This window comes from Vigna angularis, chromosome 11 (genome assembly GCF_016808095.1).
Source record: "Vigna angularis cultivar LongXiaoDou No.4 chromosome 11, ASM1680809v1, whole genome shotgun sequence".
NCBI classification, from domain to species: Eukaryota; Viridiplantae; Streptophyta; class Magnoliopsida; order Fabales; family Fabaceae; genus Vigna; species Vigna angularis.
The window spans coordinates 4,527,666-4,580,140 of record NC_068980.1 but is presented as its reverse complement, the minus strand read 5'-3'; the positions used below and the strand labels follow the sequence as shown (position 1 = coordinate 4,580,140).

Sequence of the window (52,475 nt, the reverse complement as noted above, 5' to 3'; positions counted from 1 at the left end):
GTCCAAATTTAATATAACACAGTCTTAAAAACCCTCTTTCACATCTTTATTACTATCACTACATTCACATATATTTTATTTTCTCACTAGAAAAATGACATATTTTATTTAAAAAATATAAATTAAATATTTAAACCTATAAAATATAGAAATATTGTTTAGAACAAAGTTTTAACTAAAAAAAAACAAAATATCAAAATTTTTAATTGAAATTTATAAAATAGAGAAAATATTAAAATTTATTGAAAAATTTTTATTGAGAAAAAATATAAAAATAAAAGTTGGAGCTTTTTTATACATTTTTTTTTTATTTTAAGAAGTTTGAGTATTATAAAATTTTGGTTTTCCTTTTTTTAATAAAGATTTTGAAATGTATATTTATTTATTGAAAATGATTAGTTGTAAGTTTAAATTTTTTTATAGTGTAATGTAATTTTTATTATTTAAAAATTAGTTAGGAGAAAGAAATTGAAAGAATAAAAATTCAAAAATCTAAATGTAAATTAGATAATTTTTTTAAGTTATTTGTTATTTAAATTAAAGTTAATAATTAGAAAAATAAATTATCTAGTCATAACCTTTTATTTTTAGAAAAATTTAGTAATAGATGTACAGTAAAATTAAAATAAAGATAACATGATTAAAATTTGCTACAACCCTGTTTATAAATTCTATCTTTTTTTATTCTCTTTCTTTACGTGTTCGTCTCTTTTTTTTATCTCTTTCTTTTTTTTTTCTTTCTTTACTTATTATCTCTTTTTCTCTTTCTATTTGTTATGTTTCTTTTTTCTCTCCCTCTCTTTCTCTGCATACATATATTTATAAGTTAAAAAATAATGTGTATTTCTCTCTTTCTCTATATACATATATTTATAGTTAAAAAATGGTATTTATTTTATGTTTTTTTTATCTTAGGATAAAGATAATAAGTCAAAGTTTATCTTCTATTGGATTAATAACTCTTTTAAGTATAAGAAGTGACAAAAGAATTTTCTATCTGATGACCAAAAGGATAGTTGGAATTTTGGAACAACTCCTTCGCAAACTTCTTGTGAAAAATATTGTTAAAGTTTGCTTATCAACTCAACCAGTCATGAATGTGAGGTAAATGTAGACAACAATATATTTGTCTGGATTGATGCTATCATCATACTGATCAAAAGTGAAGGCTTTTTATTATTTAGGAAGAAAGGTATCCGTGATGCCATCAATAAAGAGACGTTGACATTTCCTCCCCCATCGTTGAGGAGTTGTCTTTGGCCCCTTCATTTTTGGTGATAGGGTTGTACTCGTTCTCTTCTTTAGTTTCGCCTTCTCCTTCCTCTTTCTGGTCGCTTCATCAGTCTTAACTTTCCTTCTTAGCCTAGCATTCTCTACTCTCAAGACGTTTATATCCTAGCGCTAATCTTTTTAAACTTAGCAAACTCTTACTACATTTGCTTTTGTGCCTCTAACATAGTGACTATGTTAGCTAAGGAGGATCTTACTTCTCTTGCTCCAACCATCTTGCTTCTCGTAGGCACCATAAATTGTTTTCTTTACAAAATATAAGTTTGCTCCATGGTGGAGCCCAATTGTTCTTATAGAGCCAAATATATCTTGCAAAGACTCCAACAAGTATACTTCAAAACTTCAAAACTTTAACTTCAAAAATACACATCCTTTTTAAGGGTACTCATCCTCTCCTAGCCGGATAGAAGTGATGTCTACAAAAAACACTTTATGCTCAAGTCAGCCAAACGTGAATAAATAATATATGTGATAATAAATGAAAACCTAACTTGTTACCTTGTAAGTTATGTTATTTATACTATTATTTATAGGCTTTTTACTTGGGTAGGCCTGATTCATGTGGTTAATTACCTCAATTAATCTTTGATTAGCCAAACTTGCTAATGATGCTTTAATCTTGATGTTAATATAGTTAATATTTGTTAGAGTTTGCCTACGTCGATATGTTGTTGATCAAACCGTCAAAGTATGTATTTACAGTATAATAGCCAAATACATATAGGTATAGGTGATCGAGATGTATTATGACACACATGTACAATTATATTTTAATTAATAAGATTTATGTGGAAAAAAACTTATGAATTGTTCATGTTTTTATGAGAAATGATGAGAATTAAATATAATATTAGGTAAATTAATTACTAATAAATATTAAATATTGATTAGTAAAACTTAATTTAAAAATTTTAAGATCTTATTAAATGTGTATTTGCAATATAATGAAAGAGATATGGTTTGTGAAAGGAAAATTGATTATTTTTTTTATTCAAGAGAACTTTCTAGTTTTAAAAATCTATGTTTGATAAGATAAATTATAACGATGAATTGCATAGTGACTCATATTCTCACTTTCATCTTTTTACTCTTTTTTTTTAGAATAGTGTCAGCAACTTCTATGAAATAAATATCAAAACAATCTTCTATTTTATCATCACTATACGCATATATAATTGATTTAATAATTTATACACATATAAATATAATTATTCAGAACTTATAAAATCAAATAAGACCTAATAAATGTTTATATAAAAGGTAGGAAATATAATTCTAAAAAAAGGTCTCAATGAAATATATTTAAGTTTGATACAATTCAACATATGCACCTACATGTTTTTATTTAAAAATATTATTATCACAATTTAAAGTAATTATTTTTCAAAAGCATTAATATTGTGTTTGGTTCCAGAGGTTTCCTGTTTATTAGAGAATGGAGCTAATATTCATTTTGTTTGATTAAGTGTATTTGAAGTGATTTGGGAGAGTAAATTTGTGGGATTAACTGAAATCTCTATCATCGAATACGAAGATTATACATTTATCTATGCTGTTATACTACTACTAAAAACATGAATATCTCATTTATACTTTTAATAAATCAATCTTACTTTATGCTTATATAAAGTATGATTACCTTCGTAATATCTTCTCTCATTCTCATCAAAGTAATTTCCCACCCATTTCAAAAGTCAAGTATTAACTCATCCCATCTTTAAAATTAATTTAAACAAGTACAAAGTAAAATATTGTCTGAATAACATTCTTATTTAAAACTTAATTTATTTTAATTAATACAATATTAATTAAATGGCAGCACAAATTATTAAAAATTACTTGTTTTAGCAACTGGGGTTATATAAATTGACTTATATAATCTTCACATAAAGAATATATGTAGAAATCAACAACTTACAAAAAAAAAAAAAACTCACAATCTAACAAAGTTAAGTCAATATTAAGTTCACATGTAACCTTACAGTTGTATTAATCAAAATCAAACTATATCCTATAAAATACCTCCTTTAACTTTAAAACTTATATCAAAACAATAATTAAAAGATTATATTTCATTTAACAATTGATAACAATAAAATAACTTTTAAACTTGTTACCAATGTTCCATTCTGTCATAAAAGCTTGATACATTCAAACTTAGAAATTAATAAAATATCTATTAATAAAATCACTTATAAAGAAATATCTCAACATATGAAACCATAATAATTAACCAAAAATTCAAATTTTACTCCAATTTCTAAATTAGCAAGGATTTTACATTAATCCACAACTCAAAAAATCATATATATATATATATATATATATATATATATATATATATATATATATATATACACACACACACACACGTCAAGTAACTCTTAGAACAAAATTATTTATCCTTTATCGTTGATAGGGTGTTGGAGGATGGTGCAGGAAGTAATAGCATAAAAGAAAGCTTATAAATGTGCAATTGGCACCATTGTCTGCTAAGCTCACACCCCATTCCTTTTGTTTTTAAATACAATAATCTTGTTTTCAGCCCAAACTCAAAGCCCAGCAACACTAAAAGTCAAGCTATTTATCACAGTCCTCCTTTTTAGCACAACTATTATCATTTAATAAAAAACAAATTAATTTATAAAACTATATATTAAGCATGAATTAAATTTATCAATTTTGAATTTATCCACGCTTATTTTAAGGCACAAAAAGTACGTCCTTACTCAAAACAAACGAAAAGAATATAGAAAATATATAATGTTACTCAAATGTAAGCATTTTCATTTTTTTTATAAAAATATTTTACTGGATTATCGAACTAGTTTAAGTTTAAAAAGTTTTTAAGGTGAACCAATTGCAACTTATTTGATTTAGGTTGAAATAAAATAAGTTTTATTGTTATATATTCAGTGAAAACATTAACACTCATAACAAATATAATTATCAAATAGATATTATAAAATCGTATTGTCTACATATAGATAATTTGATTTTGTGATTGAATAAAACTATCAAAAGTCTTTACATTATTTATATTTCCACAATGTCGTAAAAAACTGTTCGTTTATTCATTCAACAAACCAACTAATCAAATCAGTTTTGACTAATTCAATTTATTTGGTTGACAAGTCAAAATTCTTGGAGTCAACCTAATTCGATAGACTCTCATTGCTGCCTTTTTGTCAACTGTGATGCCTTAAACCGATGGGAAATAGTAATTAAGAAATAGAGTGAGCATCATTGACATGAAAAGCATGTTAATAGTCCAATATGGACAAATGATATCACTGGAATATTCCAAGTGTTATTATTGGTATTATTGATGGGGGCAAAGAAACACTGTATTGTCTGTATAGAGATGTAACTGTTGATTTCCCCGTCCCAAGATAGATAGAGTTGGGATAATATTTGGTAGAAGGAATTTCAAACTATGCTGCAACTTAAGCTTTCAGTGTTTAACTTACCTACGTGCAATAACTATCTTACAATCACCTTACTTGCCAATCTCAAAATTGAACTCCCTCTTTTACTCCTCTACAGGAGGATCCACCCAGCGTCCATGCTCTTTTATTAGATCAATCAATGCATTGGTTGCATGCTCCATTTCAATTCCACGCTTCACCACTGTCTGTAATTGTAATAATTTATTGAACATTATATCAAAATCCATTCAATATACATAGAAAGTTGGAAACAAGTTTTCTTTTTCATTTTGATAAGCTTTAGTAATTTGGGTATGTAGAATGTTGTTACCTTTCCAACATAGAGATCGATCTTCCCAGGAGTGCCTCCCACATACCCAAAGTCTGCATCAGCCATCTCACCGGGTCCATTTACAATGCATCCCATGATTGCAATCTGATGCAGGAGAAAGTAAACATGGCAAATCAAAGGCATTGAATTTTGTTCAGATGAAATTAGTTTACATTCTTGCAACTGGGAACTGGGAGGTAGGAGTACGATTAGAAAAGAAAGGATAAGGTGATTACCGAAACCCCGGGGAGATGTGAGGTCTTCTCCCGAATTTCTGCACTTATTTCTTGAAGATCGAACAGCGTTCTGCCACAGGATGGACATGAGACATACTCCTGCAAGTTCATGTCAGGCAAATCAATAAATGACATGGTTATTTGTTTTTCATAGTCAATATATGTTTTGTCTGCGCTTGATCTACTTACTGTCTTTGTATTTCTCATTCTGCAGCCTTGCAACAAATTGAAAGAAGTGTTTCTAATAAATTCAAAATCCTTGTCTGGCGCTTCCAGAAGAAGCCCGTCTCCAAGCCCATCAACCAGAAGGGCCCCAGCATCAGAACCAGCACCAATTACCAAGTCATCCCTACAAGAAGTAGTGATTAGGTTCCATAAGAACTACTTGTTTTTTGCATATTACTATAACTTGAAAAACTACCTGTGAATCCCATTTGGAAACTGAATGTGGTGAATAACAGGGAAGTTTAGAGAGTTGTCGGATAGAAACTCAAATAACCTGACACCAACGCAGAGTAATCACGATTAGAAAATTTTAAGAACCAATGAAGATTAATTTTGTGGAATGGAATCATATATACAAGCAGCTCAGATCAATTATACTTGTCACCAATCAATTATGATTTCATTTCACTATTTAGTGTTCATCAGTTAAACTCAGACAGCAAGGTCAATCAGTTATATGGATTGGATTCATATTGCCAGATTGCTGCAACAAATAATTATGCATAATTTTCTCACCGCCTGGCTGCATGCACTCTACTAACTCTGTCTTCGGTATAAGGCAGGTCGTGGAGAAGCATAGTAGCGTCAACACCTTTAAGAATGTCCAGTTCTTCAAAAGACTCGTCACCTCTTACTGACACAACCAAGCGTGTCCCTGATAGGTTGCGAATTGATATAAGATCATGTGAATTTGAAGTGGACTAGGAAAAGATGTTATCAGAACCCCCTTTAGCTTTTACGTCAAAAAATAAAGGAGCAAACCATAATTTTCAAACACAAGGTCTGATCAATGTTATTAAACTGAAGGGAGGTCCGTGTAATTAATTTGGAATCTAAAAATAAGAGAAATGGGGCTCAGAGAATGAACAGCACCTTGTGGCAAAAGTTTATAAGCTCCTGTAGATAGTTCCTTCAGGTTTACTAGAACCAATGCATTGGGTAATGGCTTTGTTAGCTGCTCCGACAGAGGAGTTATAACCCCCATGCTAATATCGACGAGTCTCTTGAGAGCTAGTCGCTGATCACAGTATCCAAAATCACAAAGAGGAAACAAAAATCCAATCGTCACAACTATTGACAAAGCCAAAATAGTTTGATGGAAAATAAAGTAGAACAAGTAAATTTAGACTTGGTTGCCACAGTGAAGGTTCTTACAGCCTCAGCATCATCTAGTGGAGGAAGTTCCCGTAATAAAATTGAATCTACAGTTGCCAGATCCTGAATATATAGGCCATACTATGTCAATAACTACTTGTTTAAATCCACAACACATTCATCCATTAAAAGAGAGTAACAAAAACCTTAAATGGCATGCCAACAATGAGTTTGGCAGCAAGAGACTTGTAGAGGAGCTCTGGCGTCTGTAAAAATCAAAGAGGGAAAAGTTTTCAGAATGACAATTCCCACCTCCAAAAAAATTAGAAACAAAGGTAATGGAAATGTGATGCATGTAAACAAATATACTGGTAGAGAAATCCAGTCAAACAAACAGAAGAAAAAACAATGGAAGGGTTATTAAAATGTTACCTTTAACTGATCCAATGAGACTGACATCAGAACAGAACCATCGCGGTGGAGGACACCTCTGTAATCCACCTCCTCACCCTGTCCGAAGATGGAGATTTCAGTATACAAGGGTGGTGCCAGAAGAAGGACAAAATAAATACAATGTTCCTGTTTGTGCACATGGTTTCAGGTGTTTTTATAGAGCTTATAATATCACCTCTTTTTGCACTGGCAATTGACCAGTTCGGCGCTGGAAGTCAAAATAACGCCTGTTCTTTTCTTCAAAAGGTTCCTGATGGAAGTAATGTCATCAAAGGTAAGTTCTAACTATTTGAGGATACCAAAACTTAGAAAGTTTAGCAACATCTTATTGAAGTGTTATTTTGAATCCTACCACTCCCTTCTGGAGTTCAGAAGCTCTCATTCCGAGATTTGCCAACCTTCTGCAAGGATCTATCTCCTCCTCTGGTGGTTCTGTGAGAGAAACCCTAATTGTATCACCCAATCCATCCTAAAGAACATCATATTATCAACATACACAGTAAGTCAGTAATGAATACACAGATGGAAAATATTTTCATTTTTCATGGCAATTTGAATAATTTACATTTAACAATGCAATCAATCACAAGCATACCTGAAGAAGAGTTCCAATGCCAATTGCAGACTTCATCCTCCCATCTTCACCTTCTCCAGCTTCAGTAACTCCCAAGTGTAATGGATAATCCCAGCCTTGGACATACATTTCAGCTACAAGTAAGCGGTATGCCTGAACCATGATAACTGGGTTGCTTGCTTTCATAGAAAAAACAAAATTGTGGAAGTCCAACTTTCGGCATATCCTTGCAAATTCAAAAGCAGATTCTACCTGTCCAATCATTACTTAGTAAGAACGACAATTCTGAGGAATATACATGAATACACAAAAAATGTATTGAAGATGCAGAATAAGAGGGGAAAGGACTGCTTACCATCCCCCTAGGAGAATCTCCATAGTAGCTCATTATACGATCGGAAAGACTGCCATGGTTTGTCCCAATGCGCATTGCTCTTCCATATTTCTTACATTTCTCAACCAATGGTGTGAAAACCTGGCATTTTTTCAAGCTAAAATAGGTCAATAGTTCATATTCAGTATTATTAACTAATTCCAACAGGAATTGAAAACAATAAAATAGACTTTTCAATATCCATGCATCAAGAAAATACAAAAGTGACACAGTTCTGGAAATCTTTTGTTTAGACTTCTGTTCAACTTGAGTAAAAGCCTGACTTTTTTTTGGAAGATAAAGATTAAGGAAAGAATCTTGTGGACAAAATGATTCAGTATTCCAAATCCATTTCCTGTATACCGGATCATTTTTTAATCACATTGACATAAAACATTATTCCCACATCTTCAGTAAAGACTAAGAAGGCATATATGAGTGTATAACCGAAGCGGGACCCAAAATGAAGTACTGATAAATTAGCACACTGCATCCTCTTCACTAAAATTTGAAATCGACAGATGATTGGCCTAACCTTCTCAATATGCTCAAGTTCTTTCTGATAGTCGTCTTCTGTGTACTCTAATATTTCAAATTGAGCTCGTCTATCAGCTGCAGAAGATCAAGATCTTGGATTCAGAATGAAAGCCAACATTCGGAAAAAAAATGAAGAAAATAAAATAAAAGAAGTGCATACCAAAGTTTCCAGGGTTAACACGAATTTTATCAAAGCATTCAGCTACCCGTAAAGCAACAGTAGGAGCAAAATGAATATCTGCCACCAACGGTATGTTGTAGCTGGACAAAGATTAATAAGGACCCAGATCAATACATAAATAATATATGCTACAATATCAATCAAGTCCTTTTTTATAATATCTATAATTTAAACTTACTTTTTCTGTACAAGGGTGTTTTTAATCTCAAAGCATGCATCGGCTTCTTTCTTCCCTTGAACTGTTATCCGTACAATATCAGCTCCTTTATCTGCTATTCTCATAACCTGCCCATAGACATCAGATAAATCAAAAAAACTACCACATCCGTCAGGCGGTTATATTGAGAAAAATAGATCGGCATAACAGTGTAAATTGGCCAGAAGCTAGTGTTATTACTGCAAAACAGAATTAACAGTTGTATAACCTGTTCAACTGTTCCAGCAACATCCTTAGTATCAGTTGTAGTCATGGTCTGAATTCTTATAGGATGCTCGCTACCAATAGCCACGTTACCAACCATCACTGTGTTAGTTTTTCTCCGGACAGTTTTGTGTAGTGATTCACAATACTTTTGCCTAGGAACTGCAATAAAAAAATAATGAAAGGATCAGGTGAACTGAAAATAAAATAATGCAAGTTAAAAATACGTTTTTACTCTATCCAGATCTTAACAGAAATACGTGTCTTAAGTCTCTAACCAGACACCAGAATAACATTACGTTTGAGAAAATGTAGGAACTAAAAGGCAAATTTTGAACCGTTTCAATGAACCAACATATTTACTCGTAGTTAAGCACAAACCCAAATAGTCGTTCGAGACAACATTTAGGAATTCAAATTTGAAAGTTGACGGACGAAAAAGAAAGTCGGAACTTTAAAACAGTAAAAAAAATACCAACAAAGCAATATAAGTGAAGCTAAGAAAGCATGCATACCCAAAAGGGGACTTCCTGGGGAAGCGGGTTGAAGTTCAACAATATCCTGGCCAGGATTCGAGTTCCTGATGATTGATACCCTTTTCCTCGCAGCTTTCATGCTCTTCAAATCGGAAACTCTCACAAAATCAACGTTTTTCGCAAAGCCCAGACTAGAATCCCAAGTCTTGAGCGAGGAAAACGATGTTGGCACAGTTCCGGAAGCCATTTCTGAAGCTCGACAGTACCTTGTCTCACAAATTAGATATCCAAAATAAACTCAGTAGATGTATGGCAACACCAAAGAAACCACAAGCTATTGAAATTTAACCAAAGAAGCCGTCAAGAAATCTTTTTTTTGGCGAGACGAATTTCAAAGTCACAAAATATTAAATTCAGTCAAGAAGAAACAATGAGGAAAACAAAACATTGACTACAAATTTTTTATTTGTAGCTGAAAATGTTGAATTGAAATGAAATAGTATACCTGGCTGAGATGAGAAGAAGGCTGTGGTGGGAGGTCGACCGAATTTCAGAGCCCTCCGTTTCACACAAATTGACTCTCTATTTGAAATGAGTGAAACCACTGAAATGCAAATTCCAGTAATACAGACAAAAACATGGTAATTAGCCAGCTACCAACAATAACATTATATTATTATTATTATTATTACTATTATTATTATTATTATTAACAATGAAAGCACATGCGTGTTATTTTTTTATAACAAAAAATAATAAAATTATAATTATAAATATAAATATTTTTATTTATTTTTGTAGATTATTTTTATTTATTTAACAGATAATTTTTATTTATTTAATATAGCAAAAAGTTATACTTAAAAAATTCATTAAATTTAAATAAAATAGTAACTTCAAAAATAAAATGAAAAAAACGAAAGAGAATATTCTATCAATATAATAACAATAATTATTATTATCCCTTCCAATAAGCATCCATGCATGTGGCTCAGTTTTTACTTTTTCTCAACTACCATTTTTGCTATTTCCTTTTCTAACCCTAATCTTTTCTTTCTTAAATAAGTTAAATTCTTACATTGTAATTTTAAATCTTATCTCCTTCGGTCCCATAACTATGGTAATTTTGGCCATTAATCCACATACTCTCTCATATAGGTATTATTCATCTTTTTAAACAACCTAATAATATTTTTATTTTTCTAAATTACTTTTAATAAATGTTGGAATTATATTATTGAAATAATGTTTTTATTGAGAGAGTGAATGACACACGCCCAACCCAAACAAAACGAGAAAAATGAGTTCCGAATTTGGTATGTAATCCTCTGCACCCGTATTGTCTCTCCAGCAAAGATCCTCACCGTTGATTAAATCCTGTGGTCATAAAAATTACCCTGTATAAAATATATTTCAGATAACTAGTTATGAATAATTGATGTAGAGATGTAGAGGGATGTGGACAATCTAGATGCAAGTTGACGTTCCAAAGTTTGTCGGGTACTATATCACACGATCCTATCTCGAATGGATTAATTTAAATTAATTAAAAATTAATTAATAATATTTAATTTATTAGTCCCCTCATCCTGTATTAGGAATATCCGGCAGTCAAAATAAATAAATAAATAAATATGCCGCCATCGGCAGACATATAAGAACCATTACTTACTTACCTTAATGAAAGTCCACAATGAAGAATAAAATCGCTTTATTATTTTGTTAAAATAAAAAACTAAGTTACTTAAAGGTACAGGTATTTGAATAATTCAAAGATAATGAAATTATTTAGTATGTTTTAAGTCAGAACTATTTAATGAAATGACTAATATGCCTAAAGTTAGAAATAGAATCATTATTAATTAGAAAATAGTTGACGAGAAAACTAAGAAAAAATAAATAAATTGTTTAGTAAAAACTAATTACAGAGATTATATTATTTATAACTCGTTGTGACCGTAAGCAGCGTTGAAGAATGTGTAGTCCGTGATCAACACCACATTGCTTTCTAAGTGTAGTTTTCAAAATAAAATAAAATGTAATAAAAACATATGATTCTGTTTTTTTCCTAAAATAAATTGAGGTAAATACTAAGAAAATATAAATTGTTATAATTAAAATAACAAAATAGTGACGTTGGATGAAAAACAAAAGAATTGGACCAAAAAGAAGAAAAAAACAAATTAAATAATCCTGTCGGGAAGGCGATCATATAATCAAGGAAGATGAAAATCATATATAAAAATATTTTATTTTGGAAAACACGTCCAATACTCAATAAAAGCTTTTTATTCTGAAATTTTCTTCATTAGTTGTTAAATAATAAAATAATATATCATGAACTACAGCATTAAATGTCTTTAATATTTTTTAGTCTGTCAAAACTCTTTAATTGAAGAGTGAGAAAAAGTATGAGAAGGGTATCCCGTGAACAAAAATACTCAATTTTTTTAATGCAAGAGATATAGTATAATATTCTTATTTTTATTTTTAAACAAAATTATTTTAGATTATCAGCTCTAATAAAAATATTAATTTTAAATATAGAAATTTTCACCATTAATATCATAAATACATCTATTTTATCAGTAAATGATTAATTACTAATATTTATGAGTTGGATGGAGTTAATAATATTCTGTAAAAGATGTGAAATTAATTATTAATATTTATTATATATGGAAACCCATTAACAGAATAAATATTATGATAAATGTACCATACCATCAATAAGTGAATAATTAATTAGTAATATTAATTTTTGGAAGATATCTTTTAAAAAAAGTTGGTATTGGAATGTGTTCTAAAAGCCTGAAGGGAATGAACTGCAATTGGAGAGTCAATAATGCATTGGCAAACCCAACCACTCATCCTTCTTGCACATGTTTCATTGTTCCATGTGCTCTGCAGATCATGTCACATCATGTCTCTGGTTTTGGCCACCACCATGTTTCTTTCAATGTATCATGAATTTGGTTTCTACAAAACTGATGAAGCGAAAGAAAATGAATTTACGAAAGATTTGAAAATAAATTTTTTATTATTTATATGAGTAAAAATTAAAGTAAATAAGAGTAATAAATTAATGTAAGATTGGATTGATGTGATAAATTAAAAAAAATTATTTTTAAATTTATTTTTATTTATCTTCGAATAAATAATAAAATATTTATCTTTAAATCTGTCAAATTGATGTAATTATTTTTCCCAAATATAAAAATTTTAAATTTTTAAAATGTGTTTCATTCTAATAAATATTAGAAAAATATTTTATTATGAATATTGTATTTGAAAAAGATTTTGCATGCTTCGAAAATTATTTTTCAGTGTAAATTTAATGAATGGAACAGTTACCAGAAATAAAAGTAAAAGGCTGACCGATTTATTGAACCACGGTAGAAGGTATTTTTTGTTATCCACAATGCTATTAAATACTACCGTAATTAAACATTAATTAAATATTTATAATTTTTCAAAATTCAACAATTAAATTTTTTTTATAATAGCTAGAGAATAACGACCGTTGATGCATGATAACTTTTATCATTGATCAAATTTTAAATTTAATATACTTACATGATAATTTATTAAAATGGTTTCAATATTATATATATAAATATATCCGTGTGAGAGAGAAATAGGAGCAACTTCCAATGTACTAGACCCAGACCTCGAAAATGTTACAGTTTTAAAGTGTAGTTATTAAGCATCAAAGTTGTTTTCAAACTGTTTTAGGAAAAAAAGAACTAATAATTTATTTGAAGCTAAAAGTATAGAAACTTTACATATATCGACGCATAAGACTATAATAATTTTAATTGCAATGAATATTATTTAATTTAAGGTTTAATAATTTATTAAGTCCCTATTTTCGTATGAAATCTCAATTTAGTCTCTTTCTTTTTTGAAATATCAATTGGGTCCCAAATTTATGAAAATTGCAACAAATGGATCCTTTCCGTTAAATTGTGTCCAACGGCGTTAGAGTGTATTTGACGTGGCACGCTGTTGTGAACTTCTTATCTGACATGGTTGATTCAAGCAGTAACAGTAAAGCACGTGGATATTTACAATTTTTTAAATAAAAAGAAAAGAATTATTTTAAACCAAAATGGAATTATTCTGAGTGCAGTAAGGAGAAGGAGAAGTGCACAGATTAAACACACTATTAGGAACTAGGGATTGGGATTATTCATGGACAAGCTTCTCACCTTCGCCACTCCTCTCCATTGATGATGCACTGTTGCAATCACCCTCAGCTTCAACTCCAGGGATATATTTTGCAGTCACACAAGCTTTTCTCTTTCCCTTCTTATCAACACCAAGCTTTTCTCTCTCCCTCTTTTTTTGGGCATAGGCCATCGCTTTGTTTTACGCGGATTCTTTCCATTGCCCTATGGTAAAGGTGCATTCCCTCTTCCGTTAGTTGTTTCAATTTTTAATGTAAGTGAAAGCGTGGTTACGGGTTTCCTTTTCTATCCCCATCGAATCGTACATCTCTTTTTTGAGACTCGGGGACAGGGACTCAGAGGGATAAAATGTGTGACTTGCCAATGTCAAAGCTGTTTCTTCTTTGTTTTCGAATCCAGACTAAGGTCCAATCGAGGTTATCTTCTTCATCCATCTCAGTCTGCAACTTTTGCCGCTTCTCTTCAACCCTACAATCAAAATCAAAACAAATTAAACGAGTCTTCCTCCGCATTCCAGAACCCCTTCTTCGATTCGTTCTCGTAAGCTTCCATTGTTGCAAAGTTTAAGCCTTTCTCTTGTTTGCTGCAGTTTTGAAAGTGATCCCTAATTCGATCCACACAAAACTTGAATCCCCTTTTAAAATAATTCTTTTCTTTTTACTTAAAAAATTGTAAATATCCAGGTGCTTCACTACTACTGCTTGAATCAACCACGTCAGATAAGAAGTTCACAACAGCGTGCCACGTCAAACACACCCTAACGCCGTTGGACACAATTAACGGAAAGGATCCATTTGTTGCAATTTTCATAAATTTGGGACCCAATTGATATTTTCAGAAAGAAAGGGACTAAATTGAGATTCCATGCGAAAATAGGGACTTAGTGAATGATTAAACCTTAATTTAAACTTATGATATGTTAGATTTCAAAAATAAAAAATATTGTTTTCTCAAAAACATATTCTGCATTAAAAAAAATTATTTTACTGATATGGTAATGGTTTATTAATTGTGAATATTTTTTGAGCAATACACATAGCAACTTAATTGAGTGAATATAACAAAGATCGTGATATATATTTCATTACATAATTGAGTGAATATTATGTTATTAAAGAAGAAACGTCAAAGTCACAATAATACCATATTTTCAAATAAAATATGGTATTATTGTGTTCTTCCACTCTATTACGTCGATCATCCGAATGAGATAAAAAAAAATGAAAAGTGAAAAATGACATTATTGTTGTTCGAGTGTACAAAATTTAACAAAATAAAAGATTCAGAAAAATATACAAATTTATTAAGCGCGTAATTTATGTCGATTTTTAATCAATAAATATTTTCTCTGCTATTAAAATCATAACTAACATAAAATACTTTGATGTAAGTTAAAACTAAAATTAACATAAAAAGTTTTTTTTATGGAAATTGAAATTAGAACTTGTAAGGACCTAGAAAATAGAGTATTAGAGCATATAGGTGTATTAAAATAATGAGACAGATTATTTTACTTTAAAATAATCTTATAATATAAATAGGATTTTATAAACACGTCTCATTATTCTAAGAACACTTCGTCTCTCTAGAACACTATTCCTCTGAGTTCTCTGACTTCTCTCTACCATATCTCACTGCTGAGTTGGTGTCTAGGCGATCTTGGCATTGAGGGCTTCGATCTTGACCGATCAATTTCGTGTTCCTCAGCTGGTAAGTCGTTTTCCCCTTTTATTCGTGTATTTTGGACTATGAGCATGCAACGTTTCTGTCTTGCATGTGGTTAGCAGTTCTTCCTTCAATTTTCTAGCTCAATTTAGGTTCTAAGAGCTGTTCTCTGTCACCAATTGGTGAGTTGTAGGTTTCTGTTGAGTTTCCTTGCGTTGCAAGGCAATTGTCGGTGTATCACTGTGAGTGAGACTGTTATCTCTTGGGTAAGGGGAGTTAGCTACTGTTTTAATTTGTTGTATGACCTGTATATATGTTGAATGTGGTAGTATTTTATTGTTTAGGACTCAATTGTTAGTTTTTAGGGTAAAGTGAATTGAATGTATTGAAATGGTGGATTTGTGAAACTGTAGTGTGATGATGATGAACTGTTTTGTATGAATCTAAATGTTGTAATTGTGCATGTTGGAGGTAGTTGATGTGAGTAATGTGTTGCGGTAGTGATGAGGTAGGAAGTGAAGTGAACTGTGCTTGTTTAAAGTCAATTTAGAGGAAATGAAGTAGTGAATTTGAGTATTAGAGGTCAAGTGCTGTTAGGGTCTGTTGGGGCTGTCTAGATAAGTCATATGTGACTTGTTTGAGTCATAAAAATGGTCAAAAAAGAGGTTCAAAGTGGTAAATTGGAATTGGAGTCTCTAAGTTGATGAAATTGAGGTTTTAGAATAGGATTTGGTGCATAAACACTTTAGATTGATGTTAGGAAGGTTTAGAATCACTTAGCTAAGTTTAATTAAGTTTGTACGACAATCTAGGAGTGTTAAAAGTTGGGAAAATTGAGTAGAATTGGTAAGTTGTGGTTGAGTTGCATAATTCTGCAGATTATGCAGACTCGTTGTGCGAATGGTTTCGCATAGCGAGTCACCTTGGAGAGGTGCTCTCTGCCAAGGCATTCGCACATCGAATGGGTGCGTTGTGCGAATGGATTGAGAGGGTTGCTCTCTGTTTGATGATTCGCATGGCGAATCAAGTCGCACTGCTACTGGTTGGGGTCTGGAACTATTATTCTTTTAATTCGAACAACGAATGGATTTCGCTATGCGAGTGCTTAAGAAGCACGAGCCATTGTCTGAGGTTCTTGCATAACGAACTAGGACGCTATGCGAGGGGTTTGGGGGCTGATTCAAGTCGCGGTTTATTCGCATAGCGAGTCTAACCGCTATGCGAATGGTTTAGAGGGTTGGGTCTCTGTCTGAGGATTCGCACAACGAGCTATGTCGCTGTGCGAGAAGCCTCTATTTTCGCTATGCGAATGTGTGCGCTGTGCGATGGGTTCAGTTCTAGTTCACTTTTCTTTTGATCTTAAGTTGTTCTAAATGAAACATTGAGTGTTGTATGAAGTAAGTTGAAGTTGTGTTATGTAATATCATTGGTTATTGATGTATGTTGTATTTCAAAGTGTAAGTTGGTGATTTCAAAGTGTAAAGTTCAAAGTATGATTAATGGATGTAATTCCATGATCCTAGAGAGGATACATGGTGATGTCCTATGTTGTGATTCAAAGTGAAATCTCTAGTTGAGATTTAAGTAAGTTTAGAATGAATGCAGGAGCTTAGTCTTGAGAGTTATTCTAAAATAAAATATTCGAGTGTACAAAATTTAACAAAATAAAAGATTCAAAAAAATGTTCAAGTTTATTAAGCGCGTAATTTATGTCGATTTTTAATCAATAAATATTTTTTCTGCTATTAAAATCATAACTAACATAAAATACTTTGATGTAAGTTAAAACTAAAATTAACATGAAAAGTTTTTTTTTTATGGAAATTGAAATTAGAACCAACATAAAGATTCTTTCAAATCTTTAAGTATGTCATTGTCTTTGAGGTTAAAAATTGTTGATACCATTAAATGTCTTTTTCTGTAACATAGAGGATTCCGGATTCTTTTATGTGATATGGATATTAGAATTTTTATTATTATCATATTAATGAACTTATATTAAAGGTTTTAGACAACTTGTTATAGAATGAGATGTTAACATTACATATGTTTTAAAAGAAAGTTGTTCTCTTACCTCTTATCGTGTCAAAATATAGAACCCTTTTACTTTTTGAACGTCCCTCTAGCTCAGGAAAATTGAAAAACAGGTTTGGGTAAGTCATACAAATCACAATGCCGCCAAGGCTTTTACTTTCTGCACTCCCACAATTTCTTTGCGCACCTGCTAAAGTTTTCAAAATGACAATTTTACTTTCCGTGAAACTAACTTTCAGAATATATGTTTAGGTGATTTTCTAGAATAAGTTTTTTAGAATTTCCAGAAGAAAAATGTTTTTTTTAATTTTTTTTTATGTTTCGAGATTTTTAGAATAAGTTTAGAAGAAAAATGTTTTTTTAACAATTTTTTTTATAATTTTTTTATAATATATAATTTATTGTCAAAAAAAGTTGTTAAAATGGTCTTTTCCAATATTTAAAACAGAACTTTAGAATAAAATTTTCAGAACAGAATTTTTGGAACGATTTAAATGTATTTCGAAAAAGATATTTTGGAATAGAATATTTGGAACAAATTTTTGGAAAGCATATAATATCTTCCAAAATGAATTTTTAGAAACATCCTTACAGAAAATGTACTCCTAAAAGAGCTTTCTTTCTGCATTTCTCTCTTTTTCTTTCTCTGCAATGACGACAGTGTGGTGTAGTGGTGGAGAGTGTTGGAGTCTTTTACTATGATTGTGGAGTAAAGAAGTGATAGAAGGTGTAATATAATCAGTTATTTGATGCAGAAAAATAAAGGAAAGTTATTCCACTGCAAGAGAAATTGAAGTCCTAAGTTATTCTGTATTGCGACAATATATAAGCTGTACATTGAAGTCTGGTGCACATGTACACTGAAGTAAAACCCTTAGTTATTTGATAGTCCTTCTTGTGTCATCCTGAAGAACCACGCTGCTGCTGTGATAAAGTTTGCCATCTTCTTCTCCATCTACTAATCTCCAAAACAATTGAACTTCCACTCATCACAACACCAAACCCGGCAAATGTAGCAAGAAGGATCGACAAAACCGCATGCTTACCAACCTGAAGTTCACACATCAAATTAATATCTGAACCAACCCTCAATGATCCATTTAACTATTTATTTCTCAAAATAATGTCACCAATCTTTTTTTACTGTGAAAATTTAGCAGTAACAATTTTGCAGGTATCAAAATCTTACCAAGGGGTAAAATATATGAGCGAATAGGACCACCGAAAGAAATTGGACAGATGCATATAACCAGATGAACTTGCTCTTCACTGGAACACAAAATTTAAGTTAGGATTTGCCTGTTGGTGAAACCAAACCACGCAATATTCTGAAAATAAACTAGGACGACAGTGATGAATTTCACAGACGAGTATCTTGACAATGTTTGTCAAGTATGTTTTGTGAACCTACCCATGGTCGTTGATGTTACGGAGGAGAGTAGGCCTAGTACACATGAAAATGGAAGAGAGACGAAAATTGCCCTGGTTCCCATTTTTCCAACCTGCAGAAGTTCAATACCTTAAGACTATAATGTATAACTTTGATAGTGTTGAATCATATGGTAGGACTTCTATTCTTACCAACAGCTGCTCAAGGAAACAAAAGTAGGCAAGCATGCTGACAATAACGAGCACTGGGAGTTCCTGCCAAACCCTGTCGAATTGAACAGACAAATTAAGAATTGTTCTGTGTAACAGTAATTTATAGTACCAAGAAAGACACAACAAGAAGAACATTCTATTCCATCGGTAACTTTTAAGACTGAACACAGTATTGGCTGCAGAACCCCAAGGAAAATATTGATTGCAAAATAATATTCTAAAAGCTTCTTGAGCACGAAAGTTGCAATTTGAACTAGAGATTGCTAGGAACGAGCCTACAACTAAGACACAAGTCCGGGATCTGAATTTAATCGTATGAAAGTAAAACTGTAAAATAGATTATTCATGCACAAAGTCATCACTGGATGTCCAAACCCTATGAAAAGTTTTGAGATGGCATCCAAGTTCATTATTTCAACATATATAGTATGATTCTATAAACAGGTTTGCCATAACATTCTATTGTATTGGTATCCATTTAGCTCACAATTGAAACGTGCTTGCATGACTCACTTGTGGTAACCAGTGTTTATATAAGAAAATAGGAAGACATGCCTGTAATCATCTCCCTGCTCGGACCTTACTCCAGTATTCTGGGTTTGAACACTTCGGATCCGTAAGAGAGTGACAGGGAGGTTCCGAACTTCCTCCTTGCACACATCACAGGTCTTGTTACCCTTGATACTAAACCATTTAACAGCACATTCTTGGTGAGCCAGAGCCAGTTCACCTTTGCAGCTGCATTCCATCTTTAATGTCTCACCTCCTTCACATAGATCAACCAGACAAATTCTGCACACCGCTTCCTCTTGACCGATATCTTCACCACCACCATTGTCTAAGCCAAGAAAGACATTCAAGTTACCAAGTGCATGTAGGTTTGGAAACAGTTTGTTCTAGATTTAGAAATGAAACTTAGAGGAATTGAAAAAAAGGAAAATAATTTTATATGAAATGTAAATTTTTTTATATCAAAATTGTTTATGTTAAAAAGAACAATATACCAGAATCCTTTGTTGATTGATTGACTTCATGTACGCGAGGAGTGGAAGGAATGATGCGGAAAACTGAATCCATTCTCCTTATGCCTTTTTCTTTGCCATTGACAGGCACTGAACGAGAACGAGCTATCATCCCCTGCGTCTCTCTTCCCTGCTAAAGGACCACACAGATTAAAGCACATTTATGTGATGTATCACTCGGCCACAATTTCATACCAGAAATAAGTGACAGAAGAAAAAGAAGGGAAATGATTACTCGGTACACCATGTCCCAGTCAAAATGGTTAACAGTGGAGTTTCATCAATTTTTCATTATAAACTAAAAAATTTACCTACATGTTCTGCAAAAATTAACCTAGCATAATAGTAATTTATCAGAAAAAGCGGAGAAAAGGAAGAAGCACCGAGCTATTGACAAAAAAAAAAGAGTAGAAGTAAATATAATCGTTTAAAAATTCGGTGTTCATCGTTCCTATTTTTCTGTTCATACAGTTTAAATCTAAAAAAAAATTACCCTGATTATTATAAGTCTCCACTCAACACTAATTTTAATTTCAGTAGAAGAAATATAGCAAATAATGAAATCGTTATGTCAAATTCTGCCATAAAAAAGACAAGATGGAAATTAATTAAATTGTGATTTTAAAACTTAATTGCTACAGGCATGAAATCTTACGTATGGAGAAGCAGCAAGAGTTCCAGCCAGAGCAGATTCTACGTCTGCACGTCCAATTTCTTCTATCGGTAACGAAGACGTTCTATTAATCTTAGGAGTGAATATCTTGGTGAGAGACACTGATCTAGCGATGGAGGACTTTTCTTGATGGCCAGAAAAAGAAGCTTCCGAAGCTGCGGTAACAGCCTTTTCGACATCAAGCGATTGACGATTCTTGAAGCCAAACCTCGGCAAGATGTTTCTCATGGATGATTTGCCTCTCGAAGCCGAAGAAGAAGAAGGTCTGGGAGCATCCACAGAGCGAGAAGTCACAAGAAAATTCACTTTCTTCTGACTAGGAGTTGGACTTGGCGTGAGTGGCATCCTTATTCCAACAAAATCCCGACAACAGTCTTCCGATGTTGTGGTCGGTATTTCCAACTGAATTTTCTCTGGCTTCCAGTGATTGTTTCCATGCGAGGTTTCACCGGTTACCCCCATTGTATCACCCACCTACAAACACAAGAAGACGGAATTGAATTGAATGTTGGGTGCTCCTAAAATACAAGGGAAGAAGCAGTTAAAGGCAAAAGATAGTATGTATGTAGCATGTGAATTGGAAGAGAAACCGTTGGATTGGACGAAAGCGTGTCATGATTTTCCGTTTCTTTTTGTTGAGCACTCATTTCGTGGTGACAAAGCAAAGCAACAAGTCGGAACTAATCAGAATACAATACTACTATTAGTAGTAGTAGTACTATCACTTTGTCATTGCTTAGTGCGCCTGTTCGTAAATTCAGAATGGAAAAAAAAATGCTTGAATGGGGTTACAGAGAAAATCGAAACATTTATGAACAAAGTAGGAGTATGTCCCGCTCTCACTCACCCACACACACTTCTTTTTTCTCCACTACGCTCTCACCATTTGCATTATTCACGTACCAGTATTTCTACACTTTTATACCCATCATCCATGCCATCAGAATATCTAATTAACATAATTTTTTCATAACCTTAAAATCAGTTTTATTTTTTTAAAAATCGTATTTTTATTTAATTACTTTATAACCTATCAGTCAATGTACTACGTGTAGCAGTGAAGGTTGAGACGTGGGATGAGGAGGAAGGGCGGTGAAGAGGGTAGCCATTTGAGGTTGTTTTGGGGATTATTAACCTAATTTCTTTCCATTCACGCATTTCCTGTGAATTTTGTCTGTAAGAAACTCTGGCCACTCTTTGTTCTTTTCTGAGAAGGGGAAAGTACTTTTCATGTTTTTTACTTGAAACAGATTAAGGAAACATCATTAAACCCAATCTCCATCTTCTCTTAGTATAGATATACATCATCACCAAACTCTTTTAGGTTTAAGATGATTCATCTTCTTCCTCTACTTCTAAAACTATCACATTCATAATAATAAGCTTTAATTCATTTTTTTATCTCAATTTTTGTTAAAAAATTTCAAGTAAGTTTCTTTATGTTTTTTAGTTAAGTCTTAATTCAAATATTTTGTTAATATTATACCAATAATATTAAATACATTTTTCACGTGTTAATTTGTAATTTAAAAAAAAATATTTTCTTTTATTTATTTTTTTAAATTTAATCACGTGTTTATAGTACGTGTTACGTGTAATTAAATTATATTCAATTTAATTTTAATATTTTTTCATTTAATTTAATCTTACATTTTTCTTAAAATAGAATTATTTTAAATTAAAACCAAATTTATTATTTTTATAAATATTATATTAATATTTTTATTATATACTTATTAGATTTCATTCAAATAAATTATTTTGTAATCTTATAAAAATTATGAATTAATAATGTAACAGTTCTTACTCTTTAAAATATTAAATTTCAAAATCCATTTTATTATATAATTGAAAGAAAAAATATACAATAAAAAAAAATAAAAATATATTTAATTATTATTATTATTGTTATAACTTAATATTAACATCCCAAAAATATAGCTTAAAATCATATCATAGAATACTCACACTTAACAATAGTACAATTCACTTCTGAGAGAAAGAGGGTACGTTTATGGCCGAACGGCCTTACAATAATACTCCATAATTTAAATTTTACAAAACGAAGGACTAGACCGAACGATTCCAAAACTATGCTTACACCGAACAGTTATAAAAAATAAAACTAGTTCTAACGACCGAACGGTATTAAGGTTCAGCTTTAACTTCCACTTCTTCCAAAGCCTCTTCCAGCAAACACTCGTCCCCTTCTGCTCACATCCACAAAATAATCATTGCAACAGGAAGAATAACTGGACGGACAACAAGACAAGACAGGAAAGTAGGGTAAGCTTATGTAATTTAATTAATTCAGTAAAACATATAATTCACATAAATCTGACATAAATCAATAGGTCAATCATGCAACAACCAATCATACATTTCCAACCATAACCATATAGCAATACATGCAATAACCGACCACTTTACTATGACTGTTCGGGCTGCATGAATTCTGTGTAGCTACGACGTTTTTGCACCCGAGTGATGCAGTAGCTGAGATGCCCTCAACAGCTGCCACCCGATGTTAGTCAGTTATACCTCGCCCAAGTTCACCTTGTGGACTAGGACCTCCTGCCATTCTCACACATGATTTACTCCTCTCTACTTGAGAATGAGTAATCACAGAATATTAGGATAAACGCCAGCTAAGCATAACCACATTCATACTTTACCATTCAATAATCCATCCTGAAATATTCCTCCCTGGAATACTCCTTCATATTCATACTATTCCATTCATATCACATTTTAAATACCATCATACTTCATTATCAATACATTCAAACCGAACCCAGAAAACAAGATCCCATCTTAGAACAAAACTGAAAGAAATAACCTTCATCTTAGAAGCAAGACCGAACAAGAGAATACTTTTTAGACTAACATAACCGAACGCTTAGTGTAAGACCGAGCGATCTTTCACTAATCCACAGAATAGGACCGAACGGTCCATACTAGGTAAGATTCATCATAAGCCGAACACTTATGGTAATACAGAACGTTTACTCGATACTCAACAGTTATGACCGAATGATCTTTACTAGACAGAACTCCAAGAATGTACGAAATACATATAATTAGACTTAACCAAAAATCATGAAAGCTTTTAACCTAAACCTAAGAACTTAAACCTAACACTACAAACTTTAACTGAACACTACTGAGTTGGGCCTAACACTCCTAGTTTCAAATATAAGTACATAATTGAGGATTATGACGAGACCGAGCGCTTGATTCAAGACCGAGCACTACTGAACTTATACAATGAAGAAATATATTCTAATTACAATTACATATAACTTATTTCAACAGAGGATAAGTATAATATTTAAAAAATTTTAAGTATTATTGAATACCTTAACTAAGCTGATTGCGAAGTATAAATAGGAAACTATACATATACCGAACGCTTATATACAAGTATAATAATAGAAAATCGATCGGTCATTAACTGAAATTCTCTACAGAAGGAGAATCCAGTCCAGACCGAATGCCCAATGGAAACCGAACGGTCACGAATGACTCTCGGTGACAATTACAGAATCACGCAGAATGCTGCATATTGAAACTCAGATCCTATTCATACCCAGTTTGCACCATGTATATCCATCACTCACATACAGACAATCATACAACAACATTGATAATTCATATAAGCCAAATAACTAAACAAAACATCAAACATACATGCCAACATTCAAAACAGAGAATTATAATTAAATTACAAGCTTCCCTTACCTCTAAACTCAGCCGAACGCTCACGATTGCAGTATCTGGTTCACCACTACTAATCTTATACACTTAGAGTTTTTTGGTTTACGAAACTAAACCAAATAAAAAACCAGAACTGCTATCAGAATTTCATAGAAGAAGATGATAATCTCATGCATCCTGAATCTTGGTTTGCATGTGACAGAAAACAACCGTGCTAAGAGAAGAATGAACTTACCAGTTCAAACCAACAACTTGATCAGTGCAAATTGAAACCCTTAACACCAGGAAGACTTAGGCGATGCCTGAATGATGATCAGAAGAAGAAAAAGGTAAGATTTTGTAGAGAGAAGAAGAAGATTGTAGAGAGAAAGAGGAGAACATGAAGAATTGTGAAGGTTGAAGAGAATGGTGCATGCAGAAAAATGGCATGAAATTTTAAAGTTTGATTTTTATACTACTGTCAAAAACCGATCGATCACTCTGCTGCCTACACTTGTCTTCCACTTTTTGATTTTCATTAACACCTAGCTTTCACTCACACTGAATTTTAACGGTTCTGACATAATATATGTTTATTATTGTTAAAAATAAAGTATGATTTGACTAAATGTTTTTTAATATATCTACATATAAATATATATTAAAATAAAAATTTAAATAAATGAAAATATTACTATAATATTTATGTGAAAAATTTAATTTATAAGAGTGAATTAAATAAAAATATAAATATAACAATTAAATGTGACACTACTGTTACCAATATTATGTGGTACATCCTAAACCTAACACATGAACAATCTTTCGTTAGAAAAAAAAATTACGAACCAACAAATTACGTATCTTTATTACTGTTGATGCAATATTAATAAAGATAACCTAACTAAATCAATTTTTTAAAAATTAAAATTTAATTAAAAAAAAAAAAAACTCGCTTGAGATTTTTCATTCAAAAATTAAAACCTAATAATAAAATAATAAACATTTTAAACTAAAACAGTTGTAAAATAAACAAATTTCAAAACTATTATTAATTGATGTGGATGGTAATGAACAGAATTGGTACTGTGGAGAAGAGGACAAAAACTTTGAAATAAATTAACAATAATTGTATTTAATGATTCTAGAGCTTTCTTCTGCCATGAAAATGAGATGAGCTTTGACACTCTTATTTCATACTACTCTTTCCCCATAAATGCGGTCTCAATAGAAAATTATAATCTCAAATATTCCCAAAAAAAACCCTCAAATAGATTTGCATCAATGAGATACACCAACACTTCTTTGATTTAATTATATACATTATGTGGTATTTTAATTTTTTTTAAGTTATTTTTCTGTTTTAATTTATATAGATTTTGAAAATTCAATTTTTGTATTTTTTTAATCAATTTTTAAACGAATAACCAATAATCGAATGGTTACCAATTTTTAATTAAATGTATTTTTTCTTGTTTGATGGATACATGTTTTATTTTAAACAAGAGAAAAGTAATATATATATACCTTTTAGACGTTCAACAATGAATTGTAATAACTCATGCAACCTATTTTATTACGTGTTTGCATTAGGTCATATTGAAAAGTTAATTATTTTGTTGATTATAAAAGTTTGATATGAACTAGCGTAAGTTGATTTGCAATCTACTTGTCTTCTAAAAAAAAAGTTAATTTATAATTTTAAAATAAAATGCATAAACTTTCATTTAGATTCTTTATATTTGATTTTATGGGTATAGTTATCTTTGTCTCTTCTCTTACTTTTTCTCTAATCTCTTTCACGAACGTCTCATAGTCTATTTACAATTGTTGAAAGCCTCACATCCCGATTTTGTGGGGTTAAGTTAGACTTAAAATCTACTTCTAACAATAATTAATTATACGTTCATTGTAACCTTACATTTATTTTCTGTGTTACTTGCATCAAAGTTGCGATGGATAAATGAATCAATCTATTTAATCCATAATTTTTTATTCAACTTATAATAAGTCTATCCACATAAGTCGTATTAACTAACTTTAATTTGTTTATTCCTTATATTTTTTTCTTATTTATGAGTTTGATTTACAGTGTCTTATATAAGGTAATAAACTATGACAAGTTTCAAATCAATATATTAAAATAATAATATTAAATGACACTCTTACATATACATCATGATATATGCTTTTTTTATCCTTAAATTTCACTCTAAAGTTTGCAATATAATTTGATGAGTATATGCATAATAATATTGATGCAATCAAAATGTAATGTTGTTTATTAGTTAAAATAAAGTGTACTATTAATAAAAAGTTTCCTTATGATAAAATCATTAAATAACAACCAATTCCAAAACCAAACAATAATCAATTGTTACAGTGACCAGATAACAATTTATAAATTAAAAATTATTGATATATAAAGCAATCTCTATCATAAATAAAAAATTATAATTTATTTTTGTAAATTAGCCACTAAATTGATTTCTAGTATCATCAAAAGAACAAATTAAACACTGTTTTCTTTGATAGCTAATATTTGAGACTTTTTTCAATTCACAAACCTCAAAACTATTGTAAATACCTATAATATTTAATTTATAAATTGATTAGGTATTTTCTTACGGTGTTGAGTTACTTATTTATCATAATTTACAATAACTTATCATAACATAAAAGAGTAACATCTCAATATTATAAATTTTACTGACGAGCTAAAACATAATATAATACATTCTAAAAAAGGTTTAAATGCTATCAAATTAATAACGCTTTTTCTGAAAAATCATTTCTAGTAAATTAATTCTATACTATTGTTTTAAAGTAAAAACCATTTATAAATATCACAATAGTCAGTATATTTTAATTTGGTACATAATAATATAAATAATTTTACAATAAGGTTAATGTTTAATTGTTTGTATGTATTGAATTAAAAGTAACTTATAAAAGAGGGAACTTGACATAAATAATTATTGTTGAGTTGTGGTTTTCCTAGGAATACTTGTGGTTTTGAAGCAATCAAAATAAAAGAAATGAATAATACCCTTAACTTTCTCCCACTGCTATTGTCACTTTAGTTATTATAGGCAACAACTACAACTTTCATTGCCTCTTATAGACTACACCCAACATTCCCAATAATTCTCATATTAGATCATTATTTACGTCATAAACTCTATTATAATAAATTTAGAGTTAAATATATTTATTTCTTTATCTTTTAATGAAAATTAAAAATAATTGTTCTTCCAAATTTTAATTTAATTTAGTTATTAATTTAAAAAATATTTGAATTATTTATAAGGTTGGAATATTTTTATTTTAATGTCAACTTAGAAACACGTATAAAATATTAAATAAAAAATTTGGTTAAAATAACTAAATCTATATAATTTTAAAAACAAACTAATTCTAATTTTGTGTAAAAGTTAAAAAATTAAAAACATATTCAATCCAAAACTTTAAAACTGATAATTGTATTAAATCTTATTATAAGTATAATTATAATATGGTATGTCAAAGCATAGAGTTTAATATATACATCCGTAACGGTCGTTTAGAATATAATGACCTAACATTCAGTGACACAATCATTCATTTATTTATTTTACATATTTATTGTTTAATCCTATGAGTAAAATATGAATAATGATGTTAATGTTAATATAACAGAAGTATCACATTGAATTTTAAAAGAAATATGAAAATCACATTTAAGTCTAAAATAATAATAAAAAATATTGAATTATTGTTACAAATATAGAAATAAAAAGTACTATTATGATATTGAATAAAAGTTATAATAAAATCTTAATAATGATGTGAGATTAAGAAATTAAAAGATTGAATTAAAATTTTATGTTATGAGATGATAAACTTAAATTTATAACTTGTTTAAAATATTTGTGTGAATTAAAATGAAATAGAGGTTGGAGAAACGAAAGGCCATAGTGACCGACCTAATTGATTTAGAGAAGATGACAGTGAAGGAACAAGGTATGATGCTTCACATCTCATGCCACTCTTTTCTTTCTTTTGGAAAAAGACCTTTTTAATTAGTATTCCTCATACCCAAATTTAGTTCCATCACCTTCTTCACCACGTAATTACCATCATTAATTAAAAAATTTAATCAAATTCTCTGCTTCTCGAATAATCCAAACAAATATCATTAGGAAATTAAGAGTTTTTAGATGTTTTTATTAGAATATTAATATGTATAATTCAAATGTTCTTGAAACACTTGTCGTTAATGGTGAGATTAGAGCAGTAATTTTTAATTAATAATTATGATTACGTATTTTTACAAGGTTCATTTTATAAAGGAAAAAAAACGTATGGTAGCAGTCACCACCAAAGTTGCAGCATTAATGGAGTAACTGAAAGAAGCAAAATATCAATCATGTGAGCAAAGAAAGAGAATTAAGAAAAGAAAACACCTTTTACACGTCCAAGATACAACTAATAAATATAAACCAACAACATTTTGTTTTTACCACAAAAGAAAAGTTCTTTCTTACATGTGATTGATTTAAGATTCATGATATAATATTGAATCTATATATCACTTACCTAAGTTATAATTTTGTGTGAGGTGTATTGAGTCTGATTTCTACTGAGTGTAGTTTTTTTTTATGGATTATGTGCAAATTGGTAAGGAAATGATGAACATAAATTAAAACGTATACATGGTCAGAACTAATAGTTATTCATCTAATGACCATCTGAACAAAATTATGTGTATTTTTCCTTTTATTCTTGTCTGTTAAAATATGATATATATTTTTTAATTTCACGTTCGAAAGTATAATAAGATGAATGTAAAGTGAAATAAACATGAATCATTATATGTAAGAATTATTTTTTTATTTAAATTTATTAAGCATAATAATTACTAATTTCATTTTTTTAATACTTTAAGATGATTTTCATAGATTTTTTTAATTTTTATAATTATAGGAAAAGAGATCAAATATATTATTTAATTGATATATCTAACTTTTGAAAACTCATTTAGTAGAATTCAGTGATGATGAAAAAGTCAGGAGTACAAAAGAAGTAAAGTTAGCCAAATTAGCATAATCCCTTACTTAGTCAGAATGATTCCTTGCTTAGCTAGAGTTCATTTCATGCTTAGCCCGTCGTCTCTTTGCCAACCAAACCATAAGCCAAAGGGCAATGAAAGTTACTTCTAACCAAGTAAGATTTGTATGTAGGGAGCATGATAATATTACTTATAAACCTCATCCAACAAATCCAAGTTCAAATTTAGCGAGTAACTAATGAAATATTCTCTTTTTTTTATTGAAATATCATATATGAAGGGGCTAAACACAAGAAAAGTCATAGAACACCAAGGCACTCATCCATGACTTCCACTTCCATTTCTTCTTCATCATTTTGTATATATTTCATGTTATTTAGGTCTATGAGTAGGTAAGTCTTCTTTCTGTTGGAGTTAGATGTAATCACAAATCTCTCTTATGTATTTTGATTATATTTATATACAACGTTATATTTTCATTGATGTTAATCTTTATGGTTATTGAACTAGTTGAAGTTGTAAGAGGTTGAAAAATCCTTACGAATTTTTAACCTAAGATAAAATAATCAATAAATAATTTATTTGGACATAGAGTTGTTGATCATCTTTAAATCTTTGACCTTAGTATGAGTTTATTTTATTGAGTTGAGAAGAAATTGTAATTCAATAAAACATACTTAGGGTAATATCTAAGAAAAGGAAGATAGATGGCCACATAAGTAAAGGTAAAGAAACTACGTGAAACAAGTTTCAAATAGGAGGTCAAGTATAGCACTTGGTTGACAAATGTGTTCATATGGAAGATCAAGTATACCACTTAGTTGACAAATGTAATACTTGTTAAGAAATCGAGACCAATAATGAATGTACACAATTTTCACCAATTTGAACAAACCTTATCCAAAGGACTCATATCCACTATTGAGCATCCATCGACTGATGTATTGTCCAACTATCGCGTACTAAGTTTGATGCATGTTCCAGATAAAACCAAATAGCCATGTGTCATTCCAACAAGGACAAAAACAACCTTTATCATTGACTGAAATAATTATTACTCTGAAATTTTGTCATTCTGTATGAAAAATGCTGGTATAACATACTAAAGGTTAATGGACATAATCTTCTCACATATTGGTAGAAAGATGAAAGTTTATGTAAATGACACGATGAAAAATTCTAAAACGATTGAGATCTTGTATCATATACAAAAATACCAAATACGCTTGAACCCGGGCTAGTGTATATTCGGAATTGGGGGAGCAAAACTCCTAAATTTCGTGCTGACGGGCCGGGAAGTAAAACTATGATGAAAATGCACAACCATTCTTCGAATGAAGAGAAAGAAATAGAATTCACAACTTTTTTTTATGTCTCGTGGTCCTGACAACCAAATAATAATAATAATAATAATAATAATAATAATAATAATAATAGTAATAATAATAATAATAATAATAATAGTAATAATAATATAATACATTTACAATACTGTAGCTATTCGGCAGAAAAGACCTTGAAAATTTATTTACAAAAGAGCTTTCAAGTCAACGTATTTTGACCTAACCTGAAAATGGCCCCCTAGGAATGCTTAAATAGTAAATAGTATAAGAACCAAAAAAATGGAGCCAAAACAGTGATATAAACATGAAAATCTAGTGTTTGTTTTCTATAAACATGAATGAAGAAAATTGTAAGAAACGAATGTGATCAACGTCTATTGTTGTTCTCTTTCTCGTCTAGTGTTCTTTTGTATCGCACTGGAGTTCTTGTTTCAAACACTTGAGGTTCATCTGACTTACTTGCAGCATTCCTGTCCCACAATGGGACGCCATTGGTATTTGATGACGATGACCTTCGGGCACTCCTTCGTGTGTTGACGGGTACATCTGGTTCCACAAAATTACCCTCTGCCCTAGGGACTGAGGCAGCGTTTTCAGGCCTGGATTTAGACCTTCTGTGTGGTCTATCTTTATCTTTATTCACAGCAACATTTGCTTCACTAGTGTTACTACTTTCTTTTTTGTGTTTAAGGTTGAGTCTGGGGACTTGGATTTCCAAATTCTCTGGCTGCGAAGAAGCTTCTAGATAAGGAACAATAATTACTGTGGATTTCGTCAATTTCTTTTTCGGATTATGGTTCTTCGCATTTGATTTCATCTGCCAAAGGAAATTATAAATAGCTTACAACAAACATATAACAATTTTTTTAACGCTTAACTGACAATTTTTAAAGCTAATAAACATAGAATTACTGACTGTAATTACAAATAAAGTAATATAAAGCGAAAATTCAAAATAATTGGAGTATGTGGTTTATAGAATGTTATCAAATATTGGAAAAAAACGATATTAAAAGCTTTTAACTTGCAAATATTATTCCATTTTTATAATATTTACTTGTTAAATTAATGATATTCTATCCTATTTAATGGGGAAAAAATAGTTTTGAAGTTTTAGAGTAAAAATGATTTAAAAATAAAGTCAAATGTATAAAATAATAATAATAATATAATTATAATTATTGTAATTTAATACAAAATCTATAACTATTATTATTAAATTAACGGGGAAGTAATAAAAAAATTAATAGTCATTTCTAATCTAACTATTTTTGTGAAGGATCTGTAACTAATCACTGTTGGATTATAATTATTATTATTTAAAAGTAAAGGCGTCAATATTTAAAAAAAATATTTTCACCGTTTCATTAAATGTACTGCGAGATTTAATACATCTACAAAATATTAGCATAAACATTTTTTAAACCGAAAATATGTTCTCAATCTCTTTAAAATTTTCGAAGTCAAATTTAATTTTGGACTTATAACTTTTAATGAGACTAAAATGAAATTTAAAAATTTTATGAAGATAAAAAACATTTCATTTTAAAAAAAGTTATTAATATAAATAATCCTTTCTAATATGACTGCTTCAGAATTTGATATCAAGAAACAAAAAAAATGGTGATAAATGATTTCTAGTCAATTTACCTGGATTTTTAAATGTTGTAAAATTAAAATAAAATAAAAAAATCTCGGCAACAAAAAAGCACACAGTGAATAAGATTATTTGTAAAATACTAAGGAAGATAAATATTGAGTGAAAATTATAGGAACATAACTAAAAAGAGAAATTTTTTACCAAATTAATGTAATTTATTCTAAAATTTATCAAAACTAATGATTATTCTAAAAAATTACAAATTAGAACATATATTATAAAGTAGTATGATTTTAATGTGAAAAAACTATGTCAAATGAACAATTATTTAACTAAAAGGTCATGCCACATCAACCCGATTCTAATGTAAATGAAGAAATCACACAATTTTAATTAACTTAATATGATTTATTTGGAAGAAAAATAAATATCATAAAGTTTTGAAGAAAGATAAATATAGAGTGAAAAATACAAGAAACATAATTCAAAAACATTTTTTACTGTATTAGTACAATTTATTTTCAAATTTACCCTCAAGGATGAAAATGAAGAATGAACCATGTGGACAGGTCCACAAGCCTAGAAGAAAAAGCCTAGAAGAAAAAGTTCACGATAAATTGAGTATTTTCATCCATTGGCCTATCTCATAATATGCAAAACACACAGGCCAACCACAAGGTGAAGTGGGTTGGCCTCTATAGTTTGAATTGTGTGGATTTGCCTAAAAATGTATCCATAGCTTATAACGTGTCCCTAACATAAATATTGTGTGACTTGGGTTAATATTTGAGTTATTTATATCTTTTATGAAATTTCTAAAAAGTTTGTACTTAAAATTAAAAATTAAAAATTATAAAATTATAAATATTACTTATTTTAAGAAATAGATTTATAGAATTTATTATTTTTACTAATTTAATTAAATAAAAATAAAAAAAATTAGTTCTTTATGCAATTAAATTTGATTCACCTTTCACAGGTCAAATTTAATATCTCTAAAAATTAGAAATTTGAACAAGTTGTGTCAAGTAAGCTTTAACTATGATTTTAATGTAAATGAAGAAATAGTGTGATTCACACACAACTTTGATTGACCTAATACAATTTACTTTTTTTATTTTTTTATTGTGACACAAATTTAATGTTTTTTTTGTTTAAAGTTGTGTTAGTTTAATGTGACTTTAATTTAGATATTTCTTCCATCTACTTTAAATTCTTTTCATTTATGTTTTTGTGTTTAGCTGAAAATTTCCAAAAAAAAGTATACTTAAATTTTGAAGGAAAGAATTACTTATTTTATTTAAAATCATGTTACTAAAAATAAAATTTACAAGTATAAATACATTTTCTTATATTTTAAAAAATTCATAAGTATAATGTTTGTCATGAATTAATGGGTGATAATAATATTTTAAAAAAGTTATGAGCTTATTTTATAATGTTTGATAATTTGTACAAATAAAAAGTTAGAATTAACATGAAAATTTAATTATTTAGTTTTATGTATTATTTATATATTTGTTTCTTTTAATATTTGTAAGATATAGTGGAAAGAAAAACAATTCAATTTATAAATTTGACTATAATCCTAATTTAATAAAACTAAACTAAACAATTATTTTCATATTAACCTGTATCAAATATTACAAAATAAATTCATAATTTTAAAAAATATTATTATTACCAATTAATTCAACATAAACATTATACAAATATAAGAAAACTTATTTATATACTTATAAATTTTTTAGCAACATAATTTTAAATAAAATAATTACTTCTTCCTTCAAAATTTAAGAATATTTTGTTAGTAAACTCGTGTCAATTTTTTTTTTATTTAAACACAAAACCATAAATGAAAAAAAAAAATTAGTTGAGAAAAATACTGAGATGAATACATGAATAAATTATGTTCTACAACAATTACACTTATGTTGCGTCAATCTTAAGATTTCATACTAACAAAAAACATTAAAGTCACATCATTATATTATGTCTTTTTCTTAAAATATTACCTTAACACAATTTAACTGGATATTAAAAATAATAAAACAAACTTTGGACTAATCAAAGTTATGTACAGACTTTCTAACTTCATTTACATGGAAATTGTGTTAGACTAACATAACTTTCCCTTATTAGTTAGAGTGTCAATTTGGCACACCCTTTTAATAAAGTTGGACCTATTTAACATGTCCAAATTTATAGTTTTTTTAATAAAAATTATTCATTTTGATAAATTTGATAATAAATTATTGATAAAATTAAACCCAAAAGCACCTATACTTCACAATTTTCCAATCTTCACGTCTCACAAACTAGATAAAGAAAAATGATTTGGACAGCTTTATCAGCATGATTTATTCATACCACAACTCTTTATATTTATATCATTTTTAATTAGATAATTTTTTATTCTATAACAACAAAATGTAAATATTTTATTTGATGACATAGTTAAATAATTCTTTTAAGTAACTATTTAATTTTTCATTTAAAAATAACCATTATATGTTTTATAAATCAATTTTACAAAATTGTTTTCTTTTCTTAAAATTATATTATTTTAAGAATATTAATGATTTATTATGAACATTACTGATTTTATAAAATTAATATTAACTCAAAATCATTTATAAAAAATTAAATTAGTTCTAAAAATATACAAAAGTTTGTCATTTTTAACAAAATGTGTTGATAAAAGTTGTGAAGATAATTGTTTTTATTGAAAAACGTATCTTTGAAATTATAAAAATCAGAATCAAATGCATGTAAATCTATCATTCTAAATAATAAGATAATAATACTTTAACAACATTTTTTTGACAACATTTTAATACCATTTACATGCTACTTTATTATTGGTTCATGTTATTGTTTATAATTATTATGATTTAGAATGTAGATATTGTTAAAATACGGTTATCCAAATAATAACTTAGAAGCACGCACCTGTGTATTTCCTATGTCAGAGAGAGGTTTTCTGTGCCCTTGATCATTGTTTGTCTCGGGATGCCTATCAACCAGTGCCCCCTGAAGTAACTCTGCACCTTGAGTAACAAGAATACGATCTTTCTCTGTTTCTTCAATACTTGCAGATTGTGCTGGACCTTCCCGTGACACATTTGATATCGATGCTCTGTTCGCGCACTTATTTACTTGGCAACCACAAGAACTCCCACAACTGCTGCCCATTGCTTTGCAGATGCATTTTGTCGTCTTGCATGATGAGGTTCTGCTACAAGGGCAGCAAATATCTGATGCACTTTCCCAAGGTGTATCAAATAAATCTCTTGAATTTTCTCCCAAATCTTCCGAATTGTTGATATTGGATTCATTATTTTCAATGTTTGTTTTAGATTTCCTTTTTCTAACTCTTAAGTTTCCCGATTCTTCCCAGTCGTCATCTGTGAAATCATAATAATCTGACTCTGTCTCAGATATGTCCATATCCTCCAATGACCGGTGGTATTCCTGAAGTTAAAACAAGTTTGCAATGAATTAAATATTTAATTAACTATTTCTCATTAAATGCAGCAGCTAAAAGTGATACGAGTTATTTGATGGAAAATCCTTTCCTGGCGTTATTTTAAGAGAGCTAGCCAGATGATGATATGTCAGACCTACCGAAGTGCGCAAGTCATACTTATGACCTCCAACATTCGAGTCAGAATATTCTGAATCTCCCACATATTCTGAGTTCAAAGATTCATCATTCTGCATAATTCAAATGATTCGAGAAAAACATTAATAGTTGAAGAATCAAACTTGTTAAGGAAGATTATTAGTTGTTTAATTAATGCTTTATCTAAATCATAGAAAATATGTAGCTAAACACAAACCTGCAATTCTAACTTGTGAGTCAGTTCAGCTTTTATCTTTTCCGATTGTCGAAGTGAGTAGCTTAGCCACACTACTTTTTCTTTTAAATCTCTTATTTCCGTTTCCTTCTCTCTGTAAATCACTTCTTTATCTCGAAATGAACATCTGTGATCAAGAAAAACCCAGAGGAAGATGTCAAGATCACACGGAAAATTTTGGATTACTTGTGAAGTTTAACTTCGTAATATACCTGGACGAAGATGCAATATTGAACAAATAGTTCATCAAATTCTTGGCATCAGCAAGGGACCGAACTTGGTTCCAACGCCCTTTACCACTGAAAACTCGTTCTTGCTCTTCTGCTTCCGACAACTGGGATAACATAGACACTAGAGTTGCGGAAGAAGTCGAAAGCATGTTTTGAAGGGCAAAAATCCTAGAATGTCTTGCACCAGGAGACATTGTTGTAGGACAGTCACTTCTATATCAGCAGCAATTGGGAGAGTTTCTCAGACATAGATTGCCAAAAAAAAAGATTTTAAAATTAATCGTTGTAGTTAAAAAATTAACTTCAAGGAATTTCACCTTGCACTATTTTGATTCACCATTTGTGCTTCTTCCTTTAACCTCATCATCTCCTCAGCCATTTTAGCCCTCCTGAAATTAAAAGCAACAAGTAAATGAATTAGTGAGGAAAGCTAAAAAAAAAGTAGAAACAGAAAAACTGTAACATACAAAAAAGCGTAAATGCTAAAAGGACCAGTGTTAATAACATCCAATTACCAGCAGATACTCTTAGACACATGAATACCATGAAACTTAGCAAATAATCAGTCTGAGTGTTCTCACATGTTAAAACTGACTTGGATAGAAAAGAAGGGCAACCAAATTTGGCACACGACAAAATCAATACAATGACTAAGTAATAATGGAATGTCCAATGACTCAGATTGGCTAATCATACTTGGCTTATTTATAAAGGTAGAGCATGTGCAAATTATAATATTCTTACACGTATAAAAGCCTAAAAGGCATGGGATTTCCAACGTATTTGCCATTCAACGTATTGCATCAAATTTAAAAATCTTACTCACAAATTTAATCAAGCATGCCATCAACTGATTTGAATCTTGAAGATAAAAAAGGGAACATACACTTCCTTTTGACGTTCACATTCTGAACGAACTTCATGCACTCGGACATTGACCTCAATCTCATGCTCAATTGCCTTCATCAAAGCCTTTCAAAGAGAAAAACACATCAGATATCAAACAATCTATTAGCACGCATGGAATATGATGTGAAGCCTGCTCAGTCTGCCAATAGAAGCTACAAATTTTTTAATTTGTCCAGCATTTCCAGGACCATTTAATCGACTTCGTTATTGTACGCAGTTTACATAGACATCATTAGCTGTACCTGAACTCCAACGCCATTCCCACCTCCAACACCTGTATAAACAATTTGTTGGTATCAGTAAGCTGATGAAGTAGGATAAAGAGCCACACGATCCATAAAACATCCTAACCAATAGTTTCACGTGCGGAAGCTTTTCGAGATTCCAGAAGTTCTTTCAGCCTTTTCGTGGCCAAGGAAGCTTCTTCTGTCTTCCTTTGCAATACCTACAATGAACACTTGAATAGTGGGTTAAATGGCATTCAAATAAGATACATAACAACAGGTGATATGAACATAAACTCACCATCTTTTGTCTCTGGTTCAACGCTAACAACTTATGCATCTCATATTCATTCCTTCTGCCCTCTTTCTTAAGCTGGTAGTAATCAAAATACAGATTTGATATTATTATTCGTAACTAATATATCTCTTGAAACAGTGTTGGTGAGAGATGTTGTTGTGCTTGTGTTAAAGATTAAAAGAGTTACCTGATCCCCTCTCTATATGAGCAAGACAAAAAAAGTATAGACAGACCAGTATCGCATAAAAAAGGACTCCAAGAAGTTGGGAAAGTGTTATAGTCTACATGATTGTAGAATGGAATAATAAACTAAGAATGCTATTAAAGAAACAAACAGAAATGTTCCCATTTACATTTACCTGGAGAACTTCTTTTTCGCGCGAAGCTTTCCATAATCTAAATTGTTCTGATTCCTGCTTAATCTTATTTTGAAGATGAACCTAGAGGGGGGGGGGGGGGGGGGGGGGGTGGGAAATAAACAATGAGTGACAAAGAGAATACAAACTTTCTGATAGTAACTACAAATGCAATGTCTCACTGGATCATTGCACCTTTTGTGCTTTAATTCTGTGTATCTCATCCTGAAGTCCTTTTGCAAACTCTTCACTTTTCTGTTTTTGTTTCAGGACTTGAGCTTGAGCTTCTTGCTTCCTTTTCAACTCAGATACCTATAAAGAAAATAATCAGTTCATCGCATGAACTTATGCATTGAACATTGACACATTCGAAATAGAAAAACCACCTGTGCCTCTAGAGCATTCAACTTTTGAAGATAATCCTGCTTCAACATTTGAGAACCGTCATCAGAAGTGGATGAAATATCCGCAAGATTGCACTTGAGTTCCTCAATTTCTTTCTACCAACAATATATCGAAGGGATTGTCACGACATTTTTAAATGTAAAACAAACTTCCCAAGAAGCACATTATTAGATGTCTTTGCACAGGACAGTAAATTACCTGCAAAACTTTCTTCTCTTGTTCCATCTCTAGAAGTTTCTTTTCATAATGATGCCTGAGAACTAAAGCACCAGTATTACTACTGTACAGCTTCATTTCAGCCTTCAACCAGAGAAAAAAAATAAAAGGTAGAAACTTGTTAAAAAAGTAACATCCCTACCATGTAATATAACAGATTTACCCCTCTTCAAATCTGCATTGGTAAATAACATTTTGTTTGTATATGCAACTGATATATAAAATGTGTCACTCGTTCCCTGGTCAAATTTCTCTTACTAGAATGTCCAGGATCAAAATTCTAGAAACATTTTATATATCATAATAAACAAATGTTATTCTCCAACGCTGATTTGAAGGGACAAAACGAGAGCAAATCTCATCCATTTTAAATCAATGACTTGGTTGAGTTTAGCATAATAACAGTGATGGAAAACTACCCTAATTGTAGTTACTAATGACCCACATTAATTGTGGTCACCCCTAGTCATATGACTTGCATATAACTCAAAATTTAGGTAATCCTCATACTTTAAGCTAGCTTTATGGAGTTGACTTAAATTATAAGATCAAGGGTGTATAACTTATAAGCTATTGCTTAGTTACGGAGATATGGCTTATATATAAATTATAAAGCTTGGGAAATCCTCTTCACACAATCCAGTTTTGTCGAGTTAAAGTTTGGGTTAGGCCGAAACCCAAATTCTATGAAATAGTAATTACTATGAAACCTGAGTGTTTTTATTGAAGGATAGTCAACAACAGAGAGGCTAGAAATAAAAATAGTAACAGGAAAATTGAAAACATGGACATTTCCGTTAACTTCAAATGAAACAGTTAGTTGACGGCAACCTTCTAAGATAAAAGAATGTAATGAAAACTAACCTACAAACTTATATTTCAAAACCATGAAGAATGTTAAAAGAAAGGAAAATTCAAAGAAACTGTCTTTCAACCTTCTTAAGCTAGCTACAACTCGTCAGGTTATAAAAAAGGAAAAAATGAGGTCGAAATTAATGCTCACACAAAAAACATTTTTTTATATGGAAAAAGCGGCTTCATAATACAGCGGTCAACATGTAAATGACTTAGGTAGACAAGAAAATTTTACCTCCTTTTGTTCAAGTTTTCTATCCAATTCTTTGAGCTCTTTATCTAACTTTTCTTGAATAGACGAGTGTTCTAGTTCCTTTTCATCATCTTCCATTTCATCTACAAACAAGGTACACATGTTTTAAAATACAAAATATTTTAGATAAAATGACAAATGTGCAAAGAAATATAAGTAGTTCAAAATGATGTCGCACAATATTTCGGAATCAATTACGTAATCTCAAAATTAATGGTGATCTTGTCTCAACTAAGAAAAATTAGTCACCAATACTTTAGCGTCAGCTTCATCAATTTTTTATTTCATACCATCACATTTATAGTTCTTGTGTAACACTATCAATAAGTTTCTTCCTTTGAAAAAGTAATTTCGTACTAACAGATATAATTTTATTTTCAATCATTTAATGGTTCCTGTCAGATGTACAGCACCACAATGACAAAAAGAAATTCCCAACGCACTATATCCTCCGTAACAGCTTTAACATCACAGTCAGAAGTAAACAAACCAGGTGCGAATAAAGCATGTTTTGATCCATATCCATCGTCATCAGAATCAAAACAATCAACAAAATGACTTGAATTTGTTGCATTCGAAGTTTTCAATCGAAGCAATTCTCCTTCCAGATCTTGGATCTTTGAAACATAAGATTTCAGTAGGGCATAATCCTGTAAATAAGTTCAGAGCACACTTCAGAGATGGATCTACTTCTCAAAACCGTAACCACCCATTAAGGCATAACACATTCAAACCTGATTCGAATTTGAGTCAATCTCCTCCCATGATTTACCATTTCGAATTGATTCTATTTTCAAAAGCAGTTGGTCCCTTTCAACCTAAAAACATTTTCAGTATTGTGAGTGAGACCAGCACATGAAGTAAAAGAGAACACTACAGAGATATTGTAAGGAACTCAGAAAATTGATAATAACTGAGAAGGGAGTAAGGATGAAAAGAAAACCTGGGTCTCAAGAGCACGTTGGGCAAAATTCTCAGACGTTAACTGGCGTCTTTTAAGCTCATGTTGTAGCTCTGCATTACTTGCTTCAAGTAAGGATATTTTGTTTTTAAGAATCTGAAAAATTAAGAGAAAAATATTACCATGACATAAGAAACATTCAAACAAATCTACCACAATCTAGAAATGATGTACCTGAACCTCCTCGATAGGTCCACTTGTATCACCTCTATAAAATAGAAGCTCAGCTTGCAATTGCTCAATCTGATTCCGCATTGTCTGCATCTGAGCTGCCACTGGATCTCGATTAATCTGGAACAATAAAATTCAAAATTATTAAGAACAAAATACCCTGCCTAGAGTAACAAAATAAACAAGGGATGGAAAATTATGAATACAATGCACTTACAATTGCCTTGTTCTGAATGTTACGAGCACGATTTGCATATTTTAAGGTGTTCAATGTCTCTTCAGCATTTGTATCGGCTGGACTAACACATGCTGTAACATTCTCGACAGGTTAGATGATGCATGCATGTGACTATATGAAACACAAAATTAAAAATATTCCATCATGCATCAAGTCTGTACCTATCATCACAGTTTTGCTGTTTCCTCCCAGAGAATCCTACATATTCATCATTCAATTGCATGTCATGATAGAAATAATTTAAATACATTCCATATATACGTTCAAGTAATCACTACAAACAAAGCTTTTTATAACGTACTTTCTGTAACGGGCTTTCTAAACCAAGTTCCGAAATAGGATTGGCAATACATTCTATCCACATGACACTTTAGTTCAATAGTTTTAATACATAAACAAATGACAAGGTGCAGTATCAACAAGGCAATAACTCATGCCTTATTATTAATATAAAAGTTATATTTTTATGCCCTATTATTTCTTACATTATTTCACATCGTACGAAGAATCGTTATGCAAATGATACAATAAACAAGACAGATGCACCGAGGATAAGAATTACTACTTATTGCTTAACCTGAAGTAGGCGCGTTAACTTGCTATCACGATATGGCACATGTCCTCCTTCTTTTCGCTTTTTTTCATCTCCAAGTGCACTTATTACATTTCCAAGAGCTAATAAACCCTTGTTGATATGAATTCCTAATGCATGAAAACAACAATTGAATATTACAAAGAACTGAGCTAGTAGAATGGGCTTCAATTAACTCTGTTGTCAAAGTTTTATATTTTAACAATTGTTAATAAATACTGTTTCTGTACAAAACCCATTATTCCTAGAGCTATATTTCGGTTGCACTGTATCATTAACAATGACAAATACCTTCTTTTAAACGCAAGCCATCGGCACCAGTTCGTTTCACTCGTTCAGAACCAGCTAGATCAACCAAATGGAGCTTGGCGCATAAGATGTCGTCACCATTCTTTTGTTCCATTGAGATTGTGAAGATAGCATGTGAACGACTAGGCGAAACATGATGTGAACCATACAGTTAACATATTATAAGTTAATTTTTCAATGTAAATTTCATGCGTATTATTGGTACTATAAGTTTACATTTATTGTCAAAGTAAAAGAATTTGAAAACATTTTCATGACATTTTACCTTGATTGACTATTCATATTGGTACTCCCAGTGGCGCGTGACAATGAACCACTTGAGAGATACGATGCCATTTCATCTTTTGTCTTAACATCAGCCTCGGTCACCCCAGCAAGTGTTATTCCTCCGTTCAATGTTTCTCTGATTTGTATGGGAACTCTGGTCGGGTGTGCAGCAACCTTTGTCGTAGATGTGGCCTCTCCTTTAGATGTACTAGAATCAAGCAAATCAAAAACCTCTTCTTTGAATATCTGTCAATTTTTAGCAAATGAAGCTCTAAAAGTTTGATCTCAATTTACAATATCAGAAAAATTCGTCTTCATCAATCAACAATACAACATTTTGTTCACCTCGATAAATGATACTCTGATAAAGAATTCCGTGGAATCTGTTGTAGTCTTAATTCTGTCAAATATGGTCTCCATTACCCTGGGTATAATTCCACCACTACTCACCTCTTCGTTATAATTGGTGCCCATCGTGTATGTTTTCCCGGAGCCCGTCTTGCAAAACGAGAAAGCATTAAAAAACACTCAACAACTGTAGGATATAGACAACAAAGAACAAGTTTCCAAGGCAAACATTTCATAATCATCACAACCGTAATATAACCAAAAACATTTGAAATTATACCTGACCGTAAGCAAGAACTGTAGCATTATATCCATGGAACAATGCATCAACAAGCGGAGCCACACAATCGTCGTAAATTGAAGAGGAAGGTGCCCCCGTGCTACCATACACATAGTCATACGTGAAACAATGTGATCCTATTTGCACCTACCAAAGACACCAGTATCAATTTCATAGGTTTTACGATAAATAAAATAAAATAAACTCCAAGATTGCGAAATAAACCTTAACTAGAAACATCTAGGAATTCAGAAACAATATAGCACCTGAGGTTCACCGGAGACAACTGAAATACAGTCTGTGCAACCGTGAAGAAGCTCCGACATAATCAATGGACGTATATTCACCGCGACTCGCACGCATTCGGTCTCCATCCTCTCTGTTTAACTCAACCGTTTGGAAACTATAATAGTAATTTATCGCAAAAATCAATATCGTAATCAATGTGAAACACACGAAGCATAGAAACACGTGAAGTTCTGAAGCATAAAAGATAAAAAAAAGAGGCTTCGCGTGAGTTTCTTGTGAGCAAGAGTGTGAGAGAGAAGAGAAGGGAGAATCAACAGAAGAGAGGATTTCTTCTTCGTCGTGGAGAAGAAGTAACAGAATGAGGACGTGTTGTTGTTGGATTTTTGTTAAACGGAAATGGCGAAAAAGGCTTTCGGGTCGAATTCGAATGCGGAATGTGATCACGCGCATGTAGCGGTACAGTAGTCTATGGGAAAAATTTTCCATGTACATGTTTTCCACCTCCAACCCCTTACTTATCAAAATAACAAAACTATCCTTCTGAAAATTAATTTTGGTATTTGTAGGTGTTGGAGTGGTTGTATTGTGTATTGACCATCGAGCTTGTGGGAGCTTAGAGGTGGTAGGTGGCTTTGTTGCATTGTGTGTTTTGTGAGTATTTTTTTTTTCACTTTTTAATTTTTTGTTTTGAATTGTGAAATTAAAAAATCTTTTAATACTGAATTAATTTTTTTTATTATAGAATGTTATTTTGTGTTAATGCAGTATCAAGGTATTAAGTTGTTTTGTAATCACTGTATAAACAAGTTTAGTGGTGATTGTTGAATCTAAAGATGGAGTCCAAATTTTAGAGTAGGAAATCCAATAAAGTAGAAAAGTTGTTCGATGGTAGAATATAATATAATGAAATTTGTGGCATCTGAAAATGAATGTATTGAAGGAGATTGCATTAGACCTTTTAGAACGCATAGAGGTAAATAAAATTTCATCCTTTTGTGTAAAAAAATGTGACAAACCATGTAACTATATTGTAGTATATTTGTGTAGGTATTTGGTATAACAGATGATTTACTTTAATATCTGTGGAAGGTGGTTTTTAGACTTGATTTTGTAGTTTTCATATTGAGATCATACTAAACAAATGAACAACTAGTCGAAAGACACATGTTTTTTTGTTAGGTTGTGAAAAAAGTGAAAAGTATAGAAAATACAAACATAATTTGGAAGTGATTGTACAAGAAAATATGATTGTCCTTTTAAATTGTGAGGTAAACATATTTACAATGAAAAAGATTGAGTATTAAAGGTAATATGTGAGAGTCACAATCATAAATTGATAGATATATTAGTTAGTTGCTCTTGTCTTGGAAGATTAAAACTGAAAGAACATTTCATGTTTGTTGACATGGCTAAAAGTCTAGTAAAATCGACAAATATATTACTTACTTTGAAAGAGAATGACTCAAATAATGTCACAATAATAAAACATGTCTACAATGTTAAATATGCGAACAAGAGATATAAGGGAGGATCCATAACTAAAATATTAGAGTTAATAATGTTGGTAGAGTTTGACAATTATATTCTTTGGAATAGGTGCAATGAGTCTTCATAAGTTGTTATAGATGTTCTTTTATCACACATCATTTCAATTAAATTTCTAAATACATTTAGCATTGCATTGTTGATGAAAAATACTTACAAATTCAACAAATATAGGTTATCTGCTTGAGATAGTAGGTGTGACGTCTAAAATACTTAAAATGTTATTTTTAAGATTGGATAAGTTCCTTTAAGTCATTGTTAGTGACAAGGATCTTGTTTTGATAAATTCAATTAGCATTGTCTTTCTTCTATCTTTCAACCTTTAGTGTCAGTAAGAATGTTAATGCAAAATATAAAATGTTAGTAGATTTTTTGCAAGCTTGGAAAGTTGTTATGAATGGATGGTCAATTGTGATGGATTAATTAAATTTTGATGCATTTATGGGGGTGTTTGAAATGTTTTGAAGTTGTTTGTTCACTCATAACCATCATATGTTTAATATATGAGTAGTATATGAATAATTGCATACAAGGAAAAAATTGTTGAGGCATGGACAGACATTATGGGCATTTGGACAATATAATATTAAATAGGTATGTTTGTATGTGTTCATTAATTCTTCTTAATACACATGTCAAACTAGGTTCTACATTATTTATTGTTTTATAATATGCAAGGTTGAATTTGTTAGATTAGAATTTGAAGCTAGTATTTCAAAATGTATATGTATTAGGACACAATAAAAAAAATACCATAAGACTACAACATAATGAAATGAACCTTTGATAAGAGCCTACGTGATACTTTCAATGTGAATTTTTATAAAAGATTGCATTGATTTGTATTTAAATATGCATTGATGCATATTTATGAAGAATTTGATCAGGTTACACGTGTGATTATTGATAGTGAATATTGTGGTTGTGTTGAGACATACTTTTAAAATCCTTTATGTTTTGTTTGGAAAAGATAATTTAGAAATGTAATTCATTTATTTAAAAATTTTAAAATTATTCACACTAAAATGACTTGTTTGGATAAAATAATTAGAAAAAAATTGAAATTTAAGAAATTTTGGAAGGTATTTCAAATGAATAAAATAGAAGAATTTCAAATACCCTATAAAATATAAGAATTTGAAATTTTACTCCTTTTCACTCTACTCACAAAGGTCGAACTACGGGGCTTAAGTTGAAGGCTTGATTGAGTTAGCTTAGACAGAAGGCTCAGTCGAGTTAGTTCAGACTGAAGACTCAACAAAGTTAGCTTGGGATAAAAGTTCAATCGATTCTGCTCAAACCGAAATTCAAGAAGAACTGGTCCAAGTCGAAGGTTGAGAAGGATTGACATGGACTAAAGGTTCAGACGAGGGCGAATGTCGAGATGAGTCGGTGAATGCCAAAGGTCAAGCCAATTTAGCATAAGCCAAAGGTTGAACCAATTCGACCCGAGCCAAAGGTCAAGCCTATTGGACCTAGGATAAAGCACGAACTGAGTTGGTCATGGCCAAAGATCAAGACGATTTGGTAGGGTCAAAGGTTGAGACGACTACACCCAGCCCGAAGGTCGAGATGTGTTGACAAATGTTGAATGTTGAGACGGTTCAACAAGACAGAAGGTCGATATGAGTCAGTCTTAGTTGAGGGTTGAGCTAAATTGGTTCGAACCAATGGTTGAGCTGAGTCTACCTGTGTTGAGTTTGACCAGGCTGAAGGTTAGTCGAATAAGGCCCAACTGGAAGGTTGAGTCAATTTGACTCAGGCTAACGGGGTTAGGTCGAAGGTCGAGTTGAGTTAATATAGGTTCAAGGTCGAGTCGAGTCGAATCCAACCAAAGTTCGAGACAAGTCGGTATGGATCAAAGGTCGATATAAGTTAAATTAGGCCATAGGTTAGGTAAGTCAATTAAGCTTATTCTTCGCAGGCCAAAGCTGAAGCCAATTCGGTTCAAGCCGAAGCTTGAGCCGATTCAGCTCAGAATGAATGACAACCTAAGACAACCATGATCAAAAGTCGAGATAATCAGCTAGATTGAAGGTTGAGATGACTAGACCCATACCGAAAGTTGAGATGGATCGACACATGTCAAAGGTCAAAACAGGTCAATTTGGGATTTAGGTAAAGGCGAGTCATCCTTAGATGAAAGTCAAGAGGAGTCGACTCGAGCCAAAGTTGGGACGACTTGTCTCGGGTCGAATGTTGAGACAATTCAATCTAGACTGAATGTTGAGACCAGTTGGTATAGGTCGAAGTTCAAGATGAGTAAGTTCAAATCAAAGGTTGAAACAAGCTAACTTGGATCAAAGTTCTCAAACCAAAAGTCAAGACAAGTCATCTTGCGCTAAAAATAAGAACGAGTATGCTCGAGTCAAAGGTCAAGCTAAGTCAATGGTAGATTTGAATTATCTAAATTCTTCTAAGATAATATTTTGTCTTAAAAAAATTGTTTTATCCAAAAAAAAATCTAATATATTTCAATTTTTTCATACAAATAAACTTTTTAAAATAGAAAAAAAAGTTCAATAAGTAATATAAATAATGTATTTCAATTTCTTGAAATTATTAAAATCTTCCATTCAAGGTTAAGATATTTGGAGGCTTAGGAAGGCCTTCTTTTGGTGTTTGATTATGAGGGTCTTTAGATGATGACTTTGTTCCACTAAAAAGTTTCTTCACCATCGTCCTAATGTATTCTATAATGGACTTGTTCCGGAAAAAACACAGGCAATAATGGGGTTGACACTTCGGAGTTCATTTGATATATGATCATATCTCTTTGCCAATGCATGCTCGAAAGACTTCTTCTACATAACCTATAACCTGTGGTCTTTTCGTGTAGTACATTTGTGCCGTTTGGGAAAATGACTCTTCATTACGAATAATTTTGAGGGTTAAAGGCACCACATCCTCCATATCTATTGAACTTTTGTATGCATATTGGCAGAGTTATTTTTCCAACCCAAGTTTATTATTTTACAAAGTAATGCTACAAGAAATGTGGGTTGGAGTTGCGAGAGTTATGTGATTATGGTTTGTATATTTCTGCCATCAATGTATATATATGAATCAGTCCATTGTAGTGTTTTTATTGTTTCACATTACAATCATTTTTCTTAATTTTTCTAAGCTTTTCAGAAAATGGTGAAAATCTATAAAGGGGGCAAAGTGTTTGAAAGTGGAAGGAAATGCGTCATGTTTAAGAAAGTTGACAACCTTGCCATCTTAGAACAAATAAAGAAAACGTGAATATTATAAAATTTCCTATAAATGTTGAAGAAAAAGAAAATGTTTTGATCGAATTAATGATAGATGATTGAAAACCAAGAGAGAAAACCATGAAGCTATATAATTCTTACAGAGATATACATACCTTGGAGACTTTGCTCCAGCTATTTGGATTGTTTTGTCCTGGCTTTCCTACCACCATGAATATGCATTGGTTGTGACTCTTTGCAACATTTTTCTATAACAATTAAACACATTTAACCCATTGAGGTAACACCGTGATGATGAAGACAAATGAAACCAATATGATGGTACAAAGATTAACAAATTAAGGAACACAGAATGTCTGATTAGAATAACTGCAATAACTTAATTAATGATGTTGGTGGTTAAAGAAATTTAGGTAAGAGAGAAACAAGACATGAAGAGGAGGATACTTCTCCACAATCATTGGTGTCTAATGTATTGAATCTTTGAAGAGCAAAATGTTTGGAAGGCTTTGTCATAATATTTTTCCCTCTTACGGTGCTTTTAAGTGGGTACACCAGTCTTTTAGGAAGAAATATATATATTTAAAAATGTATTTTTAAATTAAAAAATATACTTCCAAAATGATTTATAAATTATAATTCATTTTCCATTACATTTGATATAAATCATCAATTATTTTTCTCAATAAATATTTTTATCTAAAATATAAAAGCCTAACTCACAACATTTAACAAAATCTTTTCTCTAAGTGACATTTTTTCCCTTTCCTAATAAGGAGTGTAGATCAACTATATACCCGGGAATAATAAAACAAATAGTTTATAGAAAAAAATAAATTAATTTGTAAAAGAAATAAAATATTTTTCTTTCCACGTAGAGCCACTTAACTTTTTAAAAAATAAGTAAAAAAATATTTAAATATAGATAAATAATAATATATATTTTAAGTATTTAATTTTGTAAAAACCTAGGAAATGATATTTTAGAAGTGATAGTGGTTTAAAAATAATAAGACTCAAATATTTTAATATTGAAAGGTTTTAATATAAATAGTTTTGTTAAGAAATAATTTCATTATTTTAAAATAAATAGTTTAGTTTTTTTTTTACATGCTAGTCTTTTTTGTTTTGCATGTTGAGTTTGAGTCTTCTATAAGACTCCCTGTTGATCAGTGGTTATAACGATATACCTTGATTGTGTTTTTGTGGTTCGTAGGAATAGAACTTCATGTTCATTTGAAGCTTTAGGCTTCCTAAAGCCATTTAGTCATTTGTTAGGTAAAGGAAATTAATATTCGCTTTAATTTTGTATGAGAAGCATGAAATTGTGTTTGATAGGTAATGAAATTTATACTTGGTTGAATATGATTTTAATTGAAATGCATGTTATGTGAAGTTGTATATTGATGAGTGGATAATTGCCTATTTATGAATATTTCGATGTATACTCCTGAGTTGATAATGGTGTGAACTTTTGGTGTTGTTTTTTGAAGTTCTATAGGTACAAATATGATGTAGAGTTGAAAGTAGGAAATAGAGAGTGTTGTTGGGATGATTTATAGTCTAAATTGAGGTTTTAATAGGTGAATTTCTAGAGGAACAACTTTGGAGTGATAACTGATGTTTGACATTTGGTTTAGGGTCATTTAAAACTTGTATAAGTCCTTAGATAACCAAAAAGATGATGGTAAATTGAGAAATTATGAATCGGTAAGACTTGTAGGATAGTTTAGTGCTATATAGGAGTTTTGATAGGTGAAATTTTGAGATAGTGGAATTTAGAATCCAGAGGTTTAAAGTTTGTTGATGGACTATTTGTAACTTGTTTAGAGGTTAAGTTCACCAAATTGTTATTAGGAATGAGTAAGAATGAACTTTTAAGTTTATAAATGATGTTTAGTTGTTTGAGTTAGAAACTTGTGAGAAAATAAGGCTTATAGCATTTAGGGGTAGTTATAAACACTGGGATTAGTTAACTATAAGGTTTAGAATAATAAAGGAGAATTGTAGGCATATATGGAGGTATAGGAGTTAGAACATGTGAGGTTTAGAGATGTAAATTCTGCAAAATTAATGTTCTATAAAATTCGTCAGACTAGTTGGACAAGTACAAGTTCGCTGGGCAAGTTAATAGAGAGAAGTGGCAATGTGTTACAAAGGTTAAGAGAGACTTCTCGCTAGGCTGGGGAAGCTCTCTATTTGCGCTTTCATTGGGAGATAGAGAGCTACTCGTTGGGCGAGTAGGTCAGCGTTGAGCACCAAGGTTCTGGCGCTGAGCACCCTGTAAGTTTTGAGTTATGTGTTCTTTTCTCTTATTTTCTTATGAATGATAATTACATTGATACTTTAAAGTGTGTTTGGTATATTATATGGAATTTTTAGATGGTTTATGAATGAGTGATTGAATTAAAGTGTAGTTTGAAAAGAATTTCTATGGTGAAATTCTTAATGGTGGTTTCAAGTAGAGTGATGTATTGATGTAAGGACTCAACATTGGAAGTTATCCTAACACTCCAATAATCACTTCATTTCAGATACATGAGGGGATTATGTGGTGAGGAGTAATAGGAGGTCTTAGTCTATTGTTTGATGTTCTTTGTCCATATGTGGTAGACGGACTAGTCTTGTGTGGTAGCTTGGGATGGGTCAGTTGTTCTACCACTAAAAATGCAAAACTTGTCATAGTCTGAGTTGGGTTCGTTGGGTTAAGTTGGATTGAGTTGGGTTCAGTTGGGTTTAGTTGGATTTGGTTCGGTTGGATGCGGTTGGGTTGGGTTGAGTTCGGTTGGGTTGGGGTCGATAGGGTTCAGTTGGGTTGAGTTCAGTTCGGTTGGATTCGGTTGGGTTGGGTTGGGTTGAGTTCGGTTGGGTTGTGTTGGGTTCGGTTGGGTTGTGATGGGTTCGGTTGGGTTGGATTTGGTTGGGTGCGGTTGGGTTGGGTTATGTTCAGTTGGGTTGGATTTGGTTTTGTAAGATCGGGTTCGGATGAGTTGGGTTCGATTGCATTCAATTAGGTTCATTTGATTGGTTTCAGTTAGTTGGATTCAGCTGGGTTAGGTTGGGGTTAGTTGGGTTCGATTAGGTTGAGTTGGGTTTGGTTCGATTGGATTCAGTTAGGATCGGTTAGATTGGATTCGGTTGGATTGGCTTAGGTTCGATTGCGTTCGGTTAGGTTGTGTTGGGATGAGTTGTGTTGAATAAGGGAGACTTACTCTACACCATGATTTTGAAGTGAAGTGAAGGGCAACGAAGGAACCGAACCGAACTCAACCTAATCCAACTATATCGAGCCCAACCCAACTGAACTCAATCGAAGTTAACTAAACCCAATCGAACCCAACCAAATTCAAACGAACCGAACCATTCCTAACCCAATCAATCGAACACATCAAAATCGAATCGAATCCAAACGTAGCATAACAACTTAAACATCAAAAAAATAATCACCGAATTAAAACTAAGTAGAACAATAAGGTGCAAGATAAGAGCATAATGAATAAACGTGTCTGCAAAGCACAGCTATGGTTTCGACAAAGAAATTACATAGTTTTCACCAGATTTATGGTCACCACCATATATTTCATATATCTCCAAACAGATCATACTGCGCACTGTTGTCGCACATAACCTCTTTCATTACTTGGATCTTCTACTCACCCATCTCTTTCTTCTCAATCCTAGCGAAAGTAGTTCGAAAAGATCGGTTCTTTTTTGTTCTTTTTCTTTACATGGTACTCAAATTTATCATTTTTCCTGAAAAGAATGGATCTTGAAATCATATTTCGATTATGGATCATATCAGATACGCACAGTGAAAATCTATCAGAACCGAATTCTCTAACCAAGATGAATTAATTTAGATGCAATCATGAACGTAAAGTTTAAAAGACTAAAACAACGCTTGAGACTTCAGATTCATTTCCTGGCGTAGCATTAAAAGAAAGATCAAAACCTCCAACATTTGAATCTAGGGTAAGTAAAAAAAGAGAAATTGGGTTGAAGGAATGAAGTCGGGGGAGCCATTACCATCCAGGAGCTGTGGCATCAAGGGTGAAAGTGAGAAAAAAAAACGACAAGGGTTGGTCACATCAAGCTCCATGCAAAGACTTTCCTTCCGAATATTAATGGCATCATTCTTGACGATGACAGTTTTGCTGTGGTAAACGTAATGTGGTAGTGGAAAGGATCTAGGGTGGTGA

At 31.1% G+C, this 52,475-nt stretch overlaps 3 protein-coding genes across 4 annotated transcripts; all 3 read right to left on the bottom strand.

Moving 5' to 3' along the window:
* Positions 1–4,553: 4,553 nt before the first annotated feature.
* LOC108334232 (4-hydroxy-3-methylbut-2-en-1-yl diphosphate synthase (ferredoxin), chloroplastic) lies at positions 4,554–10,258 on the bottom strand. The gene is made up of 20 exons (XM_017569961.2): positions 10,126–10,258; positions 9,660–9,886; positions 9,149–9,306; positions 8,902–9,008; positions 8,703–8,803; positions 8,541–8,617; positions 7,988–8,107; positions 7,654–7,884; positions 7,411–7,527; positions 7,234–7,308; positions 7,038–7,115; positions 6,812–6,871; positions 6,666–6,728; positions 6,384–6,528; positions 6,027–6,165; positions 5,707–5,784; positions 5,475–5,634; positions 5,286–5,384; positions 5,050–5,154; positions 4,554–4,924 (listed from the first exon to the last, which is right to left on the bottom strand). Exons 2-20 carry the CDS (start codon positions 9,865–9,867, stop codon positions 4,823–4,825), a joined length of 2,223 nt encoding a protein of 740 aa, XP_017425450.1. The 5' UTR covers positions 9,868–9,886; positions 10,126–10,258; the 3' UTR covers positions 4,554–4,822.
* Positions 10,259–18,230: 7,972 nt separating this feature from the next.
* On the bottom strand, positions 18,231–21,748 carry LOC108332464 (uncharacterized). Of its 2 annotated transcripts, none has more exons than XM_017567734.2 (8): positions 21,397–21,748; positions 20,789–21,280; positions 20,116–20,266; positions 19,667–19,949; positions 19,091–19,163; positions 18,921–19,011; positions 18,699–18,778; positions 18,231–18,559 (listed from the first exon to the last, which is right to left on the bottom strand). In XM_017567734.2, exons 1-8 carry the CDS (start codon positions 21,451–21,453, stop codon positions 18,410–18,412), a joined length of 1,377 nt encoding a protein of 458 aa, XP_017423223.1. In that variant the 5' UTR covers positions 21,454–21,748; the 3' UTR covers positions 18,231–18,409. The 2 variants fall into 2 exon arrangements, with proteins under 2 accessions (XP_017423223.1, XP_017423224.1); XM_017567735.2 differs by having other exon boundaries at positions 20,116–20,263; positions 21,397–21,743.
* Positions 21,749–31,060: 9,312 nt separating this feature from the next.
* LOC108333304 (kinesin-like protein KIN-4C) lies at positions 31,061–48,514 on the bottom strand. Its single transcript, XM_052870780.1, has 28 exons — positions 48,432–48,514; positions 43,534–43,670; positions 43,268–43,414; positions 42,985–43,137; positions 42,638–42,885; positions 42,355–42,494; positions 42,049–42,173; positions 41,633–41,669; positions 41,451–41,542; positions 41,237–41,353; positions 41,045–41,158; positions 40,836–40,919; positions 40,592–40,751; positions 40,084–40,184; positions 38,976–39,077; positions 38,759–38,872; positions 38,568–38,684; positions 38,376–38,456; positions 38,020–38,091; positions 37,846–37,939; positions 37,737–37,768; positions 37,472–37,557; positions 36,903–36,974; positions 36,568–36,798; positions 36,338–36,482; positions 36,123–36,212; positions 35,448–35,969; positions 31,061–31,712 (listed from the first exon to the last, which is right to left on the bottom strand). The coding sequence occupies exons 2-28, from the start codon at positions 43,639–43,641 to the stop codon at positions 31,263–31,265; spliced, it is 3,834 nt and encodes a 1,277-aa protein (XP_052726740.1). The 5' UTR covers positions 43,642–43,670; positions 48,432–48,514; the 3' UTR covers positions 31,061–31,262.
* Positions 48,515–52,475: the final 3,961 nt, after the last annotated feature.

Bases quoted from the DNA above. Each gene is read 5' to 3' on its own strand.
- LOC108333304 (XM_052870780.1), bottom strand. From the start codon at position 43,641: ATGGAGACCGAATGCGTGCGAGTCGCGGTGAATATACGTCCATTGATT. The intron at 43,415-43,533 runs GTGCTATATTGT...TGTCTTTGGTAG, and splicing joins TTGTCTCCGGTGAACCTCAG to GTGCAAATAGGATCACATTG. The intron at 38,092-38,375 runs GTAAATGTAAAT...GATTACTACCAG, and splicing joins GCGAAAAAGAAGTTCTCCAG to CTTAAGAAAGAGGGCAGAAG.
- LOC108334232 (XM_017569961.2), bottom strand. From the start codon at position 9,867: ATGGCTTCCGGAACTGTGCCAACATCGTTTTCCTCGCTCAAGACTTGG. The intron at 9,307-9,659 runs GTATGCATGCTT...TTTTTATTGCAG, and splicing joins CCCAGGAAGTCCCCTTTTGG to TTCCTAGGCAAAAGTATTGT. The intron at 7,885-7,987 runs GTAAGCAGTCCT...ATGATTGGACAG, and splicing joins GAGATTCTCCTAGGGGGATG to GTAGAATCTGCTTTTGAATT.
- LOC108332464 (XM_017567734.2), bottom strand. From the start codon at position 21,453: ATGAGTGCTCAACAAAAAGAAACGGAAAATCATGACACGCTTTCGTCC. The intron at 21,281-21,396 runs GTTTCTCTTCCA...TTGTGTTTGTAG, and splicing joins CGCTTTCGTCCAATCCAACG to GTGGGTGATACAATGGGGGT. The intron at 19,950-20,115 runs GTATATTGTTCT...TTCTTGGCTTAG, and splicing joins TCAATCAACAAAGGATTCTG to ACAATGGTGGTGGTGAAGAT.